Here is a 66984-nt window from a genome sequence, read left to right as displayed (position 1 = left end):
CCATGGTGAAGACCATGGTGAAGCAGGCTGTCCCCCCACAGCCCATGGCGGTCCACGGTGGGGCAGATATCCACCTGCAGCCCATGGAGGGCTCCACGCTGGAACAGGTGGATGCACCTGAAGGAGGCTGTGACCTCGTGGAGAGCCCGTGCTAGAGTAAGCTCCTGGCAGGACCTGTGGCGCCGTGGAGAGGAGCCCACACTGAAGCAGGTGGGGGGAGGTGTTTTCTAAGATTTAGCTTTATTTCTCATTATCCTACTGTCATTTGATTGTCAATAAATTAAATTAATTTCCCCAAGTCGAGTCTGTTTTGCCTATGACAGTAATTGCTGAGTGATCATCCTGTCCTTACCTCAACCCACGAGCCTTTTGTGATATTTTTTCCCCCTGTCCACTTGAGGAGGGAGAGTGATAGAGTGGCTTGGTGGGCACCTGGCGGCCAGCCAAGGTCAACCCACCACACTGCCTACATGTAAGCATGAGTTTTACGCTCCAGTTACAGACAGTAGAGAATAGGATGTCATTCACTTGCCTGAAGATAGACATCTATTGCCACTTGAGATGCCATGTCACGTCTTCCCTTATCTTCAGCTGCTGCTTCAGGAGGGTCTGAGAATCCCATAAATCCCATGCTCTGATAGCCCTGTGGGAGCTCAAATTGCATGAGGCTTCCACATTTGGGCAGCTGAATCTAACTCTTGACTCCCATTCCTTAAGTCAAACTAACTTAACCAACTGCTTATATGTAGGCAATTGTTCCTGAGTTTTATCACATCCGGTATGTGATCTGTGGATTTCACCCTTAACATTTCTTATAAGCAGACCTCCAAAAAGACTACTTGCATTTCGTAGTTTGTAATTTGATTGTTATTAATAGTTTTTTGACTTGCACTTCATAGTTCACAATTTGATTGTTATTAATAGTTTTCTGACTTTGTATAAAATTGGAATTTGCATTCATACTCTTCCTGGTAAACTGTTCTGATGGGTTCATTAGTTAAAAATGAAGAAACAACAAATGCAACAAATACCAAAATAAATTCATGTTTCTTTAGTCAGGTAAAATGAAATAAAATTGCAACATTTAATATGTCTGGGTTTTTACAAAATTAGTTCTTAATACGAGATAATCCCGAAGAAGTACTTCTGAGACTATTTCTTTCTTTACCATGGTTTTAAAAGCTGATTTTACTTTTTTTTCCTTCCTCTCTGCTTTCATATCCTCTGCGATTCACTACATTATTAATTTATTAGTCTCCTCCTGGCCCTGTGGAAGGATGTCACAGAGAGGGTAATGTGTTTTAAGTGTATACAGGACGTACTCCCAACCATTTGCCATCAGAGCCTGGACTGAAGAATGGGTACAGATTCCCAGAAAACGCAAAAGAGAGAGACTTGAGAAGGCACTTTTCTTCAACATTGAAGAATGAAAGTGTGTGAAGTTCCTGATCCAGGAAAACACCTACCACGCTGCAGAGCTTGCAATCTCTTACACCCTTCCCACCAGTTAAGCTGTATTCTCCCTGAGAAAACCGCAGACTGAGAAAATTCCCCTTTGGGAAAGTATTCATCATGTTGCTCCTCAGTGTATTTCTAATTTCCTCACACACCACACCCAGCTCCCACTCTGATTTGTCCCCCACCTCCACTTCCCAGTAATGTTTCTTTTCTGAAAACCCTTCAGTAGCTACCACCACAGCTTTGGGTGGGATCTCTTCCTGGGTGGAGGACTTGACCCTGTTTTTCTCCCTAATGATGAGGCTGGGATGTTTGCAGTTCTCATCCAGAGTGATACTAACTTGAGAAAGGAAGAAAAAAAAAAGAAAAAAATACAAAGCACCAAGTTATTTCTGATTTTCAGGAGAATAAACAGTCATCTCAAAGAAAGTGAATGAAGGAGACAAACAATAAAAATAAATAAAAAAAAACTAAATACCCCAGGAATATACAGTGTGTTTTTGTCAGACAAAAACTCAATATCAAAAATAATATCCAACAGGGCATGTCTGTTCTCTGGCTTCACTGTGGTTTTATTAATTCATCTTTACTCTGACTGAGGGGATCCAGGCTCTCTGGTCAGACCCATCTGTCAGCTGGATTTTTTGGAATAAAACACAAAGCTGAATCTCTCAAAGCCACATAATATGTAAAAAGGTCCTAGTTGGTACAGAAACGATTCACCCCAACTTCTGATACTGAGAACTGTGTAGATGGGAGATGCCTAAGAAAACCCGGGTGCCTGTTTCAACCAATGGGCTGCAAAATCTCCTCAAATTCTGACAGCCTGTGAGTTTTTCATAACACACAGACTCTGGTATGTGCATGAAAGAACATGATATTAATGGCAGGCGAGATTTATCTTACCTGCATTGCTATAAGCTCTCCAGAACACTGCAAGAAAAGAAATGAATGATTAATTAAAATCACTGCAGAATGTTAATATGCTTAGTTTTAGTACAGCATGGGGTTGGAGGTGTGTAGATTTGATAAAATTGGTTTTCAGCTTTCAACTCACCCAGTTCATTCTGGACTTTTTCTGAAAAGGACAGAAAGTTATATTATCCTTATGCATGGCAAGGCTCTTCTGTAGAGTATCTGTGCTAATAAGAGTATTTCCAATACTACATTACTTAAGTATGACCTGGCCTAGGATTTGGGAAACGATGCTAGCTTAACTTTGGAGGGCTAGAGGTTATCTAAGCCCAAGCTAGTCACCTGGCCTCTCTGTAGAGTCAGGAGAAAGAGAACAGCACATCAGAAAGTGTTTCTCCTCTGCTGTTTCAACCACCTATCTGAAACTACTCTTGGATGCCTTCATCTCTCAATGAGGGAACGAAGAATATTGCCTTAACCTCAATGCCCAAAATTTAGATAACTAGTTAGGTGAGCTGAATCACTTGCGGGTATACACAGGACCTGTGGCCATGCTTCCAGACCCTGTCCGATGACAAACAGGAGCTTCACATGGCCAACTGTTAAAATGCATATGAAAGTATATATTTTTTTCTTCTTTCTTTCAAAAATATCAGTTTGTTAATAGGAAGGAAAATCTGTTTTCTACTCAGCTACAGCAAAAATTAAACCCTTAAAGAACTGAAATGATGTTCTGTTGTTATGGAAACAGATGTTCTGGAGTCCAAGACTGTGTCAGATAAACACTGGTTTTTAGGGACAACTAAGTCTAAGTGTGGAAGAGAATGAAGTGCCGCAATAGCCCTCAAACGGGGGCACAGTTCAGTTCCAAAATGGCATTTCTGATCACAGATAACTTAAATTATTTTTAAGGGCAAAAGTTAACTTAATATCCTTACCAATTCTGGACAATATATCCTGAAATTCTACAAAGAAACAAAATTAAATTAAAAGTTAGGACAACTAAATCAGGTGAATTATGGTACACTCCATGCATTTTGGAATACATAGGTTATCTATATATATAGGATTAATCTGTTGATTAATCTGTTTATATATCTGTTTATATATATATTAATAGATATATAGGATTAATCTGTTTATCTTTGTAGAATAATAGACATGCATTATATAAGTTTTCTCTGGTATTAAATAATGCGTTGCACAAATATTCCTGAACACGAGACATGACATATAAATAAAGGAAAATATCGGAAACAATCAGGGAGTGATTCAGAACAAATAGCTCCCAAGGATATTTAGAATTCATAAAGCATCATAAGAGAAGGAGAGTAAAACCTCTCTCAATAACACAAAGCTTGAGATTATATTTGTCTCTTGTACACAAATAAAACCCAACGTTTTCATTTTTATGGTTCTTAGCTTCACCTGGAGACACAGCTTACCACAGTTGCTTTTTGAGAAATCTTTTATTCTCAATGTCCAACAGGAATTGCACTGGGATTTTTTACATTACATTCTTTTTAATGCTGTGATCAGATGCTTTAGTCATTATTTTGTTCTGAGATGCAATAAATAAAATGTTCCACTTAAACATTTTCTAGCAGTGGAAAAAAAAATTTTTTTATAGAGAGAGAGAGAGATAAATATCTCTATGTACTCTCTATCTATAGATATATAGATATATACCTATAGATAAAAAGAGAGAGACTGTGTGTATACATACACATAACACAACTTTTCAATTATCTTTTTCGTTGGAGTAGGGGAGTTAGTCTTTGCAAATGTGAAGTTCTGAGAGCATTTTCCAACTCTAGTATTCAAAATTGCATAAAACACCGCTATTTTATTAGAACGGTCGCCTGCAAAGCACCTTTCAGGATATGATTAAAAGAATAGCATGTGGTACTAATCACAAAGTAGAAAAAAAATGTTATTTTACCCTTCTGAAAGCTGGCATGCTCCTCAGCTGAAAAACAAAGCAACAAACCCAGAAATAGCAGAGAATGTTACATTTTTCAAGACAAAAACACACAAAATGTGAGTGAGAATTTCAGTGTTAAAGAATGTTTTCATTTAAGGAACTGAGGCTTGGCATTAAATTCAGAATATAATTTCAAAATAGGTGGGGGATAAATTATCCTCTGAAGACACCCAACCTGTAGAAGGCATCTAGATTATTAGCTTAGACTAGATACTTAAAATTCACTGGCTAAACCCAGGTGACATTGAAGATAATAATAACAGATATCATTAGTTTAATTGAAACCCCTAACTTTAGAATAGAAGGACATTTTCAATACGGGCCCTCTTTCATGATATTATATTTTTTTTAAATATAGAGGATTCTTCTAACCAAAGGGTACTCAAAACCAACATAACAAAGAAGTCAAAATACGTTCTTACCTAGTTCATCATTGAGTTGATCTATCTCTGAAAGAGATTATATTTAAATATTAAAACACCATTTCCTTTCCTTTTTTTTTTAAACACAAATACATTCAATTGTCTATCTGTTCCACTGTGTTCTGTATAGCAAGAACTAAGATAAAATGAAATGATCCGAGCTTCATAAAAACGACCAGATGTTCAGCTGTTGTAAGGCAGCCAGAGTTATTGTCTTCATCATGCTGGTACCTTCCCCCAACATGGGAACAAAAAGACTGGTCAAGAAATTCACCTCAGTAAAATGAAGTACTTAGATGACTGAACTAAGGGGAAAAAACAGAACTAATACTTTAATGAGGATGTGAATGGCATTAGCGTGCAAGTGAATGGCATTAGCACACCCATCTGTGGATGGTTCTTAGTACGTATGTTGAAACAACTGAACCATGTCCAGATAATCTTAAACACGGCTTTATAAAAGCTATAATTGATGTTTCTCCATGATACCATAAGGACTACAAAAAAGTTTCAAAAAAGTTTACTGGATTTACTACATCTCTGGCAGACTTTGCATACCCAGCTCACTTGCTCTTCACAGTAAAAGCAATCTTCTTGTTCTACTTTTGTATAATGCAGTCCTAACCAGTCTTTATCAGAAGATCAGAAAACTACTTTTTTTTGTTTTTCAGACTCTAGAGCTTAATTCCTTCTTTTCGTACAGACTGAAATTCAGCATGAACCATGATCCCAAATTAAGAGCACATTAACTTACCCGAATTAACGAACAGAACAATTTGCAAGCTCAAATACTGAGCAAAAAATACCAGCCATAGATCAAACTTCTCCATGGAATTAGTCCTCTTATTTGCAGTAGGATCAATTATCTTTAAATGGTCAATATAAAAGGTATTGCAATGATTTTTTAAATTTTATTTTGCAAAAGCAAAACAGCCACTCATATTTCCTGAGCTCAGCTTTTATCTGGTTCTAAAGGACCAGAGAGATTTATAGATAGAAATCACTGAAAAAAATATCTGTTACACTTACCTTGTTTAATTTCCTTTTGTGCATTTTCTGTGAACAGAGAAATATTTTATATTCTAAAAATAATTCTTCAAGCACTTAACATTCAGTTTTAAAGACTATACAGAAGTGATTAAACCACAACGATTTGTATGTATAATTGTACGTATGTATTTGCATATTTATATACATACACTTAAATTATTGAATGCTAGGTAACTAGACTTCAAAAGTAAATTATTTCTAGAAAAAACATTTTATAAGTATCTCCAGTTTTCACATGAAACAAAATTTTGTGTTGAAAATTTTGCATCTACTGAAAGGTGGAGTGGGTCTTGGCAGGGAAAAATTGGTCTGGACACACCTTCTGGCCAGAACACACTGCCACTTCTATGCCCTGCTCGATCACATCCATGTGGCAGCTTTAACCACACTCCAGCATGGTATTTGGGGTGTCTGAGGAGTCTTTCTATCAGAGTTTTGCAAAAGGGCACTAGGAAAAATTGTAATGCTCTAAGGAGCCTGGACATGACAGCTGGGGGAATTGTTAAAAAATTATTTTTCTGGAAATGGTAAACTTTTAGATAGATAGTGGGTCAGGGGGAAGAAAACCTGTGAAAGTTTTTGCACAAAAGGTGACTCATCCCAAAAGCTTTTTACCATGTCTTTCAACATCTGCAGGCAGAAAAGCCAAGGTTAAATGGGATGCAAGAATTTCCTCATTGCTCATCAGGAGCAGGAATCAGCAGGGGACCAGTCCTTCTGTGTTGGATGCGCGTAAGGTGACTTACTCCCCAAAGGCACCCTAGCTGCAGCCTACAGGTAGATAGGGTCAACCAAAGTCCCAATCTTTTGAAGTCTCTGTCATAAAACAACCTTAGGAATACAACTAATTAGCCCCATGGTTTATACCACTGGTCAACATTTCTACTGTTGCACATATCTTTCAAGATGTTCATGATGAAATATAGTATTAATATGACTTTTAAATATGATATTAATATGACTTACTTTCACGAATAGTTGTCTTACTGTTCTCTGAGAAATAGAGAGAGAGAGAAGAGAAAGCCAGGGAGACGGAAAATGTTATCTTACTTTCTTCTTGCTTGTAGGTTTTCAAATGAAACTTTTCATATTTCAGGGTGGTCATGTTTGGTAAGGAAGCAACTTATTTTCAAAATATCTTGGTTTGCGTATACTTATACCTTCCATTAAAATAATAAGAAATCATACAGAATTTAATGAATAAAACTAGTGATGCTGAACGCAGAAAAAAATCAGACTTGGTATGCTGTCTTGGCCACAGATTTGTGTTGTAGAACTGTCTTAGTTAGAAACTAGCTTATAAAGCAATAAAATGACTTGCAAATAAATTAAGCCAGTGGATACATTTGGGTACACTAACAGATTTCAGTTATTTGCAAGAATTGTTTTATTTCAAAAATTAAATTAAGTTGCAATGATAATATCGCTATAATAATATGTCAATTCATATTGGCAAATGTGATTGTACAGGTTTACACCCCAAGATGTTGGAGTAGTTAAGAGATGCTTAAAAATGAATACGCAGGGAAAGCAAAAATACAGTAAAAAGCCATGTTTGAAGAATCACGAAGGTGTTTGTTCATAATCCTGTACCCTCCTCCCCAGATAATTCGGGACATGGTGATGTTGTCTTTCAACCAGATTGTATGAAGCATTCATCACTTTAGCATTAAGAGTGGAACTTACTTCTGAGTTTATAAATTGCTGCAATAACCAGGAATATGCTCAAGAGCAGGATCACAACAAAAGCCGCCAGCCAAGGGGAGGTGGCAGGAAAGAAGACATCTGCAAATTATTTCAGATGATCAGTTATAACTTTCCTTGAGCTCAAATTTATAGTTTGATTACATGCCTAAAGTGAAACAAAATTAATTTGGATCTAAATTTCATTCCTAGATACCTGTACGAACAGTTCACTGGGACATTTACATCCCTAGACTATTTTATAAAGCACGATCAGAGATTTGTGTAAACCACTGCATTAGAACAGAACAGAACAGAACAGAACAGAATAGAATAGAATAGAATAGAATATTAGACGTTATAGTAATAGAAACAGAAGTGGAAGAAAATGAGAGAAAAATATAGAGAGAGAGAGGGGGCAGCATGCTCCATCCTTGCAAGTGAGAATAAGCACCACTCGATAACGAGATTTCATTTCCCCCAGATGGCATTGCTCCCATGGAAGGGTGTTTTTATTATTAATATTTTGACAATGCTGACAAAGTAAACTTCTGTGAAAACTGATTATTCTATTCTACTAGAAATCTGAGGTTCTGGGGCAATCTGCTCTGTATGCATCAGCTCACTATTTTTCTTTCCAGGACACAAAGACACAAGCTCGTACTCACCCGCAATGACAACTGAAGATTCTGTTGATGTTTTCAGCAGTTTATCAATTATTTTGCAGGACACAAAGTTTCCAGATCCTGGTTTTAGAATGATGGAGCTGCTGGTACTAGCAGTGGCGGTGCCAGTGGTGAGAGGAGTCCCAGTGACATTGTCTCCTCTACCATCTGTCCACAACACCTGAACTTCAGAAAACAGCCTCTTAGAGAAACATTTGAGTCGAATACCATCATCCTCATAACCATCCAAGACAAGCAACGGATCATGGCCACCACCTACAGAAGAGAGAGACAAATGGGTGAGCTACGAGGGAAAAAATCTGCAAGAAGGTTTGCATTTATGATGCCCTATAAGTGCTTTCCCCACTGAAGCTGCAGCCCTTATGCTATGACATTAGCACATCCTCTCACAGCTGTGATCAGGAGCAGCAGCTGCAAATTTGAAGATGAAGAAAAGCACACAAATACATTTGAAACACAAAGCCATCCATTTCAAATTACAAGCATCCAGTGCTGCCACGCATCATGCAAGTCAAAATTACCTATCACCTCCCTTTGTAGTGTTGACAACATTAGGTTATCTAGGTATGTTCATCTCACCAATTTTTAGCCACCTAGAAGATAAGTATCTCGTTGAGGCAATCATCTTGTAGCAAAACCATGGAGAAACTGCATTCCCTAAGAAGTGATTCATTCCCTGGGAAGATGGGAATCTGAAACAAATGAGTTATGTTATGCTCTGGGAGGACCCATCTTCTCCTATTGACTGTACAGGTACCTTAGACAAATAGCTCTCAGATGCTCAATTTTAATGCCTACAGTTGAGCACACTGAATCCCAGAACGTACATCTGTGTTCACATGAAATCCAAAGAAATCATCTAAATCTGGACCTCCTTCAGTGGAGAAGAAAGTCATAGGGGGCTTCAGTTCAAATCTATTCATAGTCTCTGAAATGGATTTAGTACAGAACGAAATTAATCCATTACAGAGCAAAATTACCTGCAGTGGGATGGGGTGTAGATACCGATACCAAGACGAAGATGACTGCTGTCAGCTGCACCGAGGGCCCCATACCTATGTGGAAGACAAAAGTCTATGTTGGAATGCAAAATAAATTATGTGGGATGCTGCACAGCTGAGTTACATCATTCCCAGATTCACTCCAACATCTTGTTGTCTGTTTATGTGCACTACCCACATGCTTAGTTGCACCCTAGATGAACCTGGGGAGTGATTCAGCAGCCAGAGAAGTCCTATGATTGTTCTTATTGTCTGTATGGAGACACTCCAACACTGATAATAGTCAATGGTTATGAAGTGAGCAATTCCTGCGCTGGGCAGACATGTGTCTTGTTAGTAGTACCAGTAACAGGACTTGAGATGGCTGCTTGGAGTTAAAAGGCAAAGACAATACAGATACAAAGCCCAGAACATAAATTCTGCCTTAAAAAAAAAAAAAAAAAAAAAGGACACATTGGTATTTTCTAAATTAAATATTTCACTTTCGAAATACTATAACCATTTTTTCCCTAAATATTTTTAAGGAAAATAGAAATGAAAGTTTCTAAATTAACCAGGATTTTAAAGCAGGAGTTTCCAAGATTTATATAACCAAACCCACTCTTCCTCTCTCTCTACATGTATAGATATAACCCCTATATACATATATATATTATACTATAATAAATATAACTCAAATAGAAAAAAAAAAGGAAGATCTTCATTTGACTTTGACCTAGCAAAACATAATAAGCTCTGCTTTGAAGCGCACCACATGTCCAGGTAGGACATGGATTTGCTTCTCTCCTCCCCACCACACACTTTGCAATACAAAACGGAACCTCTCATTAGTTATGGCTCATCCAAACTTCCCCAAGGATTTTCAGAGTTTTCACTGGTCATAATAACTAAGACAACTAAAAATTTGTCAACACATACTTTCACAGGAGGAGAAAATACATCATGATCCAGAGGTGACTGTTCTTCTTCACTGCTAGTAAAGGGACACCAGGAAACTAAATTATGTTAGCAGCCTAACACTTTGTTAGTTAATGATACATAGTATGAGTCCTACTTCTTTTACCTTTTTGAGGCACAATACAGTCCCTTCCTATAGCCATTAAGAATGTGAGATTTTGACACTTTTTTATTTGTTTTCATGATTTCCTCTTTTTCTGAGCCTTCACACACCATCTTCAGGACTTCCTCTGCTGCCAAGATAACTAGAGAAATTGTTTCACTTTGGTTTTTGTATGATAGCTGAGTCTGATAGAGCTACAAGAGCTGAGATGCTTGGGATTCAAGGAAATAAGAAAGGACAAATTAGAATAGAATAGAATAGAATAGAATAGAATAGAATAGAATAGAATAGAATAGAATAGAATAAGCACAACATGTTGCAAAACATGTAGGAAAAAAAAGCCATGAAAACAAATAGCAAGGCTTAAAGTGCCTGCCAGGTACTCTGCTGAGACTGCGATAACAACACGTAGCAAATGCAAAGACTGCAACAAACACTCTGAATAGGAAGAACAATGCTGCACACTGAGTGCAGCAGCTACAAGGAAGGGCAAAGAGAAGGATGAACAACAAAAATGAAAGTAATGTCATAGCAAAAAAAAAAGCACAAAATGGAGAAGTGCAGTAAGGGATCTGTGTCCATTACATGATACTGATGCTTGTCCGGGGCTTTCCAAAGGGTCTGTACATCCACATCTCAGTGTCAGATCATGTATTTCTCTCCACTAAATCCAACCCTACTCGACCCCAAAGCCAAACCTAACAGTAAGCATGGCTTCAGGATAGATAGATATGAAGGTGTGTTTCAGGTTTTTCTCTTGCTCCAAAGCTTGCTTTCACCAAGCAAAAATACACACAAAACAGAGCTCAACAGAGATGATCCCCAGATCTTTCAGGAAACACCCAAAATGTCTGGCAACCAACACAACACAACACAAAGCCTGCAGGAAACAGCGGGGCTAAGAATACATTCAGAGCTCTTACCTACAGAAGCAGCCAAAGAAACCATTGCTTCAACAGAGAGAAACACAAGCCTGGATTTCTAGAAACGCAGCTGCTCCTTAAAGAAATCTGCATGCAGGTTCTTACATCTGTTGGCGATGCTCAGAAGGCTGCTGGTACCTTTGGACCCTGTCAGCGACTGCAATCCTGACCATAAAACTAACCCTTTTATTTCCAAAGGTTACAATGCTGCACAGTGAGAGTGTAAGAAAATAAAAATGGGTGGAGCTGGGTATTTGTATTATCTGTGGTCAAATACTCTACAATAAGAAAAAAAGAAGTGTAAAGAGCCCTTAGAAAACTTCAGACGGTGGAAGCTTTCTATAATGCTGTGGAAAATGGACCCCAAGAAACTAGTAGGGCTGGCTGATAAATTACAGTTAATCTAAAAACAGAATAATCACTGGAAAAAGGAATTACTGTTATTGACTGTGCTGTAAAAAATGTGTTGTTTTACCATCTTAGTAGTTACCTGTTGTTTGCCTTAGCCATGCTCCAAAGTGCTTGTGCAGGAACAGGTTTACAAGACCTGGAGGTAAAGCAGGGGGGTGGTCTGTCTCCCATCCTGAACTGCTTTTAATAGAAAGAAGAACCAGGGTGAGGAAGGAGGAGAAAAGGGGACAGGGGAATAGTAGGTTTTGCTAGGAGACAATGTGAGCTTGATGTTGGATGTTTTGGAGGACATCTCTTTGGGGAGAAAAAAAGCCTTCCTACTTGCAATCTGGCATCTGTGTCCTCACTTGCTTTGATATTAGAAGACAAATTATGTGCCCTCCCCAAACTGACAGCATTCTCTGTCTGTGTATAAATCAATGTTAAATATTTTGCATAAAACCTCCCCCCTCTGGAAGTCTTGCATTCTTCTGAATGAATGAACCAAAAAAAAAAAAAAATCCCATCAATGAAAACATGCACACACTGCAGAGGGGGAGTTTTAGCAAGTGAAAAGACATGGGAAGGGGAGTCGAACAGAATAAACTTATGCAGTTGTGTCTGACAAAATACTCCACAAAGACAGTGTCATCCCACCAGAGGGAGTTGCGACCTCGGCAGAGCTGCGTGGAGTTTGGTGTGAGCCAAACGGCAAGCTCTACTTCTTCCGATACTTCTGCTTTTTGTGGATTTGGAAACCAGAGGAGCCTCCCTTTCCTTCTACAGGTCATGGGAAGCTTTTGGATTATCTCTAACAAATGGCTTATTTTCCCTAGAGATGTGCAGTTGCCTTTATGAACTCTTCACTTTCATCCCCCAGTCGCTACAACTGCACATCCCTGATGACCAAGACAGTAAATAGTATTCTCTAAAAGCATGAATTGTGTATAGTATATACTGCTTTGCGATCAAATGTGCTTCTGGATTTAAGTTACCTGCCCCAAAAAAGCCCTTAGTACCAAAAATTATGACACCATTACATGTCTCACCATTAATTTCTTCTTTTATTTTAATGCTGCAAAACACATACATGTGTAAATAAGCTGACAAGGGAACGTGGAAAAATGAGCTGTACCTAGACATCTGTCAAAATCATAGAATCATAGAATCATAGAATAGTTTGGGTTGGAAGGGACCTTTAAAGGTCATCTAGTCCAACCCCCCTGCAATGAGCAGGGACATCTTCAACTAGAGCAGGTCGCTCAGAGCCCCGTCCAACCTGACCCTGAATGTTTCCAGGGATGGGGCATCTACCACCTCTCTGGGCGACCTGTGCCAGTGTTTCACCACTCTCACCGTAAAAAATTTCTTCCTTATATCTAGTCTAAATCTACCCTCTTTTAGTTTAAAACCGTTCCCCCTTGTCCTGGCGCAACAGGCCCTCCTAAAAAGTCTGTCCCCATCTTTCTTATAAGCCACCTTCAAGTACTGAAACGTTGCAATAAGGTCTCCCCAAAGCCTTCTCTTCTCGAGGCTGAGCAATCCCAATTTTCTCAGCCTTTCCTCACAGAAGAGGTGTTCCATCCCCCTGATCATTTTTGTGGCCCTCCTCTGGACCCGCTCCAACAAGTCTTTGTCTTTCTTGTGCTGAGGACCCCAGAGCTGGACGCAGCACTGCAGGGGGGGTCTCACCAGAGCAGAGCAGAGGGGCAGAATCGCCTCCCTCGACCTGCTGGCCATGCTTCTTTTGATGCAGCCCAGGATACGGTTGGCCTTCTGGGCTGCGAGCGCAGATTGTCACCTCATGTCCAGCTTTGCATCCACCAGTACCCCCAAGTCCTTCTCGGCAGGGCTGCTCTCAATCCCTTCATCCCCCAGCCTGTATTGATAGCAGGGGTTGCCCCGACCCAGGTGCAGGACCCTGCACTTGGCCTTGTCGAACCTCATCAGATTCACAGGGCCCCACTTCTTGAGCTTGTCCAGGTCCCTCTGGATGGCATCCTGTCCCTCAGGCATGACAACCGCACCACTCAGCTTAGTGTCATCTGCAAACCTGCTGAGGGTGCACTTGAACCCACTGTCTATGTCATTGATGAAGATATTAAACAGTATTGGTCCCAATACGAACCCATGAAGGACACCACTCGTCATTGACCCCTATCTGGACATTGAGCCGTTGACCACTACCCTCTGTATGCGAACATCCAAACAATTCCTCACCCACTGGACTGTACCCATCAAATCCATACCTCTCCAGTTTAAAGAGAAGGATGTTGGGGGGGACTGTGTCAAAGGCCTTACAGAGGTCCAGATGGATGACATCCATAGGTCTTCCCATATCCATTGATGTAGTCACTCAATCGCAGAAGGCCACTAGGTTGGTCAGGCAGGACTTGCCCTTGGTGAAGCCATACTGGCTGTCTCGAATCACCTCCCTGTCCTCCATGTGCCTTAGCATAGCTTCCAGGAGGATCTGTTCCATGATCTTCCCAGGCACAGAGGTGAGACTGACTGGCCTGTAGTTCCCTGGGTCTTCCTTTTCTCCCTTTTTAAAAATGGGCATTATGTTTCCCCTTTTCCAGTCAGCGGGAACTTCACTGGACTGCCATGACTTCTCAAATAAGATGGATAGTGGCTTAGCCACTTCATCCACCAGTTCCCTCAGGACCCACAGATGGATCTCATCAGGTCCCATGGACTTGTGCACCTTCAGGTTCCTTAGATGGTCTCGAACTTGATCTTGTCCCACAGTGGGTGGCTCTTCATTCTCCCAGTCCCTGCCTTTGCTGTCTGCAGCTTGGGCAGTGAGGCTCAAGCTCTTGCCGATGAAGACCAAGGCAAAAAAGTTGTTGAGTACCTCAGCCTTCTCCATATCCCAAGTAACCAGGTCTCCTGTTTCGTGCCAGAGAGGGCCCACATTTTCCCTAGTCTTCCTTTTATTGCCGACATACCTATAGAGCTTTTCTTGTTGCCCTTGACACCCCTGGCCAGATTTAATTCTATCAGGGCTTTAGCTTTCCTAACCTGATCCCTGGCTGCTCGGACAATTCCTCTGTATTCCTCCCAGGCTACCTGTCCTTGCTTCTACCCTCTGCAGGCTTCCTTTTTTTGTTTGAGTGTGTCCAGGAGCTCCTTGTTCATCCATGCAAGTCTCCTGGCATTCTTGCCTGACTTCCTCTTTAGTGGGATGCATTGCTCCTGAGCTTGGAGGAGGTGATCCTTGAATATTATTAATTCCCGAGGAGTACCAATAGGTGTATTTTAACTACCCAGGGATGTTCAAGGTACTGACAAGTTATTTTAACAAAGGAGACGACATCATAGAGGAAGGTAGCAAGCGTGCCATTCTCTATTTCCTCCATAAAAAATCTCTCAGAGGAAAAGGTATAATTGCCAATGGTCTCCATGAGGTGGTACCTGAAATACAGTAATGGCTTCATTACAAATCCCAAATACCAAATAACCCCCAATGCCAGCATTTTAGTAACAAATCTCCCAGGCAAAACATCATTAATCACTGCAGAGCACAGCAGACTACAAAACCCAACTCCAATCTTTAACAGGTACAGCAAAAACAGGATCATGGTGCAGAACAAATTAATATGTTAACAGATATAAATTCCTTAATATGCTCTAATTAATCTGTCGTTATCTCAACCCTTCACTACCCCATGTTGGGCGCCAAAAAAGACTGTCGTGGTTTAACCCCAGCCAGCAAATAAACCCCACGCAGCTGCTCGCTCACCCCCCCATCCAGTGGGATGGGGGAGAGAATCGGGAGGGCACAGGTAGGAAAACTCCCTGGTTGAGACAAAAACAGTTTAATAATTGAAATAAAACAAAGTAGAACAGTAATAATAATGAGACAACAACAATAACAGAATACAGAAAGCAGGCAATGCGCAATGCAACTGCTCACAGACAGCTGACCACGTGTCACAAACGGGGGGCAAGCCCCCCCACACACCTGGTTTTTATACTGAGCATGATGTCACATGGTATAGAATACCCCATTGGCCAGCTGGGTCCACCACCCCAGCTGTGCTCCCCCTCCCCGGTGCAAGCACCACCCAGCAACAGCCAAAGCATCAATGGGCCATCAATGCTCCTTTCACAGCAAACCCAAAACACAGCACACCCCCAAGCTACTGGGAAGAAAGTTAACCCTGTCCCAGCTGGAACCAGGACAGTAGAAAACAGAGTGGACTGGTAAAAAGGCCAGAGGCCTCATGTCTGCAGAGGTATCGCGCAGCTGTCATGAAAGGGGAAATCCCAGTGCCTTCCAGACACTTGACAATACCTCATTGCAAAACTGCTTCCTAATCCCATTCCTATATGTCTTGGGAGTGCAGGATTTATCCTATGTGATCCTTTGGCCTAATTCCCTCTCCTGTACAAAGGTATTCCTTAGCATTACATGATGTTTCCCAACAAAATTGAGTGAGGCGTGAGCATTTTGCTGAGCTGAGCAGGTTTTCAGAGGACATCTCAGCAGTTGTGCATTTCATAAGCAGCATCAGAGACAAGATGTCACTTACTCTTTTCTCTCACCTGTTGGTTTGTAATGACAAAGAGAAGAGTAATCAAACATAGAAGCATAAGAAGCCCTTGAAAATCATGGATGCTCTTCTGCTATCTCTTGAAAAAAGGCCCATGGCTCCATCCCCACCAGCTACCACAAAGCAAGCCTTTCTCTCTCTGGTCCCTCTTGTAAGGAGCCTCTCCCTCCAGAATGACAACACACCACCCCACCAGCGAATAGGCTGGAGGTGCGCAAGAAGTTGGGAGGAGACATAGCTGGGACAGCTGACCCCAACTGACCAAAGGGATATTCCATGCCATATGACATCATGCTCAGCATATAGAGCTGGGGGAAGAAGAAGAAAGGGACAGATGTTCATAGTGATAGCATTTGTCTTCCCAAATAACCGTTACATGTGATGCAGCCCTGCTTTCCTGGAGATGGCTGAACACTTGCCTGCCGATGGGAACTAGTAGAATGAATTCCTTGTTTTGCTTTGCTTGCATGTGTGGCTTTTGCTTTAATTATTAAACTGTCTTCATCTCAACCCACGAGTTTTCTCACTTTTACCCTTCCAATTCTCTCCCCCATCCCACCAGGGGGGCAGTGGGTAAGCAGCTGTGTGGTCCTTAGTTGCCACCTGGGGTTAAACCACGTGTGGTCGTGCATTTCCTCCCCCCCTCTCCTAGGCTGCTAGTTGATCTCAGAAATTCCCATGAAACCTTAGCCTTGGTGTACTGAGTATGGCAGTTGAGCGCTCCTTGACTATATCAGAAACTCTGCATGGCTGAGCTGGGAATGTACTCCCACTGTCTGGCCCAGGTGTCCAGTAGAACAACACTGAAACCTGGAGAATTTTTAATAATTACCACCTGGGACTGTGGCCAGGATGGAAATTTATGGATGACTAAAGCCAACCATCTTGCAAACCTATAAACGGTGGTCCTAAGTGAGGCCTTTGAGCTCTCCTGGACTGCAGCGGCTGCACCCAGCATCTCCCTCTGAGTGGGAGCCTCTCAGAGCTCACAACCTCTCGAATCTGTGATATTCAGAGGCCCGTTACTGACAACGGGACCTGAGCTGAACCCCTTCACTTCTCGAAACTCAACCCTTTGCCTGTTGAGAAAGAAATGCCTAGACATTTGACGTGAATATTTCTTCACTGAAATTGAGGGGAATTTTTAACAGGTATACCTTCTGTACATATATTTTTTTTTTTCTGTCTGTATGTATGTGTGGACTAATCGCAAGCATAATCTGTAATTAATTCATGATTATAGTAGACTCTACTAACACTTATTTCGTAAATATTAAATTAGTTAATAATTAAGTCCTACTAGAGCTTGTTAATGATTAGTTGATAATTAAGTGTTGCGAAACTGTGAATGAACCCTAGACTGCTGCTAAACACATATAGTCCCTATGATATAAACCTTTAGACGATTTTCCTTTACATGTTTCATCCATATAATAAGTAATAGAGTGAACCTTGCCATCGAATTCTGTTAGGTCGCACCTTTATAAATCTCTATTAAAATAACTTTCTGCTAACACCTTTGATGGTGATTCTTTAAGCGGCTCTAAACCACTCATTCGCGACACCATGACACCATGAAATGGAGCTGGGGAGGGTAAGGCTAGACATATGGGGAACGTTCCCCTTTGCAATTTTGGACTCCCACTGTGAAGGACAGGACCCCTTAACAAAGCCCATGACTCCCCCCTGTGCGTTCCTGTTGAAGCCACCATGCCAGAGCAGGACTGCCAGGTGAGGAAGGCGGGCAAGGGGCAGAGAGGGAGGCAAGCAGCAGGCTCTGTTGCTGGCTGGCAGGGAGGAGGGCTGGGCCCAGGAGCATAGAACACTCCCCATTCCCACCCCACACTCTAGGGATAAGCAGTCTCCCACATGCCAGGCAGCACTCACCTATCTTCTCTTGAAGTTGTCCTGCAAAGGAGAGGAGAAAGGCAGTTACAGCCAGTGGAGGATGCATTGCATGAAGCCCCAGGGAAGGTGTTTGCTGGAGTTGGGATCCTCCCAAGAAGTTGCCCCGGCAACCTTGAGGATGTTGGTTCCTTGCAGCAGAACAAAGGCAACTGCCAAGGCCACAGATTCCAGCCACACCTGAAGGCCTCAGCTGGGTTGCCTGAACCCGGGCTCCTGCTGCAGGGACCCCAAGGACACCACGCTCGTGGCCTGCATGGAAAGGCCCCTGCAAGAGTAGAATGCCACTTTGGAGGATGGGACCCACTAACAAAGTGTATGTCTTCCCCACTTGTGTTACTGTTGAGGCCACTTTGTCCTTCATTGGGAAGCATTCTTGGTGCCGTTGACCAGCAGCAATGCAATGGTAACTGCCATGGACACTCACCTGAGCTAAAGAGATCTCACAGAAGAGGGTCAACAAACAAAACCTACTTCTTGCCTTCACTTCTCTCTTTTTATGTCTTTGCCTCACCTTGCTGAAATGCTCTGGGGAGTTGGACAGGAAAGGAATGGGGATGTGGAAGCTCATGTGGCAGGCTCTTTAACAGCAAGAAATTGCCAGGAGATGCAGCTTGGGAGGGTTATGGTTAGCCACCAGTTTGGGGGACTAACTGTAACACTTTCCATGTTCTAAAAGTACTCATAGCATCTCTGAATGAAGTCTTGGGGACTCTTAAGGAGATGCCCTTCTGCCCAAAGATTCTCATTCACCATGTCTTCTAGCTATCACATGTGACCTATTTACCCCAGTTTCAGTAATTCCTACCAATGACCTTAAAATATCTCATTTGCATAAACAAATGCCCTGTGCTCCCACAAAAAAAGATGGGATACAAACCACTCTAAGTTAGGGCAGGGTGATAGCTCCTTACAGATATCCTCCACATATTTAAAGGCACTTATGGAGGGGTGATTTGCAAGGAGAAATGAGCACTTACCTTCACCTAACAAGGGGTGCCCTGCAAAATAAAAGGCATTTAAATGTGACTTTAAATTGAAAAATAAGTAAACTTAGCTACCACCTAGGAAGAACTTGGCCAACTTATGTGGGACAGCAGTGTTCTCAATCCCAACCTGCACACAGATGGGCTCTGGGCACCCATACAGCTCCCTCCCCCACACCTGTTATTGCAGTGTCCATGTGGCCATTACTTCCTGATGCCTACAGATTTATGGCTGTGTGCGCTATCTGGCCTGACACCCCTCATCCCTCATGGTTCTCCTGCTGAGAGGGCCAAAGTTAATGGCAGGATGGCGGACAAAGACACATGACATACATGTAAGCTGGGGACTAATATGGTTCAGCTAGAGTGATTCTGCTGCATGAGAAGCACCATCCTTGAGGAATAACTGTGTGAGAGCCAAGTCAGTTTCATACTGACTTTGGCCGTGCAAAAATGTCCAACAGCGTGGTTGGGAAGAAGAGAGTGGCATCTTTCCCACCTAAAGCTCAGTGCCATCTAAGCTTAAATATTTCAAATAGTTTTTTTCCTTTCTACCTGCAGCAGAAGTTTGACCTGCAAAAGAATTAAGTTTTACATGTCAACCTTTGCCTTTTATTTCTTTAACAAACGTTTTGAATATATGTTTGGCATATATTACATTCTTCCTGAACACTGGAGTCTTCTGGAAGGGAGAACAAAGCAGAACAGATCGGAAAGGATGACTTCCTTTTCTGAGGCTGTACTCACAAAAACCTAAGTGTTAGTAAATTGAGGATTGTCTAGTTGCTGCTAGGTTACGGGCTAAATGACTGAAAAGGATTATGCATGTCAAAGTGTGGAAATCCTTTAAATTCAGAAGAAAATTTTGCTGTTCACAGCATAGACCTGGGACTGGGTGCTGGGGCGAATTTATGCCAAGCTTGTGTCTTTTGTACAAAACCAAAAGTGGGGGTGTTTTGTAATGTAGCCAGTCAAACAAAACTGGTGATTTCCCAAACATTGGTGAGGATACTTGTGAAAAAGGAGACATGCCAAAGGCAAGAGGAAACAATGTGCACAACAGTGTAATGGAGGATGTACCTCCCCAAGAACTCCTGTCTGATAAAATGTGCTCCTCCTTCCTTGGCAGGGATGCTCACAGAGAGGAAAGGCAAGGTAGCCTTGCACTGACGTCCAAGCAGCCGTGACCTGACTGCCTCTAGGTCACATTGCTCACCTATTCTTACAGGACTTTGTGGATTCCCGCTAGGTTTGTTGTACAAGTGGCCAAGCACGGGTCAGATGGCTATGTTGGATCATCTGCTACTTCTTTGGGTGACATAAAGCTATTGTGTCTCTCTAGCCTGGAAAATATCAGGGGACCACTTGAAAGAGGATTTCTTAGCTGATGAAAAAAGGAACATACAAAATTGGAAAAGGATGAGGGAACAAAATATTCCTGTTCTTCCTTTCTGGAGCCAGATAGTCATCATTTCTGATGTGCCACAATGTAAGAGACAGAGAAAGGTGGTGGAACAAAATCCTCAATGAAGCCAAGTACCACATGTCTCCTCTCTCTTTTAAGCAGTGTTCCTTGTCATCCCACGTCACATTAAAGGGAAGCTGTGCCCAGCTGATCACCTGTGCAGCACAGGAGGCTTCTCGTATCTTCTTCTGTGTAACTTAGGCCTTGACATAAAGTATACTCTGAGGAATCAAGTTGTTGATAATACAATTCTTCTTAGTTGCTGCCCCTAAATATTCGTAACAAGACTGTTCCTGACATCTTGAATGGTATTATTCCTAGTAGCATTTGTAAAATTAATCTTGGGACTAATAAAGATACAGAGTGTGTGAATTGGTCCTTCGCTACTTAAAAGTATTACCTGCCAAAGGATGATACGCAGCTGCTGGTAGACGTAGCTTTCACACCAAACACTACAGGCTTATAAACTGGCCAATGTTAAGGTAACATCTGGCTAGCTGCTGCTGGCAGAGATAACTTTGACACTACTTCCTACTGGTTGACATGTACTGCTTCAACAGCACTTCTGATTTTTACAAAAAGGTCACTCTTAAGGCAGTATGTGGTTTGAGGTTTCTGCAGGCTTCTATAGTCTGCCCACCCTTCCCTTTGTCACTCATTTTTCCTCTTGATAGACTTGTTTTGTCACCAGCACAATGAGGCCCTTATACTGCATTATATTTGCTGTGGAAAAAGGCAGTCCAAAAAAAAAAAATCCATATAAGGAAAGGTCCATGGATTTGTGATTTGCAGTCAGTGCAAACTGTCAGAATAAACCAGGCAGAATAAACATGCTTATGGCAAGAATGAATGGAAAAAATGGGCTGAAAGAGAGATTCCCCTTTCCCAGCAGGTTCACTGAGATGACCAAAATAATTGTCCTTTCCAGTGCTTCCTCATAATTAATACAGAGACAAGTAAAAGGCTAAGTGCTTGGTCTTGGCTGCAATTCTTTCAAGCCATTTCGGCTGCATCCATGAGAGGGACCTGGAGTGCCGTTTCAAAGCAACACAACAGGTCCAATGGGGCAGCATCCTATCTCCATCCTTCTCCTTTGCCCCACCACAGGTGGTCAAGGACATTTGCAGGCAGCCATTTCAGGCAGCTGGACCCAGCCCTGAACAGTTTCATCTCCACCTGATCAGCTTCCTAAACTAGCTTACAGCATGAATGCATGGTTGTTAATCATTGCTGGTGCTCACTGCCACCTGCTGGGGGTTGGATTGGTCCATTGAAGCTGCAGGGAGGGTTGGGATGAAAGCTGACATGAAGGGACTGTGTGATGTGGCCATCCTCAGCATCACATCATTATTGCTGCCAGCGTTTACCGAGTGGCCAAGCAGAACTGAAAATGGTTTTGTGAAGAATGATTTTTTTCTATTGTTTTACTCTCTTGGAACTTGGGTATAGCAAGCATAATTCCCTGCAAACTTGTCACAAAGGTTTATTTGACACTAACATCACAGGATCTCAGAGCAAAGTGGAAGGAACTGTAAATGCTTTCACTGATAACTGGCACAGCTGCTGTTTCTCCACCTCGGGAAGGCAAGGGAGTCACGGAGGGATGGAAGGAGGAGAAAGGACTGGCAGTCACGGGGTGAGGGAGCACTGTAGACAGGAGACACGTCCTTGGTGTACAGGTGAAAGCAAGCTCTTTGCTCCCATAGTGGTTAATGGTTAATTTTTTAACCCATCTGTTTTTCAATTGGTCCTGAGGCCAGCTAGGTGCAAAGATGAAAGGCACTAAAGTGAAGATAGGCAGTGAAGGGAAGGAGAGGGTTTTTTTTGCAGTGAAGCCATGTTTTTTGCTGACTGGAATTGGTTTTGGACAGCCATGCAGTTTTCTGGGAAGGAAAGAGGAGTGGTATAGCTCATTGTGCTGAGGTGTTTCTTCTTGCAGCATGATATCAGAGGGAAATAGAAGGAGTAGCAGAAACCTCCATTTTTCATCTCCTCTCCTTCACAACCATCATTAAGCCATGGTTGATTAAAAAAAAATTTTAAAAAGTAAGCGTTGTCATTCGAAGATTAGTTCAACATGTTATATAGCATCAGTGCCCAACCTTTGGGGAAGTGGGATGTACCTTTCTGCCTGGACTCAACCATTGGCAAGGAAAGGCAGGTTCCAATATAAAGGGATCACTAGCAAAACAGCAGCTTAATTTGAACATGTGAAATCTGGAAAAGTTATACCAAACTTTCTGGTGCCTAGTGAGCTGATTTTCCCACCTCTCAACTGTGCATCAATTCACTTACTGAACACTATGTTTACTAAAGAAAGAAAACAAGGTAAAGAAACAGATTAAGATAATTTATTTAAATCCTATCTACTGCTTCTGCCTTATGCAATAGCACATAACTCACTGAGTTAAACCTGGCTGGAGAACAAGACTGGATTCAGGATACTGCTGATCATATGGTATGAACATGCTTCCAACCGTTCCTCAAAAGCACTGTCCTTTCTCTGTTAGATTCTGCCCATTACTGCAATCCATACCTTTTTTGCACAATATAATACTGCTCTCTTTTTCATGGCAATGTCTCTCAAATACTATTTTAAAATCCCTCCTAAAACTTCAGTCCCCCATCTCAGCAAGTTTTCTGCTTCCCCAGTTTTAACTTTATGTCACTCCATGGGACTGAACCTTACGTTGCTCACGTCAGGGAGCAGCAAAGGCAGGCTGACCCATAAGGGTAAGTCGGCCAAGAGTTGAAGGTGATGGCAAAGCAGGCCTGTAGCTGTGTGCTCACCAACAAAGATCTCGGCCACAGTGGAGGAGGTCCAGTGATGATAACCAGAGTCAGCCAACAGTTATCGCTAGGCAGATGTGTAGGGATGAAGCAGGCGGAATGTCAAGCACCAGGGTCAGGGTCGGCATCTGCATCAGTGGAGTAGATGAGCACGCATGGGCAGGGCTGTAATGTACGTAGCTCAGGTAGGGACTAAGAACAAGAGTAGAGCTCCTGAGAGAAGCAGGGGAGCCTCTGCTAAGGCTTCTCAAATGTTTGTCTTTTTTTCATTTCCCAATACCCAAACCAGTAATTGAATATTTCTGCCAGTTAAGTTAAATTCCCCAAGTCTAATCTCTTTTGCCCATGACAGCAATTGATAAGTGATTTCTTGGTCTTTATTTTAACCCATGAGTTTTCTCCCTCCAGTTCCTCCTGTTTTCTCTCCCTGTCCTGATGGAGGAGGAGGGAGTGAGCATCTGTGCTGGTGCTTGGCTGGTAGCCAGGGTCAACCCACCACATTGATGCAGAGAAATGAGGTATGCTCAGTACCAGGCCAAATTTTAGCACATGCTTGGAAAACACCACCTCTCTTTTAACTCTTTTTCTGACCATAAATTTTCCAATAAGCTTAAAGTTTAAAAGAAAAGTTTTCAAAACACCACTCTTTTCCTTTAAAATACGTTTATTTCATTTCTTGATACAAGAATGGCAGAATTTGGCTTGCCTAACTTTAGGGATGACATTCAACCTAACATAAATACAGAACATGGAGTACAAGTCATGTTGCCTAGAGGAGGAAAGACAGGTTTTATAACATCACCTAAATTACAATTCTATCTTCAAGCAACTGAAACCATTGCTGTACTGATAAGATTTATATGACCTGTAATGGGAACTCAGACTCCTGCCTGGGGTTTTGTGAATCTGATCGCAACCTTCTTTCAACTAATTGATTATTTTGTCTTTTCTCAACTTTTTTTCCTCAGTTTTAGCCTCAGGTTTCTTCTTATTTATTTTTACATTACTGATGTCTGAGATCTAACTTTTCCCTTCTTCTTTCCACTGAACTCTTTCCCTAATCTGTAAGATCTCATAGTTCTACTTCAAGAAGCTTTAATGGGACAGGGATTAAGACTGGCTGGATAAGAGGTGTGAGTGTCCCTTCTCTTTTGGATAGAAATGGGTAAAACATGTCTGCAGGTTCCTTTCCAAGCCTTAGAGGCATTCTCACCAGGACACCCATCTGCTTTGCTTCATAAAAGTTCACTTGCCCTTCTTCCAAGTCCAGAAGCACACCAATCACTGAATTACTCATCTGCTGCTTCTCAATCCTGCGGTGTCCTTCGCTAGAGAAAATCTCTCCCTGGGACCTGTGTACAGCCCAGTAGTCCTCCCCAGGAAGGAGCCCTTCCTCCTCCTGTCTCCCTTTCTCCCTCACCACTCCCAGCACCCAGTCCTGCTGCTGGTCCACCTCCACCTCCCAGTAGCGTTTCCCAGCTGCAAACCCTTCCGTCCCCACCAGGACAGGGACTGTGGAGGGAGCGTTTGGGCCAGCAGGTTCAGACGCGTTGCTCTCCACATCTGGAGCCGCTGGCACCTGGAGCTCCAGGACTCGGCAGTCAGGATTCACAGTAATGGGAACTGGAGGTGAAAATGAGAATCATCCAATGAGCAGAGTGGCTCAGGGACCTCTCTCTGCATGGGGCTATGCGTTGAAGCATTCGAGGGTCTGAGCGGTCCTGCTGCGATTCAACAAAGAATTTAAACATTCCCCAGAACAGGGCATGCAACCACTGATGAACCGAGAGGCACCTTGGAGCTGTCACAGCTATGTCCTCTCTCAGTGCGCAAGTCCACACGCTTTACAATAAATCTCTCTTTCTCTTTTCCATACGGCCATCTGCCCTCTCCGGAACTGTGTCCACACCCCACCCCAGATTTTGACACCTTTCAGCAACTCCTTTTCTCGGTCTTCCCAACTGCCACATCCCGGCCTCATTTCCTGTTAACCAAGCCAGGCATACTCCTGTGACTCCAGCTCAGTTGGTGTATCTCTAAAATCATGGCATTGTCATTTCAGGGTGGCTTGGACAGATGGCCACTGCATTTTCACACCCTTCCTCCTGCCAGCTTACCTGCGTGGCTTCTGGCTTCCCAGAAATCTACAGAAAGGAAACAGAGAGTAGTGTTTTATGAATCTATTACGCAGTTAGATGCTTGTCAACCTACAGTATTTCTGTCTATTGATGTGCAATTATTGTCATTACTGTGATTCTGCCCCAGGGTTGACTTTACTTAATGCACCAGTACATATATCAAAAAATCAAATTTTTAAACTGCTTACCCAGCTCAGCTTTGAGTCGCTCTGAAAGGGAAAGATGTTCTAGTTATTAACACTTATTTTGTGAGGGTTTTTTCAAAGTTGGACAATCCCAAACAATAGAAGATCAAGCAATGCCATGAGTCAGTATGAGGACTTTTTTTAATTGGTGTGATTTAAATTTTTGAGACTTTGTTGCAAGATGAGGGACACAAACTGGGGCTCTAGGGAAGGTCTGCACTTGTTAACATTTAATAAGCATTTTAGAGGACATTAAGTCAGCCAGTTGGGCTGTGTGGAAAAAAATTAATTTCTTTGCTGTCATTGTAATCATTCAGGTGGATGTGATTTGTAAGGAAAAAACACATGATGCAACATAGGTGCATGTAGCTTTGGTGTAATTTTTAGGTAAGAAAAGCTTCTGGCAAGGAGGATTATTCATAGTCCAGAGAGGTCTTAAAGCAAGCTGTGTGGCAAATCTCTTGAAGAAGAAAACTGAACCTCACTGTGAGGAGACATTTACGTTGGCTTCACCCTCACAGATGGCATAAGTCAGGCTCATCTGAACACTTGTTTTTTTTTTTTATGAGGTTTATAAAAATGTAAGATTTATACAAGATGTTTTCTTACCGAGGCGTTGTCTATTTTCAAACATTACTGTAAAAGAATAATAAGTGAAATAAAAACTTGAGGAGATAAAAATTAAGAGGTGAGATCTGAAGGAAATAATTCTATAGCTGTGCAAATACTGAAATGATTTTTTCCTTTAAAATTTGCCATGTGAAAACTTGTTAACTTAAATTCTTAAAAGCGTATGTTGTGGATAAAAGTCAGGTGTAAATTAACACAACTATACTGCACTGTTTCTATGCTCTAGAGTTATGGCACTCTTTTTTTTTTTTTCTTGCCCCTCTTCCCTTCATTGTACACCTCCAGTGCTGTCTGAAATGGTGTGCCCTGGGCAGGAAACTCATGGCATCTCAGCAGAATCTAGATATCCTAGTACAAACAGCTGAATTTCAACCCAAATGAACATAGTCAAAATAGTTCGGTATACAGGCTCAAGTGACCAAATGCAGGTGTCTATTTTTGAGTTCTCTAGATGCAATTAGCGATATTGCTGATCAATATAGATGGCACTGATAGTATCCTCCTTATGGTGGCTTAAGTTGTCTACTGTCTATTCATAGGCACAAGCTGCCTCATGTTATTTGAGATGCCCTAAAGTCTCCTGCCTGGGGTTCAAGAGGCCTACTGATCCAAAAGGAGTTGACCTCTGGGAGGGTCTTTGCTATATGTGACCTCTCCAGGTGGGTATCTCAGTTGAGGGATGAAGCAGGAAGAGAGGGGGAGGCATGACATAATATTTTCCTTAGTACTTATTTGTATGTAGCTAAACATCCAAGCCAGTATTTCTCAGGATACAGAGTCTGAGCTGTACCTTTTTGGCTTTGTTACAGCTGTTTGAATAATATGACTAGAAACTGAAAAAGAACAGGAGCAGTAAGTCAGAGCTTCAAGAAATCTCAGTACAGTCAGCAAGACTCCAGGCAGAGAGGTTACTCAGAAGCAGAAAAGTATCACAAGTCTCTTAGAAACAGAGCCACACTAAATAATATATTTTAGCGGTGACTAAAAATGAAATAAAAGTGACAATCATTTGAATAAAGGCAAGCTGCTATGCTAGTTTATGAAGTAGCTTATTTTCATTCTCTCATACATACCTACTTGTAAGAGTTGATTAACATTGTTTTAATTGTAGAACTATATTTACCTCCATTGTTGGTTTTCTTCTTTGATTCTAAGTTGATCAACAAACAAAACAAAAAAAGGAAGGGGGAAGGGAAAAAAAACATTACTGGCTGGCCAGCTGGTTTAATTTAGAAGTTAAAAATGATGAGATGAACTTTTAAAATTTTTTCATTGTCCTCAATTACTAAAGCTCCAACAAGTTATTGGGAAATTGATCATATTTTAATTTATAATCAAACATGAAAACAGGTCATAAAAATGTTTGTTAAAGGGAACAGACATATCCAGAAGTAATTCATATAAAAATCTACATTTTGTTTGCTTTTTTGGGGCTGTAAATAGCATGTACCCCAGAAGTACTAAAAGGAACAAGAAAACTATATTCTTACCTACTTTTGTCTTCAAAAGTTCTTTTTCTGAAATAAATTTTACATGATTATTAATGTATAAGTTTCAGTATCAGATTTTAAAAGTTTAATTACAATGTTTTCTTGAATACTTTTGGTTTCTTTTACTGCAATAGTATATTAACATAGGACCACCCATGATCAACTTAATCTATTTGATGAGGTAAAGAAGGTTGAGTTACACAGAGAATTATGAAGTCAAATAAACAAACAGGTAAATTAGCACAGAAATTTGGAGGAGACCTTAACTAGCTAGAGAGGTTAGACGATCTTCATCCGACCTCTTTTATGTATCTACAAGATGAATGTCTCATCCCATCTAGTTGCTTTGTAGATCCCTTATAGTCAATGTAGGAAGCCCACCCCACCACCCCCTCCAATCTCCTTCTCAATAATAGCTTTCTCAAACAGTTTAAATCTGATCTCTCTCTCAATGTTCCTGTTTCTCTTAGCTGACTATGAAGACAAGACCCTCAGGTCTTGACTTCTATTATTTTAGAAACTTAAATAAATTGAATCTCACTGGTAAGTTGAAAGGCCAAAATGAGGTAACTGAGCTCCTCTAGACTATGTCTTGTTTACTGTCATCATTATTTGAGAAGAAATATATGCTGACCACACACAGAATTTGCAGAAATTGCAACAGGAATTGTTTCTTCAGGCTACACTGTCTGGATGAGAGGATCAGAGTCAAAGCCATGGGGTGCAATTTAAGAGTAAACAGCTCAAGGCTTGGTATTTAATTTTATTTTTCTCTAATAATCTTGGGAATTATTAGCAGCTTAAAACAGAGGAGGCAAAAGATCAGAATACATGGATTACTGTGATCCAGCCATGCAAAAAATGGAAAATAAACCTGGCATAGAATAACGGCATTTTCAGAGCAACTACAGCATTGGTAAGGTTATACCTCAATATATTAGTGCAATCGTACTAGATCACTGTGTATCAGTCTGTTCACCATCTTGCATCAGAGGATTGCCCTGAGTGATTTACTCTACTTCAGGCTACCTATGGAGGGGTCAATACTTTTTAATTATAAAGGACAATGTGACCAATTGTCATTGAATCCTTTATGCCGATAAGGACTGCTACTTTAGAGATTCATGTCCAAGAAATCAAAATGCCCTAGAACAATGCCTTTGATTTTATGTTTTCAAGATATCCTCACAGTTTTCAAGGAGCATTTACCTGTTACTATGCTCTTCCTCAGTCTTACTGGGGAAAAAAAAAATTGCAATATTAATTATTCCATATCTCAAAAAAAAAAAAAAAATTATACCAGTCATATATAATGGTATATTATTATGGAATGGTAGTTGAAAGTTGAACCCATCAGTTCTATAGAAAAACTAAGTCATTTTAACAGAGATTTATTTCAATACCAGAAGACTTTAGAAATACCTGAAGAAAAAAGAGCTACTGAAACACCAACCATTTACTGACAAAGCCCCTCTATAACCTCACATCTGGAGAAGTGCTAGAGGCAAGGAAAACTTCCACATGCAAATAGGTAGACAGATAAAACACCTTTGTATTGAATTCCTCAGCTGATGTTGACATTTCAGTATATTTTTTTTTTTTTATTCTTGTCCTGAGGAACAGTTGAGTGAGCTCTGGAACAACAGAAGCCATTGACTGTATTGTTGTATTGGAGTCTATGCAGCAGGAGACTACCCCAATTTAACTGTGCTCACAACGAGATCTGCCTACGAGTGAAAGAAGCAAAGCTCCCTGCTTAAGCAGCAGTGGCAGTAGTCAGAGCTGAGCAGTGTCCAAATACCCCCACATTACCTTGATGCTCTGCAAAATTGAAATACTTAAATATTGATCATGCCTGTGTTATTATCACACCTATAAAACTGCTTCCGAGACTGTTGCTGGTACAGAAACATGAACTTTTCTCCTAAAATACGGTCATATGGGTTTATATTTAGCTTCTTCATGACTCACCTTCTTTACGAGATTGTCTAAAACTACCTGGAAAAAACAAAGAAACTTTTAGAATTTTTTTCAATTTTTAAACAAGGTGTCTATTGAGAATATTGAAGCATGATTTCAAAATTTCTCATTTTAAAATGAGAATTTTTTTCAAGAATCCACTATTCTAAAAGCTAAAATCATATTCTGTGCCTGTAAATATCTGTGATCATACACAATGGCATCTCATAGTAGTGACCTCTTGTAAAAGATGTTCTGTGCATTCACACACATGCAGCCCCCACCCATACTCTACTTTTAACTATACATCTGTTAATTTTTTCTGTCTCCCTCTCATTCCTTTATGTTTCTTTCTGAATCTGATGTCAAAATGTTATTTACGTTTTATGTCATTAACTGTGTTTTGCATTGTAGGTGAAAACTTCCGTATCAACTGTTGTAGGTGGAAATACTTACGGTTTAGTTTATAACCTATAGCAGCAGTAACAGATATATTAAGAAATAAAATTACAAGGAAGGCCGTCATCCAAGGTGAAGTGGAAGGAAAGAAGACATCTGTAAAATATAAATGGTGTCACCTTCACTGAATGTTTCTGAAACAGCTAAGAGAGGCTCCAGTGGCCAAAGCATATGCATCTAGTGCCATTTTATTTGCTGTAATGTATCCTTTACGGCCTCCTCCTGCCACCCCTGAAGGTTGTGGGTCTCCCCTGAATCCCAAAACATCCATGTGCTGCGCTGTCAGCTATTCCAGGCCATCAGAGATAGTATTAGATGCCTACGTACAGGCAATCAAACTGTGCTCATACACTACACAGACTCATTCAGACTCAGACTGCCATGGGTAGAGGCAGCCGGCTGAACATGAGCCAGCAGTGTGCCCAGGTGGCCAAGAAGGCCAGTGGCATCCTGGCCTGTATCAGGAATAGTGTGGCCAGCAGGAGCAGGGAGGTGATCGTGCCCCTGTACTCGGCACTGGTGAGGCCGCACCTCGAATCCTGTGTTCAGTTCTGGGCCCCTCACTACAAGAAGGACATGGAGGTGCTGGAGCATGTCCAGAAGAGGGCAACGAAGCTGGGGAAGGGCCTGGAGCACAAGTCTGATGGGGAGCGGCTGAGGGAACTGGGGCTGTTTAGTCTGGAGAAGAGGAGGCTGAGGGGAGACCTCATCGCGCTCTACAAGAAAAAATTTCTTTACTGAAAGAGTGGTCAGGCCTTGGAACAGGCTGCCCAGGGAAGTGGTTGAGCCACCATCCCTGGAAGTATTTAAAAGACGTGTAGATGAGGCGCTTAGGGACATGGTTTAGTGGTCATCATGGTGTGGAGTTGATGGTTGGACTCGATGATCTTAGAGGTCTTTTCCAACCTTAATGATTCTATGATTCTACATTTGGAGAAGCTACCTCTTTATGAGGTATATGTGCTGAGCAGCCCATCTCTGAGGACAGTATTTGCTGTTCAACCACAAGATGAAGTTTTCAGCAAAGAACTGTCTTCAGTGGCATTTCAGATGGGAAAAAAGGATCCCCCTCTTCCCTTTTTGAAATAAAATTGCCTACTTTCCACATCAGGAATCATCTAAAGGGAGGCACATGCTGAAGCTCAGAGTAATCATGGTGGCGTTAGGGAGAGAGAAGGGGATGGGTGCAGACATTCAGCATTTCCTATCAGCATATTCCAGCTGTCTCAGGTCATTGTGCTGGGTACCCTGGCAGCATTGTAGGACCTTTGTTCTCCCCATTGGCACTTTTAAATCCTTCCCTCTCCAAACTGGCACAGTGCTCTCAGGTGGCAGCTAACAAGAGCTCTGCATTAGTATTTATAGCTAAGATGTATCTTGAATGTAACAAGTAATCTAACACATAAAGGTGGACTTCTTATCATGTCATCCATCTAAACACTAGTCGTTTGTGTTTGGGCTGGGTGTCCAGGATCACTCCAGGGTCAATGGAGAGACAACGGACAGCAGCCTACCAACTGGTCCTGACAGCAATTGATCCTGGAGGTCACTCACCTGAAATCAGGACTCGGGATTCACACATTGTGTTGAGTAGGTCATTGACTACTCTGCAGGAGACTTCCTTGTCAGATCCTGGTTCGAGATTCATGGAACTTACAATATCAAAGACTCCTGAAGAAGTCTTTGTGCTTTGGGTGGTCACTTCCTCCTTCCGTGCCTGTCCCTTACTGTTCAGCCAAACTGCTTTGGGCTCTGGAAACCATCCCTGTGACTTGCAGGTGAGGCCGATGCCCTGACCCACATGACCATCCAGGAAAACAGAAGACTCATCACCTTTAGCTATAGAGCAGCAAACAAACAAGCTCCAACAAACAGGAAACAAGATATTCTCTCACTAAACAGTACATGGTAGGAAGGTCTTCCCCAGATTTATCTATAAACACAGTGTGTAAATTCATCAGATTTGAAATTTTAGTTCTCATTAAATTGCTAGTAAATAGCTCTTCCTGTGTTACATTAAAATGGGACATTTTACGTACGTAATCTCCCTTTTACAGTCCTGATAGAGACAGATCTTTGGACTGTTTTTTGTTACCTCCACGAACAATTGGAATTAAAATAAAGTAGCATGGCACTGACTGGAAATTTGTTGGTAAAACAACGTTGGACACCATGAATAGATGAAAATTGGAATATTGGACAGAAAATGAGATGATGTTAGGGCAAGAGCACAAGAAACGGGTTGCAGTGCCAAATGCAGTTTCAGTGAGGATTCAGTTGCTTCACCTTTGCAAAAACAAGCTTGTTTTACCATAGGATCCATCTCTCTCCTACCTTTAAATGTTTTAACGCTAAGATGCTGCCTACAGTTCCTCTGTAAGGCTTGGCAAAAAGACAGCTATGGTTACTCAGAGTCTGCTGGCAATAGAGGTAGCCTAAGCTATAGCAGAGGCTGGTCTTTCACATGGCTAAGAGCAAGTGAGATGAATTCAACCCATTGGTACCCCATAGACCTTTCTGATGTTATGCAACTGGACTGAGGAAGAAGTAGCAAATGCCTGCCATTCCACTCACCTGCCACCTCCAGGTCAACCACCACTTCATCATACCAATTCTCAAAAAAGACACTGCAGGTGTATTTCCCTTTATCCGAGAGCATGACATTTTTCAGGTGAAGAGACACGTTTCCCTTATTAAATTCAGATGGAAAAAAATTTGTCCTGCCCTGGTATGTCTTGTCCTCATGAACTGGATTGTGTGTATTTTTTCCATCATAAATGGTGACATCCATTTTTTTTGAGTTTCCAGTAAATATCCACTGAACAGAAAGTCTCTCAGGTTTTATCTTAACTTTCAGCTGACAGGGCAGGATGACTCCTTTTCCAATGACTCCAGTGACAGGCTTGTCAGGAGGAATAATTTTATACTGGCCTGCAAGAAGATATAGATGTAAATCTTACCTGTCATAGAATCATAGAATCATAGAATAGTTTGGGTTGGAAGGGACCTTTAAAGGTCATCTAGTCCAACCCCCCCTGCAATGAGCAGGGACATCTTCAACTAGATCAGGTTGCTCAGAGCCCTGTCCAAGCTGACCCTGAATGTTCCCAGGGTTGGGGCATCTACCACCTCTCAGGGCAACCTGTTCCAGTGTTTCACCATCCTCATTGTAAAAATTGTCTTCCTTCTATCTAGTCTAAATCTACCCTCTTTTAGTTTAAAACCGTTACCCCTTGCCCTATCACAACAGGCCCTAAAAAATCTGTCCCCATCTTTCTTATAAGCCACCTTTAAGTATTGAAAGGCCACAAAAAGGTCTCCCTGAAGCCTTCTCTTCTCCAGGCTGAACAACCCCAACTCTCTCAGCCTTTCCTCACAGAAGAGGTGTTCCATCCCTCTGATCATTTTCGTGGCCCTCCTCTGGACCTGCTCCAACAGGTCTTTGTCTTTCTTGTGCTGAGGACTCCAGAGCTGGACTCAGTACTGTCACAAATGTTCTCATTAGCACTTCCTATAGGAAACTGGAATACATACAGGTATGTGAATGCAAGAAAAAGGAGCTATTCTGCTCTGGTAAAAATCAATAAATCAGAAAATGCTCTGGACCAGGATGTTATCTCAAGAGCAAGTTCCATAATCTCCCATTGTAAAGGCTAGTTTACCAGGCATAGATTGATGGGACAGGAGGATTGGAGAGGAAGATATCCTGTGACAGTAATCAGATCACATCTCTGTGGGTCCATATGAGCATATACAAACACAGTTTTGTAACTGAAGACCCCTGCCATCCTCTGCCATCCTTCACCATTACCACTTAACCTAAGAACATAGTGTAACCTCAGGGAGATGCTGCTGAGAATACTGAGCTCAGTCTGTAGACTGTTTCAGGCATAGAAATGGCATGTCTATCATGCAGAAAAGCTAGCTCATTTTATAAAGCTGGAACTCACAAAGGCAGGATTTTGCCTACCCAATTTCAGACGTCCATAATCTTTTCACTAGGACGGGTACATTCAACGATGAAACACACCACAGTAAGTACATTTCATTTCAACTGCAGGCTACTTGTTGCAAAATGGTCATTAGTGAAAAAGGACAAGCTTAGTGTTTAGGTTTAACAGCAAAAATACTAATGGCCTTTTACAGAGCTTACTTTCCCATTCAGTTCACTACTCTAAAGTGGGAGATACAAAAAGGAACCTAGGCTTTCTCAGCATGATAAAGTGACAGGGTCAGCCAAGCTGAAAAATGACTTCAAAAATGGGAAAGGAAGCTCCCTGAAGAACAGTCATCAGGGGTCTGTGAATCTATTTATAATCCCATGTTGAAGGTTTAAGTGAGGCTTTAGTATTGCCTAGGCCTTGTGCCATCTGCATGATTGAAGCATATTAAGATTTCATATAATGCTACTGTTTGATTCTGGCTTCAGACAATGAGTGGAGGGAATAGTGAGCGTCTGCTATATATATAAGAAAAATAGGTATTGCTATGAATATGTTGCAAATAAAATATGCAGTGCCAAAAAAACCCCACAAAATCTACATATTTTTTTTTTTTTTACTTCTAGATCTATCCACTAGCTCTGGAAATTAGATATCATTTTAAATCAAATTGGGATTAGAACAAAACCTAGATTTACCTGTGACTGAATTAATTATCTGTAGAAAAATAATGATGTGAAGAGTTGTCGCCTGCTGATATCTGGAACCCATCGCCTTGCAGTTTTGTAAGACATCAATAAGCAAATCTTACTGGATTCCTGTAATCTTTTCAAGCACAGAACAGAAAATGGGAAGAGAGAATCAAACTAGAGCCATACATTTCCCTATATATCGCTGTATACGGAGTGACACAAGGACAAATCCTCGAGGTGTTTAGGTACCTTCGAGTGAAATTAGGAAGGTAACAGAATAAGCTGTTTTTAATGGAAGTCAATTAAGTTGTGATTCTAAGACTTATGTCTTAGAGAGTTATTTCCGAGAGACTAGGAAGAACACTATATTGGACCTTAAGAACATTTCACAGGCCTGGTCCCCAAGTGTCCATGAGAGAGTGTTCAGGAAAGTTCTAGCCAGGATAGCAGCATTTTTCTAGATGATGTGAGGCTAAATCTAAATCCAATAGGATGTGTCTAAATTCAGGCAGGTGAGCCCATGAGACAGACAGAACTCTTTAAAAAGCTCATTCATTTCCAAGTCCTGCTAGAAAGCATCTACTGTGCACTGAGATTCCATTTGTTGTTTCTCTTACTCATACTTGCTTGTTTTTAGTTGGAGGAAGAAGCTAGGATTTCTAGAAAGGATCTTCAAAAATTCACCCAAACGCAAAGCTAGCTTCTCCAAGATCTAGAGTGAATGAAGGAAGAATAAAAAGGATTAAAAACTGCAGCAAAGGTACAGAGCCTGTTTGTCTTGCTTTCGATCTATTTCTGTTTTACACTCCTCCAAATAAAGCTAGGGGTCTCAGACACAGGCCAAAAAATATTTTTAAAAAGGGAAAGACAGAAAATAAATGCCATGGATTTGCACCATTCACCAGCTGGAAAATTTAGCAAAGATTTATTGCTTGCACATACATGAATGTAAAAATCTGTATCCTTTATCTTGATTATCTACAGAATAAATTTATACCTGAGTTATATTTCATTAATTAAGATTATCTGTGTCACCGCATATATAATAAGTCATATTGATATATGCCTACCAGACAAACACATAACAAATCTATATTTCTGACACAAAAAGAGCAAATAAATTTGCTTTCATAAGTGGAAATATGTTTCAGAATCGGCCCGTTGCAGTCCTCAAACCAACCCCATCCACCACAACAGTTTCAGGAAACTATCTCCTTCAAGCAACCTAGTAAATAACAATTTATTGCAGTGACTAATCTCTTTAATAAAGGTTGCTAGCAGGTAGCATCTGATTCAAAATCAAAATCATAGATCAGATTTAGGCATTATCCACTCTTATGCAAGCAGACTGTTTTATTCGTTACATTAAGGCAGTAAATAAAAAGTAAATAAAAAGAAACTTAAATTCGTTAGAATGGCACCCTCAAATGACAGTAACGTATTCCCACTGATCCAGGCAAGAAAGAAGCCTCTTTAATTCCAAACTGGAATCATTCCCTGGGGGCTGTAAATAGCAAACCACCCACCTAACGTTAATGCAAACCCCTTCAAAAACCTAATCATTCACAATCCTGTTTCAGCCAGATTTTAATTCCTTACCTGAATAGCAAGATCCAAAGTATCCATTTTAAATTCAGCATGGATTATGGAAGGAAGGAACCTTTGGCTTGTATTACCTGAGCATTTGTACTTTCTTTTTCCATATCTATAGAGGGAATAGACTCCACTAATTTCTTCACTAAAGTTTCTAAGTATTAAAACCTGAACTTTCACCATGAGCAATTTTTTGTCCTTGGGTGCAATATTCCAGCCAATACCTGTGGATACCAACAACCTATAGTGGAAGATATCCAATGGCTTGATTTTCCTACACACCTAGATCCAAAGTACAGCAAGAGGATTATGTTTCAAATCCTTTTGTACCCGTGCAGTGCAACTCATTTTCTAGTATGGCTTTCCGACAATTAAATAAAACTGAGAAAACGGCATGAATGGGAGGTAGAGAAACCAAAATAGGGTGTTGCATGAGCCCATTACCCACTTAGATGATTTGAAGTTAGAAATACGAGTATACAAGACAGAGACCAAGTAGGAAACCATAGAAATTTAGAAATTGTGCAATTTAGAACTTTAAAGTGCAAGACCTTATGATTCAATTACACCAGCTTTATTTATGTATTAGTGTCGTGGTTTAACCCCAGCCAGCAAATAAACCCCACGCAGCCGCTCGCTTACCCCCTCCTCTGGTGGGATGGGGGAGAGAATCGGGAGGGCACAAGTAGGAAAACTCCCGGGTTGAGATAAAAACAGTTTAATAATTGAAATAAAACGAAGTAGAACAGTAATAATAACAATGAGAACAACAACAATAACAGACTATACAAAGCAGGCAATGCACAATGCAACTGCTCACTGACCGCCGACCGCGTGTCACGAACGGGGGCCGAGCCCACACACACACCTGGTTTTTATATTGAGCATGATGTTACATGGTATAGAATACCCCATTGGCCAGCTGGGTCCACCACCCCGGCTGTGCTCCCCTTCCCCAGTGCAAGCACCACCCAGCAACAGCCAAAGCATCAATGGGCCATCAACGCTCCTTTCTCACTAAACCCAAAACACAGCACACCCCCAAGCTACTGGGAAGAAAGTTAACCCTGTCCCAGCCGGAACCAGGACAATATCCACCCCTTATTCTATACCATCTACATCATGCCCAGGTCTCTCATTTTCCAATACATTCCAATTAGTCACCAGTACTTTTCCTGCCCTTTGATATATACACACACAGAGATATCATTCCCTTAGTCCATGGGCCATCCCTCTAAAACGTCCGTTGAGTTCATTTAGTCCATGACTTTGGGTTCCATCTGTTCTAACAGTCTTTCAGGGCAGGAGAGGTGGTGTGTGGTGTTGGGCTCTTGCATGCGGAGGCCAGTTCTGGGCACTCGTCCGGTTCTATCATCATTGCACTTTTCTCGGTTTCATCGGAGTTCATTCTACATTAATATGGGTGATTCTTACTGTAATACTGTTAATATGGCATATGGTAACCATAAAAGTGATGACATACAGTATTATATAGTAACTAACATCATACAATCCAGTTCATTGGCTATTTTCACCCAAAATCAAATCCCCTTGAGGTACACACCGGACTTGCCCATCCTTTCGCATCACCCACCAAGTGCACCCAGGTCCCTGAGCAAAAGCAATCCCACGGATGGGTTTTCCCTTGCCAGAGGCAGGAGTAACCCAGACTGTCTTCCCCAGCATATTTCTCATATGCACGACAGGGACTTTATCCCCCTCCACAGTACGTAAGGGTTTGGACTGGGCAGGGCCAGCTCGATTAACAGACCCCCTAGTGTTGACTAACCAGGTGGCTTTTGCTAAATGTGTGTCCCAATGCTTGAATGTCCCACCACCCATTGCCCTCAGTGTTGTCTTTAACAGCCCGTTGTATCGTTCGATTTTCCCGGAGGCTGGTGCATGGCAGGGGATGTGATAGACCCACTCAATGCCAGGTTCTTTGGCCCAGGTGTCTATGAGGGTGTTTCGGAAATGAGTCCCGTTGTCCGACTCAATTCTTTCTGGGGTGCCATGTCGCCACAGGATTTGCTTTTCAAGGCCCAGGATGGTGTTCCGGGCGGTGGCATGGGGCACGGGATATGTTCCCAGCCATCCTGTGGTTACTTCCACCACGGTGAGCACATAGCGCTTGCCCTGTCGGGTTTGTGGGAGTGTGATATAATCAATCTGCCAGGCCTCCCCATATTTATATTTCAACCATCGTCCCCCATACCAAAGAGGCTTTACTCGCTTGGCTTGCTTGATTGCAGCGCACGTTTCACATTCATGGATAACCTGTGCAATAGCGTCCATGGTCAAGTCTACCCCTCAATCACGAGCCCATCTGTATGTTGCATCTCTTCCTTGATGACCTGAAGTGTCATGGGCCAACCGTCCTAGGCATTTGCCCATGCTATCCCACTCGCCCTGCCACTCATAACTATCCAACCTTGGGGCAGATCTCTGGAGGACATTCTTAAATTGCTTACTAACCTTGGATAAAACCACAACAAGATTCCCAAGGAGCACCAATAGATGTATCTTAACTACCCAGGGATGTTCAAGGTACTGACAAGTTATTTTAACAAAGGAGACGACATCATAGAGGAAGGTAGCAAGCGTGCCATTCTCTATTTCCTCCATAAAAAATCTCTCAGAGGAAAAGGTATAATTGCCAATGGTCTCCATGAGGTGGTACCCAAAATACAGTAACGGCTTCATTACGAATCCCAAATACCAAATAACCCCCAATGCCAGCGTTTTAGTAACAAATCTCCCAGGCAAAACATCATTAATCACTGCAGAGCACAGCAGACTACAAAACCCAACTCCAATCTTTAACAGGTACAGCAAAAACAGGATCATGGTGCAGAACAAATTAATATGTTAACAGATATAAATTCCTTAATATGCTCTAATTAATCTGTCGTTATCTCAACCCTTCGCTGCCCCATGTTTGGCGCCAAAAGGACTGTCATGGTTTAACCCTAGCCAGCAAATAAACCCCACGCAGCCGCTCGATCACCCCCCCCCCGGTGGGATGGGGGAGAGAATCGGGAGGGCACAAGTAGGAAAACTCCCTGGTTGAGATAAAAACAGTTTAATAATTGAAATAAAACAAAGTAGAACAGTAATAATAACAATGAGAACAACAACAATAACAGAATACACAAAGCAGGCAATGCACAATGCAACTGCTCACCAACCACCGACTGCGTGTCACGAACGAGGGGCGAGCCCTGTTCCCCCCTCCGGTTTTTATACTGAGCATGATGTCACATGGTATAGAATACCGCATTGGCCAGTTGTGCTCCCCCCAGTGCTCTTTTGGTATTATCTAATATGAGCCTAATCTAGGCATGCTTCTGAAAATATGAACTGTCTGGTTTTGTAAGAGAACTGCAACTGCACAATAATTAGCAAATAACCAATCCCTTCAGTTAACGAGACAGTAAAACAGTACTTTCTTTTCCGCAGCAGAGGAGTTATTTTTTAGGAAAAAAAGTTACCATTTACAGCTTTTTCTTACAGTACAACCAGTGAAAGCAATACCTCTTTCTAAGTTCCTGACCATTTTCAAGCAATCTCCTCCATGCTTTCTTCAGTTTTGTCTCTGGAAAGACCATCTTGCAAAACTATTTCATGCTCCTTCAAAAGCCTCCTTTGCTATGTGATTTGTAGGATTTAACACAAATGCACCAATACCAGAGGTCCTGGTGAAAAAAGAAAAAGTGGAGACACCCTTTCTCTTTGTATCAAATGTGCCAGTGGAGGTTCCTAGGAGGTTAGGGTAGGGTAGGGTATGCTATGCTATGCTATGCTATGGTATTTTATTTTATTTTATTTTATTTTATTTTATTTTATTTTATTTTATTTTATTTTATTTTCCCAGACAGCATTTCAGCTGGCTCAAGAATTCCAGCTCTGCAGTTACTTCAGAGAAATAGATTATGACTGTAGCCCCACTACATAGATTAATTGTCTTGGAATAGCACAAATACTTGACTTTCCCTAGACAACTCTTTGCACAGAGTTGCACAGACATTACAGAAACTACATAGCTCTGAGAAACACCACTGCTCAATCAAATTTGGATAAAATTGATCAAATTAGCCTCAAAAGTTAGAAGTGTGAAAGAAATGAGCACAGTTTGCCTTTGTAATCTTTGTTTTCACAATCATGCCTTTGTTTCAAGAAATAAAAAAAAACGGTAAAACACCTTATCAGCATTTTGGCTGGCATTTTCAGTCAACAGTAGGTTCTGTATTTCCATGGCTTAAAGAAAGAAAAACAGGACACCCCCCCAAAAAAAAACAATCCAAAAAACTCAGAAACCAAAGCATACTATTATACTGCCACACATAAAAGCTCTGGGACATCCCGTTTTCAAGAATTTTTGGTAGAATCTGGATATAGAAAGAGAGACAGCAGTCTCCTGAGAGCACTAAATGCTTGTTCACAGGATGGCCAGGAGTCAGAAGAACTGAAGGATAAAAATGAGAGGAAAGTTGGCCGAAATTGTTTTCTGATCTTCAACAGGACATAAAAAGAAAAACATGGAAAAAAATCCCAACACGACCAAGATCCAGATATATTTGCAAACAGAGGGAAACACTTGAGTGTGTGATAGAAAAGAAGTACCCTGCTAAGTTGTTCATGACATACTTGTAAGTTTTACTGCAGTGCTTTCTGGCTAAACGCTGGTTGAACAGAGAATGATTTTGCACAGGAGGATGAGGAGGAACATCCCTACCTTGTTCCAGCGAGGAGTATAGAGAGAAGAATTGAGAAGCAAGGAGCTATTTTGGTCTTGCTACCTTTTCCCCAGTCATACTGCCCAGTACTCTCTAGCCCTATTGGATGTGGAAAATGTAATCACAAGCTTCAGTGGTAATAAAGATATGAGGACAAAGGTTCACCACAACCATATGCCATAGAGAAGTCTTAAGGTTCTTACAATTCAGGTAAGAAATTATACTTTTGGTAAATCCATAAAGAAAACCCATTGCATTTACTACGATACTTGAATTAACTGGTGTGGATTTAATCGGTTGCACTGACAGGAATGAACCTGCCTGCTATAGATGCATTATTGCCATTTTCAGATGGGAATACCTCTCTCTGATAGCACTTGATTTTATCAATGATTGGAGATGTGAGAAAAAATGCAGAAAAGGGGAGGAAATCAGAAGCTGAATTATATCTATAATTAAGTTGTGTTGTGCCCTTTCAGCTCACTAGTCTATTTGAGTTACATATCTTTACTGTGAGTATGCTGTGAGTATGGATTAGTTCAGCAGTGAGCTGAAAGCAAAGATCTTGGGAGGAATTTGGAGAGAGTCACATTTGTTAAATCACAGGTTTCTCTTTAAAATGCTGATGTAAGTCAACAGGGAGATCAATATAGTAACATTGGTCCTGGGAATTTACCCATGAGGTTGGTTGGGGTTTTTTTACTATAAGAAAGGAAAAGAAAAAAAAAAAGAGTAGTCTGTTAACATCAGAAGACAAAATGAAATGCTTTAAACTCCTCACTGAAAGGAAAAAATTACCAGTGAATGTAATAAAGAGTTTCTGGAAGAAAAAGGTAAATATAGACAGCTGAATAAAAGAGGCAAAGAGCATATTTCTTTTGCACCATTTATATAGTTAAATTTGTTAAGATGAGGAAAGAAAAGATGTCCTGCAATCCTCTCTGCCTTTGACAGCATCAAACCCATTATCTGTAAGTTCATTGATATTTTTCCCTATTATTTCATCTCTGCATTTACACTTGCTATTTTGCATTGAACATGTGAAGAGGCCGAAGGAGTCACACAGGAATTTCATCTGGAAGTTTTGCTTTTGGTCCTGTGGATGATTAGGAAGCGTGGATATTGATGGGTTCCCTCTTTTGGTGGCTGACAGCTATTCACATACTGACTTTTCAATGCAGATCATGCCTAATTACAGGTAAAGATAGCTTTATTTTTAATATATTTTAATGAAACAGCTTATTTCTGCCTATTCACAGAAATGTAAAAGTCAAAAATAATGAGTACACATCTTTCTTCTTTTTAACTTGGATGACATAAACCACCAAATTAAAACCAAATAAGACCCTGGTGCAATTTGGTATGTGTTAAGGTACCTGAGACATCTGCGTAGTCTGGAAGATATGATAGGGCTGCAGGAGACTTATAACTCTCTAGACTGGTGAATGGAGGCTAGCTGGGAAGTTCTAGGGTAACTCAGCACTAGACATCTAGGTGTAGCCAACTGAATTGTGCCCAAGGTTTTGGATTTGACTCGCAGATTTAGCTGCCTACGTTTAGCTTCCTAGAAGCAGGTGTCTTCATGCAAGCTCAGCATCTAGGATAAGATTCAGTTGCTCATGCATTGGCATCTACTGGTATTTTAGATGCTGTAGGATCTTCTCATTGCTTCTTGTTCCAAAATAGAACAGACCTACCATGTAGCCTGTGTCACATTTGCCAATCCTGTGTCTAGAGTACCTCAGAGCCTCAAAGATGGATGTTCAAGGAACTCTATCCTACCCAATGAATAGACTCACTGTCTATTGTAGAATGAACTGAACAGACTATTGGCTGGATCTCCATTGACTATAGTAGGAAGGTAGTCAAGTCAATGATGGAACTGGAAGGGCCAGATCAGTGGCAAGGCTCTCTCTCAGTTTTTTCAAAGATGGAAGTTTTGCTTTTAGTCCTCTTGATGATTGAGAAGCCTCAGCATCTCTTTGTAGGTTCCCAGTTCTGGACCTTAATCCCACTCCCTGTGAGTTATTCAGGTGCCAAACCACAGACATCTAGTGCCATTGCAAATGCTTTAGTGTACCTGAGATTTCCTGTTAAATGGAGCTGGCAGATGTGACAGGACATCAGCATAGACTGGGGCCCTTGCAGCTTGATCAGGTGCAATCCCGTACAGCATATGAAGTGACATTATATTTAATATCAAATATTTCCTTGATGTTTCATGGTAGATTTTTAACTTGCCATAGAATAAAGTCAAGTTGCTGTGGTATGACTTCTTTGCAAATCCACATTTGTGGCTATCTATTTTGTTATTTCCAAGAGCCTTTTTTCCTTTCTGGTATCCTCCTTGGAACTGAAATGAGAATGACTGCTACAAAATGTCCTGGTGTTCCCTTTTTCTCCCTTTCAAAGGTACATATTGTGGGTGGGATTCATCTCATGTATCTTTAGAAATATGAAAGCTGCACATCTAACTTCAGTATAGTAACCCTAGAGTTCACTTCAAAGAAAAGATCTGGAACAGAGAGCCATGGGCCCTTTAACTAAGGCTTATCTCTGAAGCTGCCTGTTTCTCCCCATTCATTGCAAAGGGAAGCTGGGACGTCTAGCTCAAATGTAGATGACCAAATAAATCGTTGTACATGTGATTCAGGTGCCAACACATAAATGGCGAGTGTCCTTCTAGGCACTGCATGTTCTGGTCTGTTCTCCAGCAGCTCCTTCACATGAGTGCAGATCTGCTGCAGGTCGTATGCCACATCTGCCACAGCACCATAGGGATGTCTTGCATACTGTACGACATTTCAAATGATACTGGGTACCAGCATTTGGGCAATTGAATCCCACCTTTACTTTTTTGTTAGATAGATCCTACATCCTGTATTTGACCTTTTGTAGTGCCCACCCATTTTACATGATTACTCAATAGCCATTACTTAATGGCCACAAACTTGTGTAAGTTAGTTTCAAAATGCTGAAAGATAAACTCCATGAGCCTCACATAATATGAACATTACTCATCTAAGTAGTATGCCATATTATTTTTCAGTTTTCTTCTGGATTTCTCTCCTATTGACAGTGATATTGGTTCTGTTGGTTGCCTGATGTAATACCACAAAAAAAGGTGATATGTACAAACAGAAACAACTGCTGTTTTATCTTTACACAGGTCAATTCATTAGCTCTCCTTCTAATAGTTCCATCATTGAAGTCATTGGAGAAGGGGTTGTTCTACCCTGCCATGTGGTAGCAGATAACATTCCTGAGGTATTCTCTGTCCAGTGGATATTTCATGAACAGTCTCAAAAAATAACAGTGAACAGATATGATGGAAAGAATAAAAAGGAGAAACAAGATGAGAGATATCAAGGCAGAACAGAATTCTTCCACAGTGAATTTAGAGCTGGCAACATGTCTCTGCACTTGAAGAATGTCAGGAGCTCTGACAAAGGACCATACACTTGTGTGGTCTCTTTCAATGACACGTACCATGATGTGTTGGTTGAACTGCAAGTGGCAGGTCAGTGGCAATTCTCTCTCTTTTTATTCAAAGATGGACCTGAACAGAAACATGTATATCCATCACTGACTCAGGGAATTACAATATAAATTTATTATAATTTGATGCATAAAATGTCTTCATGGGGGGATGTGTTTGATTGTTTTCTCTAAATTAATGGCTATAATCAATACTTAAGGTAGTTTGACACACCTTTATTTAGGTACCCGAACACATGTGACTTGAAAGTACAATCTCCATTCGTACTCAATGAAAGCACAGTCACAAAGTTCAGGGAACCCTGCAATTATTCAGCTGATCAATGTAAAGTTAAATTTAGATGTCCACTGTGCAATAACCATTACTGAGCTGATTGTCCAGAGTTTCTCTATGGTCAGCATAATCAGTTGGTCCCATCCCAGTACCTCACTGCTTACCTTGCTGCTTGCCCACAGCAGGAGAACAAAACAGTAGGCAGGCCTTCATGCTCCTATTTCTATTTCAATACTTTAATAGATACCATCTTCACAGGTAGCTTCAGTTAATGTGGTTGGCTTGGAAGTGGACATGAGTTCCTCCATGCTTTCCCTGCCACACAGGAACCAGTTTCCCCTAGATAGGTATTGTGACATCTTATATTGTAGCCAGATTCTTCTGAAGGTGTCTTCTTAGCTTTAAAACTCCAGATGAAGCAGAGGTTTAACATCTAAGTAACACTGTAATTTAGTCTTCTGAGATCCTGAGTATAAACATACATTTTTTCTGAACTGTAGACCAGATCTGTACCATGTCAGTAAGAGTTTTACTTGACATGATTAGCCTGAGACACTAATACATTCTGTTTTCATGGACAGATTGCACTAGTTGTTCATAGGCTTCCTGTAATCGATTAATTGTCATAATTATATGGATTTTTTTTCTTTTTTTTTACAAAATTCTGGGAAATTCCACTGGCAACTTCATTCCAGAATAGCCATCCCCAGCTGGCTCTGTTTGCTGTAATCTCCATTATATTGTTCCTTATTCTCAATCTGATAGACTCTGAATTACTGACCTTTAAGAAACTTCAGGGCCCCAGTCTCTGTCACAGTTTAAATTCAGAGAAGTCTTTCTATGTACTTCCATACAAATACATACAAAAAATATATTTTTTATTCAAGATAAACCAGAAAATTTCCCATTCTCAGTACTGGTTGAAATGGAGAATACATATGCTTTTTCTCAGCTAAAGGTGATGTGCCTTCCATTTTCCTGAGGAGTCACAAGAAGCAGGGCATTGGCCTCACCTGCCATGCAGCTGGATGGTTTCCTAAACCTGAGGTGATTTGGCTGGATGGCCATGGACAGGTCCGGAAGGAACTATCGACCACAAAGATGACAATGATGCCTGCAGGCCTATATAGTGTCATAACTTCCATGAACCTAAAACCTGGCTCTGACACGGAAGTCTCCTGCAGGATAGTCAACAATCTGCTAAATACAATGAGCGAGTCTCGAGTCCTGATCTCAGGTGGGTAAGCTCTGTATTGACCTGCCTGTAAGATTAAAAAGGCAGACTGTCTAAATGGCATGGGTTCCATTTTTATGTCATGAGCTGGCCTGAAGATGTATTCCCAGAATCAATGTTGGAAAAAAGTTCACGAGAGCTGCAGTCTTCTTCCACCTTTACTTCTATTGACTGCACAGCCTTTGACAGTACCTAGTGAACCAGTTTCTCCTTTTAAAAAGGGGTCAGGTAATATCAAGACTTTCTGTGTTCCCTTTTCAAATTTAAGGCAGTCAACTTGTTGGAGATGAATTAAAATGAATTAAGAATACAACTGCATGCACATACGAAAATGACGTATTTCCTTAGTGATGGTTGAACACTCTAAAGGCTTTCATTATCCAGAAACAGGTTACCAGGCCGTTTAATAAGACATGTGCTGGTGGGTTTCACAGAGCATAGCTGAAAACAATAGTTACAGTCACAAGAGTTAAAGTGGTAATTTCAACATCTCACAAATGTTTTTATTCTGTTTTTATCTTCCCTCTTTTTAATATGTGCATTACTGTGTAATTGTGGTGTGGATAATGTCATGCCTCCCTGTACTCTGTAGTACACTTTTCTGTTTGCTGGATATATAGACAAGCGTCAGGTAGTCTGAAGCAAGCCTCATAGGGCTGGACCACAAAAAGAACTTCAGCACCACAAAGCCAATACCTAGGTCTGGAATGGGAACTAGAGTGCAGCATAAAGCTCTTGAAGAAGTGCGTGAAGGAAGTCCCTTTGGGGGTGGTATCAAGAAATCCTAGAACATTGAGTGTGGAGGTACGTGGAAAGAGAAAATAGGAAACAGCCAACGTGGGGGTGTCTTAAATATTATTCTCCTTCTTGGTTTACGCACTATACTTGGCAGAATGAATCAGATATTCACTGAATCAAATTAAACAAGAGTGAATGTGTCTCTCTTGTCCAGTGGTGATGGTTTCTTCCTTCATTCCATCACCTGTTCAGTTTAGTATGAAATGCAACACATCCGTGAAAAAAACCTGAGAGCTGGTATTGCTACCTTTCGCGTGACTCATGAACTGTGGAAACCTGTCTACCTATCTCAGACATCTCCTTCATAATTCTGAACCTGATATCCAGAGAAAGAGTCTTCCTGGATTAGTCCTGCTGGGGAGGGCTAGATCTCTTCTTCAGCAACATTGCTAGAAAAATTCCAGTAAAATATAAATTCACCATCTCCTCAGATGTATTGACTGCATCCTAACTTATAATTGTTTTTATGTTTAACAGATTATAACTCCTTTTGGTCATTTTTGCAGATATTTTCTTTCCCTCCATTTCAAAATGGCTGATTATCTTCCTGGTAATTTTATGTCTTAGCATGGTCTTAATTTCTGCTGTATTTTCTAAACTGAGAAGTAAGTATTTCTTTGTATGTTACCTCAGTCAATATATAGAAATATTACAAGAGTTCATATTGAAATCCATGACTGTAACAAAAGCTCACAAGCAAAATCACCAGTGATTGTTTTATGATCGAATTCAGGAAATGGAACAAAAAAGGGGTGGGAAAGTACACAGTCTGAACAAGGGGGAATGCAAATTGCATGTCCTTATCTCAGATGGCTTTAGGTCTGACAAGAGCAGCTCTGTGAGCTAAACTACGCGTGTAGTTTCCTTTCTATAATCATTGGGGAGATAACTCCAGTGTTGCTAATGACACTAGAGTTGAAATGACAAATCAGAGAACTGATTTCTGTCAGTATTACTTTACAAAAACATGCAAAAAAAGGGGTTTTTGCTCTTTTTTTAACCAGGTAATCACAAGAAAACAGTTACCTCAGGTAAGTAATGAGGAAGATGAATATGAAGATTATGACAATTTGTAAGTTGGAAGGTTTATTTATATTAAATTACAGAACTAATTAGCAGTTCTAGTTGCATCCAAATGTTTTGTAGTTTTTAATTTTATTTTTGCACCGCACAATGTATTAAGTTCCTGTATGAGTTTTTTTCATTTGTGCTTTATAAACAGAGTCTGTTTCCTTCTTTCATTAACCTCTAGTCATTACTGTATGTAATCTAGTTATACATTGCTGTATGTAATCTAGTATGTAATCTAGTCTAACCTCTAGTCATGTATTGTACTGACATCTCTACCATGTCATACATATTCAAGCTTTGTTTGCAACTGCTCAAGAGTTAATTAATTGATCAGAGGCATTCCTCAGATTCTTTAGAAGAGGAATAACTAAATGAATTAACCAAACAGTCAAGAGCAATTCAAGGATCCAACCCAAGGCCATCTCAAGACTCTGAAAGCAACTTCCTCTTTGAATACATCTCTTTGGTACTCACTGCCTATGTGTACTTGAAAATAAAATAGACCAGTTGACATAAAATCATAGAAAGGTTTGGGTTGGAACGGACCTTTAAAGATCATCTAGGCCAACCCCACTGCCATGAGGTAGGGGAGCATGGCATAGCTCATGTGGATTGTGCTGAACATTCCTGCCTACCAGGACAGAGTATCCACAGTCAAACCATGTACCAGCAATGGCCCTCGGCTCATGTTGTCACCTAGACAATACCTGCTTATTGTTTGGGAGAGTGCTAATTGACCCATGCCATAACCATAGCAGGGATTACTCTAACAAATGAATTGCATGATGATTTTATTCCCTGAGGCACATCTGGTTCTGTTCCCTGACCAAGTTTGGCAGTTGAGGATACACATGTCCATGGGACCAGAAGGAATTTATTCATGGTCTCTGAACCTCAGTTAGGCTATGGTTGGGACAAGACTCACATAGGAAGGATTGGGTGTCTCAGAATGCTACCTCATTTTTTGTGAACTCCATTAGAAATCAGACTTGTCTTGGTATAAAAAATAAGAATTCTTTGGACTAACAAGAAGCCTTGGGAAGTTTATTAGGTTGAATTAAATTAAAGTTTTAATCCCACTTATTTCTGTTTGTACATAAAGTACACTGTTATACAAGTTTACAAGAATAATCAACATTATGATTCATTTTCTTTATTTTTCAGTAAAAGTGAAGATGGAAATGGAAGAAGGTAAAAGTCCTTTGCATTTGAAATGATGCTAAGATGTTCAGAGATCTCAAACACGTAAATTCAGGGAAACAATATTCAAATATTGATTATCAATATAGTAATTGCAGGAGTGGCAGCCCTTTTCAATATTAAGGAAACAGTGACAACCAGACATCATATCCCACATAAGGTCTATTCTCTAGTGAAGACTGTAAATGTTTACATGGACCAGCAGTGACCTTTTTGAAAACTCAACCCAAATCTGTGCTGTTGGATGGAAAGCTCTTAGCAAGCTTCTAGCAATCCTTCTCTTCATAGTGACCACTCTTCTGCCTTTTTCAAGATTATTCAGAACTACCTTTAGTCAGCTGAGTGATCCTGTAAACCCTGTCAACTTTATTTATGGATCTCCACTGGGAGCTTGGATGCCTATGGCTCAATCCACTTGTGTACATACAGGTGTCTTGGACCATTTGTGATGTCCTTGGTCATCCCACTTATTTCCTAGTGTCATGGTTTAACCCAGCAGGCAGCCAAACACCACGCAGCCACTCACTCACTCCCCCCGCCCCCAGTGGGAGGGGGAGAGAATCAGACAGCTAAGAGTGAGAAGAACTCGTGGGCTGAGATAAAGACAGTTTAATAGAACAGAAAAGGGAAAAAAAAAATAATGATAATGATAATGATAGAATACAAAATGAGTGATGCACAATGCAATTGCTCACCACCCACCCTGACCGATAACCAAGTAGCGATTGCTACTTCCTGGAACACGCCTACCATTCGTATACTGAACATGACGTCACATGGTATGGAATACCCTGTTGGCCAGCTGGGCTAGCTGTCCTGGCTATGCTCCCTCCCCAGCCTCTTCCAGAGCATGTCCTTGACTTGCCCTGCTAGCCAGAGTACTTAGCAGCAACTAAAAACATCAGTGTGTTATCAACATTCTTCTCATACTAAATCCAAAACACAGCACTAGGAAGAAATTTAACTCTACCCCAGCCGAAACCAGGACACCTAGCTGCCATCCTGGAAGGAAGCAGATACCTCATTGATATTTGATTATATCTGACAGACACAATGTGAACTAACAGAGCTTCTACAGGAGACCAGAGATCTTTTAGAGAGACACCTACATGCCACTTGGGGTACCCCAGGTCATCTGAGATGCACTAGGTGCCTATGCATCTGAATATCCCTCTTAAATGTGGTCAGTTAAGGCATGATGTAAACAGACTTTGAAAGAAGACCTCTAGCAGCAATAAAAATAAGTCTTGTTCCCACCCTGCTTAATGAGTTTTTAAATAATAACTTAATGAGTTATCTAAATATAACAAAGTTGAAATAATGTCATACATTCATAGGTTAAATTGTTGAATTGGCTTTACATGTACTTAACTCAAAGCAGTTGACCATGTAATCCAAGGATGCACTTGCTATATGGTTATGCGGCTCTTATATTGGTATTGTTGAGTACGTTAAGCCACTTTATCAAAGAGCTTACACTAATATCTGTGTACTGTCTTTTCTAGAAAAAAGCCAACTGAAGTCAATGTTAGGTAAGATGCTTTTGTTATTAATTGTGTTTAATTGTCTTTGTGCTAAAGTTATGTCCACTTTGGGTTTTTTTCTGGGTTGGTTTGTTTGTCTGTTTGGTCTGGTCTGATTACTGGGTTTGATGGCACTGTTTAATGTGGTTAAGCATTTAAAATGAAATGAAAGGCTCAGCTGAATTGAATAATTTTCATGTGAAAAACTCCAGGCATAGTCTGAGATATTTACTTTTCTTTTTTATTTTTTCAGAAAAGAAAGGCGTTAAGTATTGTAGAATTTGTGTGTGTGCTTAGCTGTAAAACAATCTAGTAGGAAGTGTATTGGAAGGATGTGTTTCCCACAGAAATGACACAAGTTTAAAGCTTTATGGAATGCAGTACAAAAGTCCACTAAGTAACTAAGTCCACTTCCAATTTATATACAATAAGTACCTGTTACTATTATTTCTTTTATTCTATGTGCTGAACTTTTCAGAAGGAGAGAAAACAAAAAATCGAGCAGGTAAATCTCATTTTCCTAAAATATTCATTAAGAATGGATACTATCCAGCCTTAGTGAAAATAAGCTACTCTGTTTAATTAGCTTACTTTTATTTAATGTGACTTCTCAGAAATCTTATTAGAGGTGATTACACAGCAAAGAGGCCAATGGTATTTATTTCTCTACCTACACATGCAGGATGCATTGTGCCTTAGAGCCTCATGACGATCCACTTACATCTCTCAGGGCTTTGCATTAGGTTTTTTCCCTCCCTTGTGGTTTCATAGAATCATTTAGGTTGGAAAAGGCCCTTAAGATCAAGTCCAACTGTTAACCTAACACTACCAAGTCCACCACTAAATGTGGTCAACATCACATCAACAGCACCACGTTTCACCTGAACACAACTGCAAATTTCGCAGAACCCAAACTCTTAGCTTAGCTTTCTCATTCTCTCCTTCCCCTTTTCTCACATTACTAAGAAAAAACTGTAACTACTTTTATCCTGCAAATTTAATGTCAGAAAACTCCCACATAAGTGTGCACACTGTTCCCATAAGTAACAACTGGGGATGTAATTCTAACGTCTTTCTCACAAATGTTTTTTCATTTTTGCCTTGAGTTTTTACATCACTCATTTATGCTATTCCTTTTCAGCAAAATCCAAACTCAAAAAACGCTTTGGTAAGAAAACACATTTTATGTAAATCTGACATTCTTGTCAAGTTTAGAAACAATAAAGCAAGTATTCAGGTTAGTATGCCTACGTTATCCCCAGATTTGAAGCCAAGTAATATAATGAAATATCAACCTATGGAGCAATATTCTCCTATTCCATGGTTGGGGGTTGTCCTATTTTGAAAAACTGGAACAAAATGGAAAAGCAAACAAATATTGGTGACTGGAATATCTTTCCCTTTCAGGTCGACTGAAAGCAGAGCTGGGTAAGTGATTTTAAAATGCTAGTAATTACAAGAATTGGTGGGTTCAGAGGAGGAAGGTCATCACTGATGCAGAGTCACAAAATGCACAGAATTGCACACTAGCAGACTTCTCAGTATTTCAGTCTGAAGTACCTAACTGCCCCATAAAAACATAATACAGTAATATCCATTTTCTTTCTGTAGATTTCTGGGAAGCCAGAAGCCACGCAGGTAAGCTGGCAGGAGGAAGGGTGTGAAAATGCAGTGGCCATCTGTCCAAGCCACCCTGAAATGACAATGCCATGATTTTAGAGATACACCAACTGAGCTGGAGTCACAGGAGTATGCCTGGCTTGGTTAACAGGAAATGAGGCCGGGATGTGGCAGTTGGGAAGACCGAGAAAAGGAGTTGCTGAAAGGTGTCAAAGTCTGGGGTGGGGTGTGGACACAGTTCCGGAGAGGGCAGATGGCCGTATGGAAAAGAGAAAGAGAGATTTATTGTAAAGCGTGTGGACTTGCGCACTGAGAGAGGACATAGCTGTGACAGCTCCAGGGTGCCTCTCGGTTCATCAGTGGTTGCATGCCCTGTTCTGGGGAATGTTTAAATTCTTTGTTGAATCGCAGCAGGACCGCTCAGACCCTCGAATGCTTCAACGCATAGCCCCATGCAGAGAGAGGTCCCTGAGCCACTCTGCTCATTGGATGATTCTCATTTTCACCTCCAGTTCCCATTACTGTGAATCCTGACTGCCGAGTCCTGGAGCTCCAGGTGCCAGGGGCTCCAGATGTGGAGAGCAACGCGTCTGAACCTGCTGGCCCAAACGCTCCCTCCACAGTCCCTGTCCTGGTGGGGACGGAAGGGTTTGCAGCTGGGAAATGTTACTGGGAGGTGGAGGTGGACCAGCAGCAGGACTGGGTGCTGGGAGTGGTGAGGGAGAAAGGGAGACAGGAGGAGGAAGGGCTCCTTCCTGGGGAGGACTACTGGGCTGTACACAGGTCCCAGGGAGAGATTTTCTCTAGCGAAGGACACCGCAGGATTGAGAAGCAGCAGATGAGTAATTCAGTGATTGGTGTGCTTCTGGACTTGGAAGAAGGGCAAGTGAACTTTTATGAAGCAGAGCAGATGGGTGTCCTGGTGAGAATGCCTCTAAGGCTTGGAAAGGAACCTGCAGACATGTTTTACCCATTTCTATCCAAAAGAGAAGGGACACTCACACCTCTTATCCAGCCAGTCTTAATCCCTGTCCCTTTGAAGACACTGTAAAAAGGAAGTTTGAATCAAATGCGTTGAAGAATTAAGTTCTCTGCCAAGAGGTCAGGGTTGAGAGGAGAGACTAGAATGGCTTAGGACATCAGTAATTATAAAATAAAGAAAATAGGACTGGGGAACAAAACAAGAAAACCTGAAAAAAAGGGAAAAGTAATGAGAGAAAATTACAGTGTCTCAAAGTAGGAAAAAAATGCATTTTGAAGCAAAAGAACTTTTTAATATTATTTGTTCTCAACTAAGAGAACAGAGAAAGCCTTTAATGGTTGCTTTTTGGTGGAGAATATTCTCAAAGCTGTGTGTGTATTCCAAGGTGTGTATAAACCATCACAAAAAAAATGCACTATATAAGTAATCCAGGACAAAGAGAAAACTTCCTTAACTGTTCTTTCTGAATGACCTAAGAAGAACAGGTATGAAGAAGATCAATGCTTGAAGTAAAAAAGGAATATCAGAAACATTTGACTATTTAGTTAATCCATTCAAATCATCATGATTATTAGGGAATTTCGTCTTTTGCCCTTGTAGAGGCCTGGATATATTCTCTGTTGTCTTTTTAATTAGAACATTGTTGGGTGACAAGGATTTTTTTTTCCCATTTCAATGTGTTTTTTACGCCTCATCCGTGGAAACTTGGGCATTTATGACAACTGGATGGAGACAGCAACCCCTTGGTCCAGTAGCTGCCTCCGCAGGGAAAGATTATCAGTTGTTACTGCTACAGCTAAAAAAGGAGTTATGGCTCCCCCCTTTAAGCTAAGTTAGATTTCTGTGTTTCTGTTTACATTTAAACACCATTTGTCAAGATTGTGTTCTGTTCTCCAAGCACCTGAAAGTGTAATATAACTTTCCAAGTGGAGGTTAAACCAAAGGGTTTTGTTGGATTGCCATCCACCTTGAATTTGAACCTGACCCTTTTTGCTGCCAGTAAGTCCTGTCAGAAGTAACACTCAAAGCTGGTTCTAAAAGAAACCTACACTGTTTTACTTTGAGTTTCATGTTTCCCACATCAACTCCAGCTAGTTTAGAGACCTAATGAATCAAAAGGAGCCAAGCTAAGTGTCTGTGGAAAAAATCTACTATGGAGAATGGAGAAAAAGCATGTGACTAAATGCCTGAAGGTCTCATCAAACATGAAAACTTTACACAAAACCTTTATAATAAATTGTACGTAAACTGGTCTTCATACCGTCTGCACTTTCTTTTCATTTTATTTCATGTTTTCACACCTGTCTTCGTTAAACTTTGACAGGTTGAGGGGAGAGTAAAACTTTCTTTCAGTCTCTGAACTATTTGTTATGAAAAATATTCAGAGCTACTTGTGTCAAAATGGTCAAATTCCAATTGGGTTTACATGGCAAAGTTTTGGTAGCTGGAGGCAGGGAACCTGCAGAGGTAGCCTCTATAAGAAGAGGGTTCTGGGCTCCAGAGCAGAGACTCCCCTGCAGCCCATTGAAATTTTGGAAGAATCCATGATGGACCAGGTATTTCCCTGCAGTCTGTGGAGACATCACGCTGAAGCAGGTATTCACTGCAGCCCACGGAGAACCCAATCCTGGAGCAGGTGGATATTCCCTGAAGGAGCTGCCGGTCCATGGAGAGCCCACGCTGGGGCAGGTTGATCTTGAAGGACTGCAGCTTGTGGATACCCCACCCTGGAGTGGGTTCTCCTGACAGGAACTACAGCCCGTGGAGGACCCATGCTAGAGCAGATTGATCCTGAAGGCCTGTAGCCATGCTGGAGCAGGAGAGAAGTATGAGGAAAAAGGGGTGACTTTTATGAACTTTTCAGAAGACCAAAAGGGGTTGTTATATAAATGAAGGGATACCGTTCAGAATGTAGAGTGATATAGAGTTGCTTTGGGTTAGGTGCCTTTAACTTAGGCTTTATTCAGTGTAAGTATCTGTCCAGTAGAAATCTCCAGCTGAGTTGGTCGCCTTAAGGTTATTACCTTTGCCCAGTGCATCCTGATTTTCCAGTGGAGCAGCAAGGAGCCCGCCCAATGGGATTCAGATGTCCAATGGATGTATTCCCTTCCTGAACAGGGTGCAAAAGGTTGGTCCAAGAATAGAAGTGTGATCAACAGATTTAAACACTGAAATGAGCTTAGGGAATACAGAGTGGTTTTAATCCATGGCATACCATGTCATTATCAGTGTGATGGCAGGATGTAGGCAAACTTCTGCATGATTGGGAAGACCAGACAGCTGACTATGAGAAAAGGGCAGCCTGTAGTGTGCAGCAAAACTCTTATACCCCACAAACTCTTTGATCTGGGTGGATGGCATGGAGCAGACTCATGGAAAACAGTAACAGGATGCCTCCCTCCATGCATGGGTCTTTATACAATTGCTAGTCAAAGGAGTCTCAAAAATCCATGGAAGAACCCAACTCCTGGTCTTTTTCATCCTTTCAGCATCTTTCTCCAGATGGTCAAGTCTGATACCACCATGAGAAAAACAGACTCAGCTTGGGGAAAATTAATTTAATTTACTGCTAGTTAGAATAGGTTTGGATAGTGAGAAACAGAGACAAAATCTAAAACACCTTCACCCCATGCTCCTTTTTCCAAGGCTCAACTTCACTCCTTTACTCCTGACTCCTCTACCACCCCCACCCTGGAGTGGCGCAGAGGGATGGAGAATGGGGTGTCATGGTCAGTCTATAACGCTTCCTTTCTGCCAGACCTTTCTCCTCACACTTTTCCCCTGCTCCAGCATGGGCTCTCTGTGAGCTGCAGTCCTTCAGGATAAACCTGCTCCCACATGGGCTGTCCACAGGCTGCAGTTTCCTTCAGGGAATACCCACTTGCTGCAGTATAGGGATCTCCAGGGCCTGCAGTGTGGGTACCTGCTCCACTGTGGTCCTCTGCACAGGCTGCAGTTGAATTTCTGCTCTGGCACCTGGAGCACCTCCTCCTCCTCCTTCTCTGACCTTGGTGTCAGCAGGGTTGTTTCTCTCACTTTTTTTCCTCACTGTTGTGCTGCATTTTGCCCCATCATAAACATGTCTTCTAAGACGTGCCACCAGCTTCACTAATTGGCTCAGCTTTGTCTGGGGTGGGTCCATTCTGCAGCTGGCTTGAATCAACTGTGTCCAACTGTGACAGACGCACTCAACACCTTAACCAAACAGGCTCCAGAAGAGGTAAAAGCCTGAGCCGTAGCCGGGCCATGAACTCCTCTAGTTCCAATCTGTTCTCTGAAAATCCACAAAGAAATAGAGTGCATATGAGTTTGGAACACTGATCATACGATTAACAGATGAATAGCAGGCGCCTTTTCCAAAACTCATTTATCAAAGTACAAGGAGTCTCATGCGTACCTTTGCCATCGCATGTAATTTGACTACAAGCCAACCACTTTATTCCATAAATATGACAGCCTAGGCAAGCCTTCTTTGAGCTCTCCCTGCTAGGCAGTGTGGCTGCATGGCGGTGGTCTCCCCTTGAGCTGGGACACCTCTGAAGGTTGCTCCTCAAGGCAGAGAGACCTTTTACCAATGGCATATCTTTGGTAAGCGACCAATATCGCACATAACCTTGTAGTATGGTAACTTTGATTTTGTCTTGGTAACTTTGATTGCATGCTGAATTGATGCTAGTGAAACATTACATAAATTTTGCATGTATAATCCCTTAGACATAAACCGTTGACCAAGTCTGAGACTAGGTTTGGGCGTAGCTGCACCTAGACTCCTCTCTGAGAAGGAGTTTAGAAAGCAAGGGGGGTCCACTCTGAACCTTGTGACTCAATGGGAGAGTCCTCCTTACTCTTTTGCATCCCCAGTCTCTCTGTGGATCATTCCAACTTGAGTGTAACTCAATTTTCCTTTGTCCGTTTCTTCCATGCAGTAATTAATAGAGTGTTCGAGTTGCCATCGAACTTTGTTAAGTCACATTTTTACAACATGATATTAAAACCACTTTTGCTAATACCTTTGATGGTGATTCTTTAAGCGACCTAAATCACTCATTCGCAACACCGACATGGGGGCAGTCCCTCACTTTTTCTTACAGAGTCCACCCCTGCAGCCCCCCTGCTACCAAAACCTAGCCACAGACCCCAATACATCCAGAAAATAAGTCTCTGATATTTACTTATCATCTTCTATCAGACTACTTGGTTTTATTTTTCACCAACAGGTGAAAGGCATTGCTTATCATTATGCCATTAGTGCAGAATTGCTCCTCCTATTTCAGAGGTAACTTGAGTCAACTCGTTCCTTCCTGTATTTTTAAAAATCTCTAGCCAAGACACTCCTTCCACCAGGTAAGAGCACAAGCCTTTTTTTAATGCTAGAAAGGACACACAATGAAAATAGCAAAAGAATATATTCTAGATGTCTTTTGGGGCAGGTTTATTCTATTTACCACTTCACAAGTGATATCTGAGGATTAATGAATGAGAAGAAATACAGTGGAGGATATCTTAGAATTATTTAGGAAGGAATATTTTAATAACTAAACCTCTCAGTATTTATGTTAGTTAAGCAGGTGCTGTTCTGAGATTTGTACTGTAGTTTTAATTACTATATCTCATTGAACTAATACTTTGTTGATATATAATGTACTTCTGATGTGGTTCATTGAAAATGTAACATTCTCTGTTTTGGAATGGTAAATATCTATTAAAATGTTCTTTGTAATATAGGTATAAATATTTAGCATAGCAGGGAATTAAGGATTGTGAAAGAAGACCACAAACATATATGAAACAGTGTCAGCCAGATATACGTTTTGCTGTTTTCATTCATTCAAAATGTTGAATGGTTGAGACATAAATGTTAATACTCTGTCCTTCAAATAGACTATTATGAACAGAGGTTGTAAGTGCCAATCGGTACTCAGAATGTGGGTAATTGTGCATTTTCATATGTAGCTGAGCTTTTGTGCCAAGCAGCTCAGCATGACTCTGGGGTTCAGTGAAGCAAAGGCAGGGGGCTTCCTTGGGGATGCCTTATTGTCCTCTAACCTGCCTTTCAGGTGATTAGTGTGATGTGTGGTGTTTTCCTGCACTGTGCTTGCATTGCCTCCCTCTTATACTCTGTGCATTTAGAGTAAATGCTAGACCCTTGCAAGTCATGGTGTACTTCCCAGGTGCTTCCTTACAGCAATAACAATTCCTCCAGTTTTATTGCCCTACCAAACAGCTCTTTTTCTGCCCTTCAGTAGTTCACCAACATTTTCTGCTAAGAGAGGACAGAGTACAAGTTTATTGGGAGTTAAGACAGATTGCAGGTGCAAGATAAGGCAGACATAGAGATAGGGAATAGGGTGTGCTGATTGATTTAGCCAGGTTGTGTGAGGACTGTAAAAGACAGAAGAGAGTAAAGTCACAATTAACTGGGCACAGATGAGCTGCAGCGTTGCACTTCTGAGGAATACATTGCTTTTCTCAAGCCTTCTGAGATGGGACCCTGGAAAAGTTTCCAAGCAACCTATGGGAGAACCAGACCAGGCAGTCACTCCCATTCTCTCTCATTTATGCATGGAGGACCACACCTGCTCATCTGTAATGAAGCAAAAGCAGGATTTTCTCTGTCACATCCTCGTCCAGGATCGTGTTCTTACCCAGAGGCTCCTGCACCAAGCAACACACTGCTGCAGAATCAAAGTAGGCAGGGAAGTATGAAGTACGGTCCAGTTTCCTAGACACATCCAACAAGAGCATGTGATGCAGCCCATTCATTACATGAAAGCCTAGTAACATGCATACAGGGCTGGCAGTGGGCATCCTGGACTTCTGGCCTGCCATCCAAATCAGTTTGAAGTCAGATGTTCCTGTGCCCGAGAATAGGGACTGTCAGGGAACAGGAATGGGCAGAGTTCCCTCAAAGATAGGAGCCAGGAGCTGTGGGTGACCCCACAAACATGATACAGTTCCACAGGATCTGAACACAGCAGGCAGAGCCAGGTGCTGCCTTTGTGTTTCTGTCTTTAGCAAGACTCATTCCCCTCTCTTTCATTCCTCTCGGAAATTCTTTCTCATTTTCACAGCACATCATCCATTTCCCAGGGGAATAGAAGGAATTTGACTTGACCCCCATGACATTTTTGGAGGATTTATGGAATAAGTGCTCAGAAAGGAAATTCGTATTAGTCCTGTTCTTTGCTCTTCCAACATGTGTTTTAATTGGAAAGTGGCTTACAGGTAAGAAACTCTGTCCTGTATCCAGCTAGCCAGTTATCCTAGGACACCACGCTTACACTTCTGTTCATAGTCCCTAAAGGAATAAAGGCACTGTAGATCCTATGTGGTGTCTGACACCTCCAAGTCCAAGTCTCACATCAGCCATCTTGATGATGTGAGACACCCCAGTCCCTCTCTGGAGTGTCAGCTATTTCAGTGAAGTGGCATAGGTGTAGTAATTATCTTACATGAGGGAGGCAGGTTCAGTCTCTCCTGGTTCACAAAGCCAGTGCCTGTAGAGAGCAAGAGCCTGTGCAGATTGCTTTGCTGGTTGTAAATTTGCCGAGTGTGCTGATCATTGCACAGATCCTTCTACCTCATGTGTGGTAACTTGCTTCTACCTCAGTGAGCTTGGTTTGCCGTCCTCACACCAGTGTACCCATTGTCTTCCTGAATAAATTGCTGCACACAATACCCATGAGTATGCTCCGTGAGTATGTAACACAACTGACGTATATAAAACCAGGAAATTTGGTAACTGTAAAGCATGTCTGTGCCTGGAAGAGGTGGTGGCAATGACTCAAGACCCTGTCCTCACTATTGTAAGGGACTATGAGACTCTAACCTAGAGCTCAACTTTCTGTTTTGGATGCAGCTAACACATGTGGCTTTCTTGTCTCTATGGAAAGATGTGGGGAAAACCAATGCGTTTGCTCCTACCTCATCCTTGCAGGTGAAGTGCCTATCACCATCAGCATCGAACCGTCGGTTGTCCTTGTTGGAGACCAAGTGACTCTGTCCTGCCAGCTGACAGACAGTGTCCCTTCTAACATGAGTGTGCTTTGGTACAAAATGGAAAAGGGGAGGGATGCTCCTCTGTGCTCTTCCTCCAGCCTGGGTGGGGTGGTGGAGCAGTGCCAGGATGAAGAACAATGGAGGATTGTGGGACGCTGGCAAAGAAGAGCATTTCTTCTGGTCATCCGGCAAGTGCAAGTAGCCGATGAGGGGGCATACGTTTGTGCTGTGAACAGCAGCGTTGTCACACAGGAGGCTACGACTCACCTTGATGTTACAGGTAAGCAACAGCGTTGCACTTCTGTGGAATACATTGCTTTTCTCAAGCCTTCTGAGATGGGACCCTGGAAAAGTTTCCAAGCAACCTATGGGAGAACCAGACCAGGCAGTCACTCCCATTCTCTCTCATTTATGCATGGAGGACCACACCTGCTCATCTGTAATGAAGGTAAATGGCCCTGATCTGACCAGGTGTGGTTCTTTTTATGAGCTATGAATATTTAGAGCAACATACTGGGGTTTTGTTGGGGTTTTTTGTTGTTGTTGTTGTTGTTGTTTTGCAGTAACTCTAACTTTGTTTCATCCTAATTGCACTAACTCTGTTACAGCAATTGGGGATAAGCCAACTTTGGACAGGGATCTGCAAGAGGAGAGTATGTGTCGCTACGCGTGTAAGTCAAAACAATGGTACCCAAAGCCTGAAGTCATTTGGATGAACTATGGAGGAGACACAGTAAATGTTGAGGCCAAGACCAATGTAACCTGGAGTGAGAGAGACCATTTCATGGTGCAAAGCACCATCACAGTGCCTTGTGATAATGTAGATGTGGTGTGTGTAATCAAACTCATCAAATCCAAGATAAGCTGATCAGGTAGGTCACATTTTTACACCTGCATCTGCTTTGTTGAGGGAATCAGACCCATCCATTATTGCTAGAAGAGATGAAATTGGACAGGTCTTGGCACCTTTCCTGAAGCCCCAAGCATCCTGAAGAATCTAACCCTTCAGGAGAAATCCTTGCTGTTGGAGGTTTGGGTTGGCCTTGTTGCATCTTCAGGGGAACACCATGAAATGATGACCCAGGAAAATGCTGAGAGTGATCTTCTCACTACTCTGCCTCTTTGGGCCGAGTTCAGCCATAGCTTAAGGGGCTCATAGCTTTCCCTTAACAGTCTGAACCTGAGTATCGTTATCTCTTTAGCATCACTTCTGTTTTTTATCTTCTCACCTGAAGCAACAGGCTGTATCACGTACGGTTTGGGAAGAGCTTCTTGTACAGAGTCCTGTCTGTTTTCATTTATTTCAGCAGTTTCACTCTTACACACAGAAAGCTCATACGATTCTTTCAAGTGTGGAATTATTAAAAATGAAATGCTCAAAAGCCAGATGGTTTTGATTAGAGATGAAGCAACAACAAAAATGCAGGGATTCTGTGAGATCTCATTCATGGCGTACTTGGTATTTCTGTGTTGTGCCAGATGCAGTGGTGTTAAATTGCCTCTGTTACAGGTTCCATGAATGAAATTATTATGCCACAGTCAAGCATTTGTACATACAAGGGCAGAATAAAAGGTTCCTATGAAAAGCCAAAAGTGATGTGGGTTAATCACCAAGGAGAAGATCTATCTTCACTGGCCCAGACAAGCATTCTACAGGAAATGGACAATATTTTTGCAATAGAAAGCTCCATTGAGATACCCTGTGGACAACCACCACCTTCTTTTGTGACCATTGATAGGGAATGGAGTCCACAGATTTCTCAACAGTCAGGTATGCAGCAATTAAGACTTATATAATGTACTTTGGCATTCTCCGAGCAAGCAAAGCTACTCTCTTTTCACTCAGATACTGCATCATCCTCCACTAATGAGAAGGCTGGGCCTAATGCTGTGAATTATTTCACTTAGTTTCCCACAACACTCAATAGTTGAATCCATCTGGGATTCATGAAAATTCGCAACTGGTCTGTGCTGACCGAGGAGAGAGGCTAGGACACAAAGTATAAAATTGCAAGAGTAATTCTTTCATTCATGTGCATGAGGTATCCCAGCCAAATTGGGAAACCTGAATGTGGTTTTACATGTGGTTCTTACACCTTTCAAGCGTTCAGTTACAATATGATTTGACTAATTACTACTTAACACACACACACTACTGTTTGCAAAGCAATGATAATTCCATGGTGTCATCATCCACCTGCTTCTTTATTGATGTAGATGTCCCTGGAGTCAGTTTTGCTACAGTTACTTATCTATGACACCAGATAATGGGAGGGCTTCATAGAGCTGTTAGAGGGGCTGGGATGCCGGCGTTATCTCGGCAGTGCAGGGGTATCCTTTATCCTTCGTGGACAGCTTTAAGATTCTGAGAAACAAAGGTCCTTATCTCCAGGTGGGGCTGTCCTCCTCCTTGCAATGAACCGGGCTTCAGTCATGCTTCCTTTAGCATGCCTATTCAGTATACAATGATAACTACATATATCTAAAGAAAGTTGATACAATTTCATACTATAAGGACTAACGGGTACAATAGTTAGGGAATGAAATTTTGCCTTAGAGGAGTCTATTGCTCAATACCTTGAAGAAGTCAATGAATCTGCAGTCACGGCATCCCACTGTCAGGACTGTGGCTGAAATGGGAAGAGCATCTGCTGACCCCAGGAAAGCCAGATATACAGTGGGCTCCTGAGCTAAGTGCACACTAGCCTGTTCCCCAGCATGAACCTCGATTTTTCGATGCTGGCAAAGAAGTTTTTCTGGCAGATCTTCAGACTGTCAGCTGCTGAGGTTTGTACCAGTAAGGAAAAACTTTGGCATTAGGCTATTAGAGGGTTATTCTGCCTGAAAGGTGGTGTTGAGCAGCAAGGCTAAGCCTGAGCTTTCCTCTGAAATTTCTTCTTAGTGAAAGCTTTGAAGGTCAACTTGTATTTTCATGGTATCACTTTGAACAATATTGCTCACTTCAGAGATAGCGGCCTCTTGAATAAAAATAGAGACTAATTGCAAAGACTAAAAATAATAAAAAACTTCCCAAGGAAAAAAAAATCATACTTCCTATTTTATCTCAAACCTGGTTTTGAGTGTGTGTATGTGGAAAATTCCTGAACACAAGGCAGTGAATTTAAAATGCAACTATCAGTGTCTCTTTTCAGCTTTCTTTAAGACTTCTTGTGTTCCTCGTCATATTTCCAGAAGAATGATTTTTGGATGAAAGTGCTTTTCTGTCAACCATGTCCAAATAGTGCAGATTATATGGCCCTGTGGCCACTCTGTGTATGTGTGTGCTATACTGCAAGAAAATTGATGCACTTTTTTTATTGCTTTTTCTCCATTTTTCAGAAAACAGTAACTTGTCCTGGATTATCTACTTCCTTCTACTCGTCCTTTTACCAGGTAAGCTATTTCCCCATTACCCGTCCTTCTTGGCAGTGAAGAACCATCCCCAGGGCCAGTTGTGGGCTGGCTTTTGACTCTTCCATTTTGTAGGGGGTGTCCCAACAGTTACTGTAGAATTACTATTTATGGTGTCTTTGTCTTTCAGCATACCTTCAGAAGCAGATTGGTAAGTGTGGTTGTTTAGGGTTTAGTGTCCTTGCCTGCCCATGGTGCAAGCTCATTAGTGGAGACTTAACAGTGCCAGGGTGGTCCTATTCCTGGGTTCTCGGCTGTTGTCCTAGACCAGCATGCATTTGACAGGGGTGAAAGGGCCTCTAGTGCCCCTTGCAATAAGTGAGGTTTGGGGTTGCCATGGCAGATGGCTGGTGGTGGCCACGCTGGTGGAGGCTTTGGTGCAGGCAGGAGCATGAGGGAAGGAGATGTTGAGGGAAGACCACGGTGTGGCTGATGGGCTGGAGAGCCTAGGTCCCTGCGCAGCCCTGGGTTCTGGTAGGGAAGTGGGTGTTTGTGGTTGGTGGCAACAATCCCAGTCAGAGCCACGTGATGAGTAGCTCCAAGGAGGGTGAACCATCCACCACACCAGAGGAGTTTTTCATCCCTCCCTGGGGTGGACAGTTCCAGAGTGGCCTGGCTTGCAAGGACCTTGTGGGTCTTGCCCTGACTTGATGTCTTCTCCTGTGACCACGGTGACTCGGCAGAGGAACTGCGTGCAAGGAATGGTGAGTCTTTCTGCTTGCTCACATGCCTTCCCTGCTGGGACAGAGGCCTTGGGGCGGGCGAGGAGGGATGCTCCAGCAGTGCCAACTGCTCCCCGAGTGCCACGTCAAGAGACCCTGCCAGTGCCCAAGGCTCAACATGGCAGCTGGTGCTCCCTGGCTTGGGCTTTGCCAAGGCAGTGCCCCATGGCCAGTTGTGGGCTTGGTTTTGACTCTTCCTTTTTGTGGGGGAGGTTGCCCAATAGCTGCTGTGGAGTTACTGTTTATGGTGTCTTTGCCATTCAGCATCCTTTCAGAGGCAAAATGGTAGGTGTGGATGTTTGGGTTCAGTGTCCTTGCCTGCCCGTGGTGCGAGCTCATTAGTGAAGAGTTGACTGTGCCAGGGTAGTCCTATTCCTGGGGTCCCTGGCTGTTCTCCTAGCCCAGTGTGCATTTGGCAGGGCTGGTGGGATGTTCTCGTGACTGGGGGGCCCTGTTGCTGACTGGGCTCCATTGTGAAGGCTCTGTGTTCTTTGCTATGCAGTCAAGGGGAGAAGTGGTGGCCCAAGAGAGAGAATCCATCCCCGGGGAAAGGGATGGCAAGTAGAAAACTGTGTCACAAATGAATGGTTTAAAGGCCACTTAAAAAATCACTGTTGAAGGTATTAGCAGAAAGTGATTTTGATAGGAATTTATAAAAGCGCAACTTAACAGAGTTCGATGGCAAGGTTCACTCTATCACTTACTACGCGGATGAAGCACACAAAGGAAAAGAACACGGGAAGCTGAAAAGTCCTTGGCTAGGGTAAACACTACTTAGCAACAACTAAAACACCAGTGTGTTATCAACCTTATTCTCATACTAAATCCAAAACACAGCACTATACCAGCTACTAGGAAGAAAATTATCTCTATCTTAGCCGAAACGAGGCTATCGTGTTAGAAATGAGTTGGAATGATTTATACAGAGGCCGAGGATGAAAACATTAAGGGAGACCCTCCCGTTGAGCCACGAGGTTCAGAGAAGAGCCGGCTGGATCCACCCCTAGACCCAGACGTGGTCAACGGTTCATATCTAAAGGATTATATGTATTTAGCAGTAGTCTAAGGTTCATTCCCAATCTTAAGATAGATCGTAAGGTTTTAGCAGACCATATTTGCTAGGGGGTACCTCCATCAATTCACACACGCACACACAGAGACACAAAAAATAGATAAATATACAAAGGTATACCTGTTAAAAATTCCCCTCTAGTTCAGTGAAATACTCACATCAAATGTCTTGGCATTTCTCAACGGGCGAAGGGTAGAGCCTTGAGGAGTGTTTTGGCCAAGGAGTGTTGCAGCCCAGGTCCCGTGCCAGTCGGCGACGGTCCTCCGAATATCACAGACTTGAGAGTTCACGAACTCTGAGAAGCGTTCCACCCAGAGGGAGATGCTGAGCGCAGCCCACTGCGGTCCAGCAGAGCTCAAAGGGCTTCACTTCGGACCACTGCTTATAGGGTCGCAAGATGATTGACTTTAGTCATCCGTCAAAACTCTCAAGGTTTCAGTAACAATGGTATCATTCCACTTGAGCTACGACTCAGTTAAGGGTATCAAGGGATGACGATTATCCCCGCTCTCGTCCTCCACTTGGGCAAGGCAGTGGAAGTTTCTGGTACGGTCAGTACATTCCCCAACCTCTGCTATGCAAGAGTTCCTGATATGGTAAAGGGACGCTTCACCGCCTGACTCATTACACCAAAGCCAAGGTTTAACGGGAGTTTCTGAGATCGTGGAGCGGCCCGGGGGGGGGTGTGGGGAATGCACCGCCACAACCTGCCAGGCTTAATTCCCTTTGTGAGCCAGAAAGGGAGGGCAGGGAGGTTGTGGTGGGGGAACTCCAGTTTCTGGCTTGCTGGTCGACGGGGAGGTGCCGTGTCTCTCAGCACCTGACATGCCAATGAGGGCATGTGGTTGTGATGCCACTGGAGGTGGCAGCCATGCAGGTTGTGTGTGCAAGGCAGGGGTATTGACATGAAGCATGAGGAGTGGGTGGGACCACAGTGGGTCTCAACCTAGCAGAGGGGCTGGATGTAGCTGTGCCCAGAGCCAAGGGAGCCCCTGTCCCCACTGCTGGCAGCCACTAGCCTGGGTAGCCCTGATTGCTCCCCCTTCTCCACACCTCTCATTTGCAGAGGAGCTCCAGCCACAAGGTGGGGCAGGAAGGGGTGCTGAGAAGGGGAACTGTGTGCAGTGTGCTGACACCATGGCTCTGTGCTTGGGGGAGCCCTGGCTGGGGGCGGGTGCTGATGGGGGATGAGTCTGCCTTGCCAAATGAGACCCAGGCTTTTCGCCCTGTCTTCCTTGGAGTCGTCGGGGTACTAAGCAAGGTGTTCTCCCTTCCCCCTCTCATTGCAGAGAACCAGAAGAAGGAGATTGGTGAGTAGGAAACTGCCAGGCTTAATTCCCCGTGTGAGCCAGAAAGAAGGCACAGGGAGCTTATGGTGGGGGAACTCCAGCTTCTGGTTTGCTGGTCGACGGGGAGGCGCCGTGTCTCTCAGCACCTGACATGCCAATGAGGGCATGTGGTTGTGATGCTACCGGAGGTG

General features: G+C 42.0%; 5 protein-coding genes across 5 annotated transcripts in view; 2 read left to right on the top strand and 3 right to left on the bottom strand.

The window, feature by feature from the left end:
- Window positions 1-1064: 1064 nt before the first annotated feature.
- Window positions 1065-1832, bottom strand: LOC142076507 (tripartite motif-containing protein 60-like; the record flags this gene model as incomplete). The annotated part of the gene is made up of 1 exon (XM_075138789.1): window positions 1065-1832. A coding segment is annotated over one exon (531 nt), but the record flags the coding sequence as incomplete, so codon positions are not given.
- A 4592-nt stretch (window positions 1833-6424) lies between these two features.
- LOC142076506 (butyrophilin subfamily 3 member A3-like) lies at window positions 6425-18607 on the bottom strand. Its single transcript, XM_075138788.1, has 7 exons — window positions 18511-18607; window positions 18019-18039; window positions 9179-9253; window positions 8181-8453; window positions 7516-7614; window positions 6796-6822; window positions 6425-6459 (listed from the first exon to the last, which is right to left on the bottom strand). The coding sequence occupies exons 1-7, from the start codon at window positions 18605-18607 to the stop codon at window positions 6425-6427; spliced, it is 627 nt and encodes a 208-aa protein (XP_074994889.1).
- A 5467-nt stretch (window positions 18608-24074) lies between these two features.
- LOC142076505 (butyrophilin subfamily 3 member A2-like) lies at window positions 24075-34850 on the bottom strand. The gene is made up of 8 exons (XM_075138787.1): window positions 34778-34850; window positions 32713-33069; window positions 31693-31977; window positions 30136-30234; window positions 29692-29718; window positions 25604-25624; window positions 25395-25421; window positions 24075-24900 (listed from the first exon to the last, which is right to left on the bottom strand). The coding sequence occupies exons 1-8, from the start codon at window positions 34848-34850 to the stop codon at window positions 24350-24352; spliced, it is 1440 nt and encodes a 479-aa protein (XP_074994888.1). The 3' UTR covers window positions 24075-24349.
- Window positions 34851-42225: 7375 nt separating this feature from the next.
- On the top strand, window positions 42226-53801 carry LOC142076504 (butyrophilin subfamily 2 member A1-like). The gene is made up of 9 exons (XM_075138786.1): window positions 42226-42298; window positions 44270-44620; window positions 45825-46109; window positions 47411-47509; window positions 47909-47935; window positions 51840-51866; window positions 52106-52126; window positions 52310-52336; window positions 52831-53801. Exons 1-9 carry the CDS (start codon window positions 42226-42228, stop codon window positions 53367-53369), a joined length of 1449 nt encoding a protein of 482 aa, XP_074994887.1. The 3' UTR covers window positions 53370-53801.
- Window positions 53802-59419: 5618 nt separating this feature from the next.
- The window catches only part of LOC142076503 (butyrophilin subfamily 2 member A2-like), an 8415-nt gene continuing 850 nt past the window's right edge, over window positions 59420-66984 (top strand). The window contains 7 exon segments of the mRNA XM_075138785.1: window positions 59420-59525; window positions 60238-60579; window positions 60908-61171; window positions 61810-62070; window positions 63639-63692; window positions 63841-63861; window positions 66794-66814. Coding sequence (XP_074994886.1) covers window positions 59420-59525; window positions 60238-60579; window positions 60908-61171; window positions 61810-62070; window positions 63639-63692; window positions 63841-63861; window positions 66794-66814 — 1069 coding nt within the window.

The sequence above is a fragment of the Calonectris borealis genome, unplaced genomic scaffold (assembly GCF_964195595.1).
Source record: "Calonectris borealis unplaced genomic scaffold, bCalBor7.hap1.2 HAP1_SCAFFOLD_59, whole genome shotgun sequence".
Lineage (NCBI taxonomy): Eukaryota > Metazoa > Chordata > Aves > Procellariiformes > Procellariidae > Calonectris > Calonectris borealis.
Note: the sequence above shows the minus strand (reverse complement) of the source record. Positions and strands in the feature narration are given on the sequence as shown.

Bases quoted from the DNA above. Each gene is read 5' to 3' on its own strand.
- LOC142076506 (XM_075138788.1), bottom strand. From the start codon at position 18,607: ATGAGCTTCCACATCCCCATTCCTTTCCTGTCCAACTCCCCAGAGCAT. The intron at 9,254-18,018 runs GTGAGTGCTGCC...TCTTCCACATAG, and splicing joins ACAACTTCAAGAGAAGATAG to GTATGGGGCCCTCGGTGCAG. The intron at 8,454-9,178 runs GTAATTTTGCTC...TCTCTTCTGTAG, and splicing joins TACACCCCATCCCACTGCAG to GTGGTGGCCATGATCCGTTG.
- LOC142076504 (XM_075138786.1), top strand. From the start codon at position 42,226: ATGGGTTCCCTCTTTTGGTGGCTGACAGCTATTCACATACTGACTTTT. The intron at 47,510-47,908 runs GTAAGTATTTCT...TTTTTTAACCAG, and splicing joins TGTATTTTCTAAACTGAGAA to GTAATCACAAGAAAACAGTT. The intron at 47,936-51,839 runs GTAAGTAATGAG...ATTCCTTTTCAG, and splicing joins CAAGAAAACAGTTACCTCAG to CAAAATCCAAACTCAAAAAA.
- LOC142076505 (XM_075138787.1), bottom strand. From the start codon at position 34,850: ATGGGTTCCAGATATCAGCAGGCGACAACTCTTCACATCATTATTTTT. The intron at 31,978-32,712 runs GTGAGTGGAATG...GCTGCTCTATAG, and splicing joins GGTTGACCTGGAGGTGGCAG to CTAAAGGTGATGAGTCTTCT. The intron at 25,422-25,603 runs GTAAGCAGTTTA...TCCTTTCTGTAG, and splicing joins GCGACTCAAAGCTGAGCTGG to ATTTCTGGGAAGCCAGAAGC.